Below are 72,089 nucleotides of genomic sequence, written 5' to 3' on the forward strand. Positions count from 1 at the left end.
ATATGCGAACATTGTCAGGTGGTGGTTTAAATTCTGCAGATGCCATTCCGGCGATGCGTGAAATGGAAAAACAACATCATTAATTCCTTTTTCCGCTACGGTTCAGGTTGAAGTTTGCTTCGCCGTAAGATTTAGTCGCAAAATAAGAGCACTTATTTTGACAGTTGCCTCTGAAAAGTGTCTTGACTGCTCTCCTTTCTTGCTTACAAACTGTAGTTCAGACTTTTTTTTCCCTAATCAAGCAGTAAAGGGAAAAAAAAATAAAAATAGGTACATTATCAGAGAGTAATTTTATCATTAACCCCCTCTTGTCCCCTCCTACAGAGGCCTGCTGTGGTGTTGGATGGAAGACAGGGTCCCGGTGGCCTCCACATTATTCCGTGAATCCCTTCCCCCTAAATCGCAGCACACGGGGCCGCAGGGTCCCTCAACCCAGCGACAAGGATGTACCAGGAGGTGGCCTTTCTGGCGGGGAGCACTGAACGCCAGTTCACCACTTTCCACTTCAAACCGGTGGACAACCCGCAGGAGGTCACGTCCAAGAAGGGCGTCTATTATAAGCGGGCCCAGCTCCTGCTGCGCCACCAGCCCCAGCATCAGCGTGAGGGCGACGTGACGGCAGCGTCCGCCATCATCAATGTGGGCGGCATAAAATACCACATCCCCTGGTCTACGCTGGATGAGTTTCCCCTGACGCGGCTGGGCAAGCTGCGCCGCTGCTGCAGTGAGGAGGAGATCATGGGCGTGTGCGACGACTACGACGGCAGCCGCAACGAGTACTTCTTCGACCGCAGCCCGTCGGCCTTCCGCACCATCGTCACCTTCCTGGCAGCGGGGAAGCTGCGGCTGCTGAGGGAAATGTGTGCGCTGTCCTTCCAGGAGGAGCTGCTCTACTGGGGCGTGGAGGAGGCCAGCCTGGACTGGTGCTGCCTCCGGAAGCTGCGTCTCCGCCAAGAGGAGTGCAAGCAGCGGCGTAGGCTGGAGGAGGAAGAGGAAGAGGAGGAGGAGGAGGAGGAGGAGGCCGGGCTCGGTGCACCGCAGCCTTGCGAGGCGTCCCAGCCGGCCCCCAAGATCACGGCCGGGATCCAGGAGGAGGGTAACGGTGGAGGAGAGGGCCATGCGGGGGGCTGCATGCGGCGCTTGAGGGACATGGTGGAGAACCCCCACTCGGGCCTCCCGGGGAAGATCTTCGCCTGCCTGTCGGTGTTGTTCGTGGCCATCACTGCCGTGACGCTGTGCATCAGCACCATGCCGGACCTCCGAGAGGAGGAGGAGCGGGTGGGTCGATTCTGCCTTTTTTTTTTACTTACTTTACTTGACTGTGGTTATAAGACCTTGAAAGTGAGCATTCAGCTCATGAATCACAAAACTCTTGGTAAATATATAAAATGCACAAAATGGGCTATCTTAATTCTCTATGAACTCCCAACATAAGGAGGAGCAAGTCTTTGAATTTCCATCACATTATTTGGCTACACTACTCTTTTACTTCATCCGCTCAGATCAAGTCAGAGCAGCTTCCGGCACAGTGCACACTTCCTGGGACCTTTTTTCATAAATCATGGTGACAGAGACAGAAGACATAGCCCAGGGAAAACTAGGCCTCCATTTTGCTCAAACACCATATTATTTAACATCTCCCCTCACTGCTACTTCAGCATGCAATCTTTTATGGCTTTGTAAGGCCGTTGACAGCGTACATTACCAGAGCATGAGGAAGATAATAGATTCATCTTTTAGTGGGTGTACAGTCTTCAAATTTGCACTTGAGCTCTGAATTTGCAAAACCTCACGGATGGAATTCTCCCAATGCCATTCATTGTACTCGACCTGCTTCCAAAAATGAATACAAAATAAGCTCAGAGTTTTTATATAACAAGGTGATTATACAAACCATGGCCAAGAAAGCTAATCCCTTTCTTTAGCATAGTGATTTTTCCAAACCTTTAAATTGCTGATCTAACCGGCTTGCGACATGGGTGCTAAAAATGTACATTAAAGAGTGCCATTTTTTTTCTTTGATGCTCTGTACAAAATAATTGATTTTGAACATGAGTTAGACTCCAAGAGCCTTTTGAATCACACATTTGATGTACTGGTCTGGCATTTCTATGTATTGAGCTGTGTACATTTTTTTTGGAAATCTTACAGTAAACAGAGCTGTCCTTCATTTGCCAAGAGGTTCACATTGGTCTTGGAAATATTGATCAGACTGCTCTTCAGCCCAGGCCTCATTAAAAATGTTGGTTCCCATCATCAACTGCTCATAGCACCACCTCGCTCAATGCTTTACTGCTGAGACATGTTCCACTCTGCTGCAGCTTGTCACTCTGTTTAAATTCAGTCCAATGGGGAAAATGTTTGAGCCTTAAAAGATGTTAAATCCCCTTTTTGTGACAGGAAACCTGCATTATTGTCATGTGTTTTAGTGTATTTGAAATCTCAGTAGCCACTTTTCAAAATGTGTGCCATTGTATGTATTTAAAACATGCTCACGATGATTTAACTTGTTTTTTTGGGGGCTAAAGCATTTGGCACAATGGACTACATTTAAGCACAGTGACAAGCTGCAGCAAAGCGGTAAATTTCTCAAAATTAATTTGTTCGGTGAGGTTGTGCTATGAACAGTAATAAATTATGGGAACTGATATTATAGATGGATTAGAATAAATTTTTCAGTGCATGTTGTGGTTGCTCTACTCATCATTTGCAGTGTTAGACCCTCTGAGGCTTCTAGGTATTCAGAGAAGGCCCTGAAATTTCATGAAAGAAAGTATTGAAATTATATTTAAAGTAAAGTCTTATATAATATAATGTCCAAACTTTTTTATAGTTGTTATGCTATGTATATGGGAAGTGAATTGAAAAGAGAAAAAAAAACTAACCAAACAAAGATTTTCTTTGGCTGTCTCTGGGCAGAAAACTCTCCTCAGTCTACTGCGGGTGGGCCATCACAATCCAGTTTGAAGGCCCTTGTCATTCTAGGTTGTAATAGACAGAGCTTGGAGTTGCAACTTGATTGACCAATCATATTTTGATGGGACGATTAAAAAACAAGATAGTGTCCCGCCCTTTTGGTAGATAGAAGGCCCTGGGGTACATCATTATTGCTGTGGATAAATCCACCCCCCCCGTAAGAAAAACGTTATTGTTATTTTTAAACAGTACATTTTCTTGTAATTATAATGACAATACTTTAGAATTCTGCATAGAGTGCTGGATTTTGACAGTGGAACTTCACGATGCAAGATTCTCAAATGATTTGTTGGTAGCGGAATTTTTTTTTTTATAATTCATGACTCTGGAGTCACTCTGGCAAAAGAGGGGATGAATTAATCAAACTTTGACTCAAACTGAAAATATTTACTGAGGACTAATGTCAAGATAAAAAAAGTTCAAGATATTTGACATAATTCATATTGAATGTGACTTATTTACACTTTGCATTCCACCAAAGAATTCCTCGGAGAATTCCATTCACATTCACCGAACCGACTCTTCTTACTCTCGGTCATCGTTCAGCGGAATTCCTCCCTCGGTCTACGTGCGTTACACCAAATTAATCAAATGGAACAACTCTTTCAGTGGGTGACTCGTCATGGATCGACTCTCAAAAAACATCACTGTGGTGCCTTAAAATAGCTGAGAAGACCCTGCGTAACATATTTGTCATTTGCAACGCAATGTTGCCAGGTGATACGGAAACTTTGGCCTCCAAATCCGACAAACTATACAGGCTGTCACAGCCGGTGACAAGTAAAGTTAAGAAAAAGGTGCAGTTAAAGGTGTTAGATGTCTCAATCCTGCCTCTGGCACTTCAGAGGTCTCCGAAGAGTGTCTGTGTCGGGGCCCGTTCTCTACTCTGCGTCGATAACAGATAGGAAATGTTCCGACAGCTCTCGCCGTTAACTGGGGAGATGTTGTAGCTACATAAATGGAAGAGTAGGGAGGAATGACGCCTGGGGAACTGCAATAATAGAGAAGTCAGAAAGTGTGTTGGAAGCCAATCGGGCAGCTGCTCATACTGAGTTTCATCTCATTACCAATTAGTAGATAAGACACACTGGGATACAAGTTGGTGTGGAGTGGGTGAGTGGAGTGGTGGCAGAGCGAGATACTGTCCCAGTGGGAGTCCTCGATCCAGAGCAGTGGTGTGCACCGCGGTGTCGGGGAGCAGCAAACCCAGCGTCACCTCTCTCTGTCTGTCTCTGGCTCTCTGTCTTTCTCGTTTTCTCTGTCCGTCTATGGGCTTTTTTCTGTTTCTCTTTTCCTCTCAATGTCTCTCTCTCTCTTTGTCTATCTCTGTGGATCTCACGCTCTGTCTCTGTTGCTGAAGAGGCCTGCCCGTGTCAAAATGGAAAGGGGACGGTTGGGGGGCTCTACCAGTGGTCTTCATTTCCTGTGTTTACTTCATTTGCGCCATTCTCGAGGATAGCAATCATGGAGCCAAACACTCCAAGGAAGCCCAGTTCAACTTGGTGCCAGTGATAATTACCGCAGCTCTTTCAGTTGAGGCCGCCTACTCATCTGCCTCCATTATGTGGAAACCCGATATCCATTAGCAGACGATAAAGCAGATAAATCTTGCCGGCCCTGACAAGATGGATGAAATTAACATCTGTTTGTTTGTTTGCTTTTTATCTCGTGACCATTTCCAGATCTTCATATATTATAAACTTTAGGGGTGTCAAGATTCTCCAAATATACGATTTAATTTTACTTTCGATTTTAGGGTCAGGATTCGATCAATTTTCATTTTCTTTTTCAGCACTGACGGCTATGCCATTGTTAGACTATCGAGTCTTGATTTGTAAAGTAAAACACTTGTTTCTCAATAAGTAATTTTGATTTGAATATTAAAAATTATAAACAATAACAAAAATATGAGAATATTTAAACAACAGACCTAAAACGTTAAGATCTTTAGCAAAACCAGACTTTAGAATAATAAAGAATAACTTATTTATTATTTCACTACTTTTGAGTTACCCACCAAAATAAGCACAGAAAAACGCATGCTATTTTTACCAGAGCGGATCCTTGGTGGTAAAAGGCAAATTACTAGCTGAAGCTCCGATCACAGCCATTTTTTTGTCCAAACAAAGCAAATAAAAACTCATTATGGATTCAATTTACTCAGTTTCCTGCTGCTACTCTGCTGCGGAGCAGATTGCAGATCTCTCCTGAAAAAATCCCGCCCCCGTTATCCGGCCCGGTGGTTGGGAACCTTCCCTTGATGATGGTCGGGTTTATTTTCCACTTTCATCGCCACATCTGTGGAATTACTGGACATTCTGGTCAAAGACGCACTGCACTCTCCCTTGTACACACAGTGAAACGCTGGAGGAGAGGGAAGCGCGTCGGTGCGCTCGTGTGTCTCAGCCGGCGTGGACTTTGCACAGTTACCGAGATTATTTCTCGCTAATGAGCGTTCACCGCGCAACACACTGGATGAACTTATATTGAACTTTATTGTAAATTTTTTGGCAATATTCAAATCCTATTCAAATGTTGTTCCTACAGCCCTAGTGCCAGATGGCGGGTGCAGTGTGTGTTGTGGGATGTTGCGCGACGGACCTCTCCGCAGAGCTGGGCGCAACTCTCCCAACTCTGAACCAAATTTCATAAAACTCGGTTCGGAGCCGGCAAGCCGCAGTCAACACCCCCCAGCGCACGCTGCATTTGGACAACATTACCCACAAAAATACGAGTACAATCGTAAGCCTCTACAAAGTCGAAATCCAATGCTCATTTTGATTGATTTATGATTTTGAATCGTAATCGTGACACCCCTGCTAAACGTACTACATGTACTGTTTTGAAAGCATCAAATTCGCAGCCACAACATGTCGAGTTTCAGCGATGCTGATAGCACAGTCAGAGGACAGCAGCATCCCACATAATTTGCAACTCAAGCGTGAAATTCAGTGTGCAGTTTCATTACCGAGTTTCTGGCATGTTAATCAGAACATAGCTACCTTACACCCACCTTGGGTGAGAATGTGATAGAATTGAACCCTGAGAGCCTTTTAACAAACTTAGCCGAAAGGCATTTAGTCTAGTTTAAAAAAGATGCACAGTCTGGAAGAGTGGTTCTGCCAACATGCAAATTTGCAGTAGCCAACATCTGTGCTTACATGAGAAAATACACGAGATGCAGTAAGCTTAGGCCCATTTCGAACACATTATGAAAACGTGTCACATTATGAAGCTGTCAGGTACAACTCACTAGGATTAGACTTGGAACGTAATGTGCAGTAAGGAAGAAAAGCTGCCTAGTTTAAATAGGGCAAAATCAATTTATTCAAAATCAATACAACCACAAAAATCTATTTATGGTTGTTCATGATCAATTTTAAGCAATATTGTCACTAACACTACAAAAACATGTCAAATCTAAAATCAAAAACAGCAATAGCATAATCGCTGTTTCCATGGTTTCTGTGAATATCACCACTAACTGAAACTGGACTGAGAAGGGAACAACATCAGGTAAAATTCGCGACTGGTTCAATTTCTTAGGTCCCAGCTCCTACAGCTCAGAGTTATGCCCACTCAACTACTTAATGGAAATTTGCGCCGTGACGTTTTTGAGCCGTGTCATAGCGGAGATACAATTTTTTGACTTCTCAAACTCAACACAACCAAACAGCAAGCATTGCTTTTGCCGGAGAGAATGTTCCCCATGGTTGCCTGTAATGAACGTTCTTTTTCTCCACTTTAGGGTGAGTCAAGCTCACATTCACTCCGGTAAGTCATCTGCCGCCTTCTAGTGCAGCCAGCAAGGTGTGCTCCGACCTTTTGACCAACCACCCCTGGCACTCCAGTCCGCTTTCCGCAGATGTTCTACTCCTGTCTTGCTTACCACCGCCACACAAACACCAAGCTGCTTTAAAGAGTTTCTGATGCACTGATTCAAAACCCAATCCTCTAAATCAGTTTAGAGACATAAACGTAGGAGCCGGCTGCAGTGTGCACTTAGCCGGTCTGGCTTCACTAATGAAACTGTCTGGGATTGATTCGGCACCAGAAAGGTCTTTCTATCTCTCCCTCATACGCACACACACACACACACACACACACACATGCAGTTTGTGTGTGTGTGACCTGCAGTCCATATCTTTTCATATAAAAACTGGATTGGACTATCACGACAACTCAGTTTTCACTCATTGTTACTAATTCCCAATTGTTGTTCAATCCATCAGGTCCCGTGATGATTGGTGCTCTCACTCAGGATTTTTTGAGGCTGACTCTGACAGCCTCCGTAACTAAGCTTAGTTTCCCTTTGGTTAGTGTTTCGGAATCGGCTTATTGACAGGTTATTGACATTATTAATGCAGCCTTTTCTTGAACTACTAATCCCTGTGGAGCTCTGAGGACTCCTGACTGAATTGGCTTCCAACATAAATGTGGCGTAGAATGGGTTAATGGAATTGAAGCGCTAAAATGTTATTCTCAGGACCAAGGAGCATTCTATGCAAGATTTGGCCCCCATTTGTAATGTTTTGTGTCAATTGTCGGTACAATTTTGTGCTGTTCTGTTTTTGTCATTGTGGCATTGTGGATCAACCAAAGATAGCATTAACTGCCATCCTTGGTTGAGCATTATTTTTCATCTTTGATTTAAAAAATGAAAAGAACTGTTTTGTAAAATGTGAACCTTAGAACTGCAACTTAGTACATTAAACGGAGAAAAGTGATCACGGTGAGAATCCCTTGCAAATGAATGAGGATTAGCAGGGGCTGAAATCATCAAAGACTTAGCAATGGTGTGCCTCAAACATCCCGAGTTATCTACTGTAGTCAGAAGGGGCTTATAGTAGTGTGTTATAGAGCAGATGTTTTGGGATACAAGCATTATGGGGTCCTCCAACCTATGTAAGTATGTTGTACTAAGAGGAAATGTTTCACTTTTAAGAAAATTCAGAGGACACATTTTGTGACCCAGTTGACCTGCTGTACTGTACACTATCATTGTACAGACACTGGGCCTTGGCCATAAAACTAAACATCAGAAACATATCTGAAGGCTCTCACTTTCTCTGCATTTCACATTTAATGAAGTGCTCCAATAAAAGCCAGTAGACCATTTCTGTTAAATACAGGTTATGTGTCATATAGTGTAAATACAATAAACTGTATAATGTAAGAATAAAAAAGAGATCATAGTTGCTTTGAAGCTACAGAATTCAAAGCAACTGTGATCTCTTTTTTACTTTTATTATGGACACAGTGATGAGACTGGATAAGATGACCATAAAATGCGATTTCCCCAAAAAACTGGAGTATTTCTTTTACATGGCTATAATCAGTTGCTGATGAGGTCTACAAATGTAGCCTACTTTAAAAAAAAGTGTTGCTACTGTCATCAAAAAAGTAGAATCCACGTCCGGGGCCATTCCCAACCCTCACACCAACCTCTTCATTACTGAAGAGGTAATTGCATTAATTCTAGATGTTAATGTTATTACTCAGCTATTTTTCTCAGAAAGGCGAGGCCCACAAACCCGATATGCTCCAAACCTACCAAATGTTACAAACCTACGAGATACTGTTGTTCCACTGTTCCACTCCTCAATACAGTCTGGGCCATCTCTCGGTCCGACACAGTGGGAAATGGTGAAAGAGGGCGTGGGAGTCGAGAGACAGCGACAGACAGAGAAAGAGGAGTAGAGAAACTTCAGTTCATCAGGAGAGTGACCATCAAGGTCTCTGTGGTCAGGGGCTCCTACTGTAGATCAGCACGCCAATGTTGGGTTGACACTATTGAGAAACAAGGAGTAAAACTTTTGCTGCACCTCTTCAAAGAGTGGCTCCAAGCGCTGCGGTGAATAAAAAACAGCTCTGCTTTATAGTCTGCACGGCTTAAAGCTTATTAACTTTTAGGTTATTAAAAAGGAAATTAATTGACCAAACTGACTTCAAAAGTGGATCAGTTTACCCCAGCGGTTATAGATGAGGATCCTATCATTAATTTTGAAAGCACTTCCTGAGACGGGCTTTCACACTCGGTCTTGGGTGGTGAAGGTATATGCTTTCACCATACAAGATGGCATGCCAGGTCTTTTTTGCCGGCGGGCCAGGCCTTGATCTTGGGGTTCCCCGGGCTTTTTTCTTTATGGTGTGCCCTGGGTTGAGAGGTCCGGTGCATAAAAGGCTTGACGTGGTCGCCAATCTGCACCTCAGGTTCTCGGACCCCAGGTCCCCCTCCCTGCTGGGGCTTTTTTTGTTTTGCGCACAGCACTCCTCATCCATCCATCCAAGTTGGTGACATTTTTCTTGCATTAGTAGTATCATGTCTGTGGTTCTGTGGTGTCCTATGTGGTCCCATGCTTGGGGATCAGCCATGGTAGGGGATAGGATGGAGAGTGGTACTGGGATCGACATATGAGGCTAGGTGCCATTGAGGTTTGTTTGTCCCGAACCATCGTGCTGAGATTAAAAAAGGGAGAGTTGATAGATCTATGGCACATTCGGGAGCCCTTTGAATGTTGACTCCCGAGGTAGAAATGTCATAATTACTCAAGGAAAATTGGGAGACATTTTTTTTGGTTTCACAAGCATACTGCTAGCTGCTATTTCTCGGCCCTATTATGTTGGAAAAACCGGCCAGGTGAACAAAATGAGAGCGGTAAATAAATGGGAGTAAATACATAAAAAATATTGAAGACAGCGCTCACTCAGCTAAAGGAGAAGGGACGTTTGTAAATGCAGGCCGTGGAAGGTATGTATGTCAGGGATCGGGAGGGGCATTCACATGCTACACACGTGGGGGAAATGGCGGTTTTGTGAAAGGTAAAGGTAAACACAGTGAGCTGTATATTATGTCTTGATATTAAACAACATGTAAAACCCTATTTCAGATTTGTGAAAACTTTATTTTATTCGTGAAAAGAGAGAAAAGATGGATTTCACCAGGTTATTTTTACACACAGGCCATTTAAGACCAGGTATAGATAAAAGTAAAAATACTGTACTTATAGTAGTCAAACCTTGACTAGATTAGAATAAAAACTTAAAAATGCATTTGAAAGCCTATTGCAGATTTGTGAAACCTTTTGTGAAGACAAGAAAAAGGTGTATTTCACCGTATTTTTTTCATGCAGACCAGTCGCACTCCGTCTAAAATAAAAACACACAGTACAGTAAGCATCATAACTGAGTATATTTAATTGGTAAATGAGGCTTTACAAATATGTCATTATAGGCCAGGTTTAAAATGAAAGACAAAAAGGGGTAAAAAAAAAGATGTAGGGGGTCCGTGCTCAGTTTCTCTATCCACCACCTGGGTCCTTTGGCTGAAAAAGGTTGAAGACCCCTGAATTATAACATAAATTAATTAATTGAAGGTATCCATGTGGTCACCATTTGAGCGCTCTGCAACAAACCTTTTCCATAGGAAAAACAGTGAGCTCGTAGCGATAAACTCAAACAGTTGCGGATGCAAACTTTTCGCTGACAAGCTACTTTCTCTCACCTGAAAATGTCTTTCATCACACCCGTGCCTCGGGTGGCTTGTCCAACGTAATACTGCACACAACAATGTCAAAGTGAGAAATTATTTATTTATTATGTATTATTTATTATTTTTATTATTATTTTTAGCAGCACTCTCTTTCAGTACAGTAAGACTGTAACTGTGACTACAGCTGAAGATTTGCTACGGATAAATCACTCAATGACCTTGGTGTTGGAGGTGCAATGGTCACACGTTTTAACCAGAGATTAGATCAGAGGGAAGCTGTTGGATGGAGGACGCTCAAACGAACAGGTGTTGTTTTTGCTACCTCCTGAGTCATCTCCGGTTGTTCTTCAGCCATGCAGGGTTCTCTTGGGGACAGGATAGAGCGAAACAATAGAGAAGGGGAGAGAGAGAGAGAGAGAGAGAGAGAGAGAGAGAGAGCGAAAGCCCTTGGAGCAACCAAGTTAACCCACCAAACCAAAATCGTGTTTAGTTTAATTTTCCTTTCTCATTCCGGGCTGTGACGTTCACTCAGCAACCGAGAAGGCGCATGTAATTACACTTGAATATTTATGCAATTTTATTTAGGCAATTCAGGAAAAAAAAGGATTATGACTGAACGTGATGCCGCAAAGGGAAATTGAAAGAGCAATAATATATCGGGATTTGTCTCGGGCTACGATGCATCTCAGGCATAGGAAATTAATTTCTTGTAATGAACTCTGGAGTCATTCCACCTCGTGGCCCCATTCTTTTATTAATTTTATGAACGCTCCAGCCTCTAGTATCTGCGGTTTGAATCTGCTAACTCCGCTCTTTTGGTGTCTCTCTGTGACACAACAGAACTTCCTTTTGGTTGTGAGATCAAAGTGAGAAGTGAACATCCTCGTCCCGCGTCGAAGCTCATGATAAAACAGCAGGCTTTGAAATGGATTCTTAATTGCTTGATTCAGCGCTGAGCCTTCATGTTGTCCTTATATCAAACACACCATTACTGGCTCTGCATTACATAAGAAATATGGAAACAGTAATGTATGTTTCTTTGTGTGTTTAATTTAATCCTCAGGGCGAGTGCTCCCAGAGGTGCTATAACATCTTCGTGCTGGAGACAGTGTGCGTGGCCTGGTTCTCCCTGGAGTTCCTGCTGCGCTTCATCCAGACCCAGAGTAAGTGGGCCTACCTGTGCACGCCTCTCAACGTCATCGATGTGATAGCCATCCTGCCGTACTACGTCACCCTCATCGTGGACTTGCTGTCGGTCGGGGGGAAGTCGGCCAGTTCAGGGAACAACTACCTGGAGAAGGTGGGGCTGGTGTTGCGTGTGCTCCGCGCCCTGCGAATCTTCTACGTGATGCGCTTGGCCCGTCACTCCCTGGGCCTGCAGACACTTGGGCTGACGGTGCGGCGCTGCACCCGTGAGTTCGGCCTGCTGCTGCTCTTCCTGTGCGTGGCCATGGCCCTCTTCTCCCCGCTGGTGTTCCTGGCTGAGAGCGAGATGGGTGCCAAGCAGGAGTTCACCAGCATCCCTGGCAGCTACTGGTGGGCTGTCATCTCGATGACCACGGTGGGCTACGGTGACATGGTCCCCAGGAGTATTCCCGGGCAAGTGGTGGCGCTCAGCAGCATACTGAGCGGCATCCTGCTCATGGCCTTTCCCGTCACCTCCATCTTCCACACCTTTTCCCGGTCCTACCTGGAGCTGAAGGAGGAGCAAAGCCTGGCACTGAGGCAGAAGCCCGACTCACAGGACAGCACCAAGTCCCAGAACAGCGAGGACTCACAGGAGACAGACAGCTACCACGACGTGGCGGAGGCCGCCGTTTCCGCCGCACAGCGGAGGAAGTCATTGGCCATGGCACCTCAGAGGGATGCGGAGATAGGAAGGTCCATGCAGACATGAAAGACGCCTTTCTCTCTCTGTTTTTATCAAAGCGGCAAGCCACAGAGGCTGCCATGCACAGCGTGTCAAAGTTGACAAGCTGGAGGATTGTGAACAGAGATTTGCCATTTCTGGGGGTTTTGGGTCTCGGCTTTGATCGTCTATTTGGCGCCTGTGCGCCAGAGTGTGTCTGAGATTTCTAAATCTTACAGGCCGGCTGCTGAGGTTCTGTTAAGCTAATATGACTGTAAAGGATGCTGAGATGATACAGGAGGTCAAACAAGAAGGCAATTGCCATTAAATACTACTAATAAAACCTGGTCATACAACAGACCAGGTCTCTCACTGGCAGCGATTCAGATATGATATCTCTGCAAAATAGTAAGCTAGTAGCAAAACTGCATTTGTTAATGTTCAGATATTAGATTTATTAATGGGCAGGCTATGTTTATTGTGGTATACAGTGTCCAAAAAACATCTACAGTTTACATTCCTTGCTATGCAAAAAGCCACCAACTTTTATGTGTAAGCTGTGAGTGAATTGGCTCAACAAAAATCATTTTTGTTGATTGGTGTCTGCCATCTAAGTGTCCCACAACTGGTTAAGTTAAAACACATTTCTCTATTGAACAAATGTGACAGCACAAGTTCTCAAGATAAACTATCTCAAAAGGACTCAAAGTAAATTAAATGCAGTATATTCACCTTCTGGCAACTACAGTAGAGATGGGGCACTTGAGTCTTACAAAGCACGGAGCCCACAGGCATGGATTAGCTCTTGTAACATTTAAAGGCATTATGAGTTTTCCCTGATTAACCTTCTTGCAACCAGTATAGTAAAATCAGCCCGTTGGCAATTCGAGGACAGGATTTTAACCCAGGCCTTATTAATAATACAAGCTTTCAGACTCCAAAAGGGGAATCGAGACACATTTAAGGGTTTCTTTTTTGTGGTTTGTGGCGGGCCAAAGGGGCGTGGTCAAAATAGTCCATTAGATCTGAACTTCGTGGCGCTCCCGCTGTGACGTGTCCGGTGGCTTGGATAGCCGAATTGTCTTGCCCAGTCGCACCATTTCCCACAAGCACGCCGATCCCCACTGCCGGGACAGCAAACCATATATTACTGGCCTGGTTTTAGGATCGGACGAATCAGCAGAGTCCCTCCGTTGATTCGCCCGATCCGCAGCAGCTGAGCAGCCCCGGGATGGGAGCCTGCACCGCCTGTCTGCAGCGGCGACTTGACCACGCCCCTATGGCCTGCCACATGGATTTTCTTTCAAGCTTAAACGTTTGCCTTATTCGACTGCATTTAAACACGATGAGAAGCTGCAGCAGAGTAAGTTTCTCAATAGCGTAAAGCGTTCAGCAAGGTAAGGTAATTATGCAGCTGTAAATGATGAGAACCAACATTTTGATATGGCCTGGGTTGAAAAATAGTGAGCCTAGCAATGTCTATATCACTGATTTCAAAGGTTGCAATCGCCCGTCACTGGGTCGGATTCCAGGCAAAGTCTGGCACTATAAATTGTGCAGGGTAAATGGTATTAGCTCATTACTACACACATGCAAAAATCAAAAAACGACTTTAAGGACTAAGTCCCATTCCTTTGCTTTCTTTAGGTAATGGAAAATACAGCTAGATACATTTTACAGAAGAGCAATCTTCTTTTGTTCTCTTGCATGCTAAGAAAATGTGCATTTCTAAACCGTGTTCCTCAAAAAAATGTTGAAGTTGAACTTTATAAGCGGCGGGATCACAGAAGTGGAAAGAAGTGCGACCTTCTCAAGTGCTGTGAATCGAAGGGTTTCAATATTCTTTTTCCTGTAAATGTTGTCCATCTTGTCTCATGTGAATGATTGTGTTGTGCGTGTGCACAAACACACACACACACACACACACACACACACACACACACACACACACACAAATTAGCCAACTTTGAATCACTGCCATTGGCTAAATGAACCCTTTAAAAGGCATGGGAATATAAGGGAACAAGCTTTTAGTTAACATGATATAGTATTTTCTTTTATAAGATGTTATTTCAATATATTAAAAAAGCACACTCAGATTTCTGTATTCTTTGCTCAATGATTCCACATGCTCAGAATGAGCTCCTCTGCTAGAATATAGAAAGTTCCTAGTGTGACATATGACTTATAGGATGATTACACACCATGATGCCTTAGTCCATGTCAATTTTGCGTCTGCATTTAGCCAAATTAATTTAGATCCCTGGCTTCCTTCGCCCACCACATCCGTCATGAATAATAAATAGATTCTGTTTCCAGGAATGAACTGGGCTCAAGACACTGTGAGTCTATGAAGAACACTGTACCTAATAGGTTAGCTCCAACCAGAAAAAGCTCATTTTATGAAAAGTATCCTTGGAAATTTTGTGTGATTGGGAGTAACGGGCTGCCAGATCTGAACCACAGCAGCTCTTTGTTATCTGACTCCTGTGCTAGTCATGCACTGTCCATAACAAACACCATGTTCAAACACAAGGCTGCTCATAAGTATACTTGGTATCAGAGCACATTGGGCCGAAGGTCGATGAACGACTCTTAGTCGTTTTATTGGGCTGAGGCCATATGTTCTGGACACTCATGTGAAGAGAGCAGCAGAGCTGCCTATTGTCCTGGTGGTGAGCTTGATCAGATGCTGGAGAAGACCTGGGATGCTGGACCCTGCCAGTGTGGGAGGCGGTCAAGCTAAAAAAGGAATCCTATGCAAGGGGGACACGGGTTTGGCAGACAGCTACTTGCAGGCCAGAAGGACTGCAGCTGCAGTGGTTGCGGAAGCAAAGCTCTGGTTTTAGGAGGAGTTCGTAGAGACCATGGAGATGGTCCAAGCTGTCATCAGCAAGGGTGGTGTACTGGGCCATGTGTTAAAGGGATAATTCTTGTTTTGGGGCACATACAATAATAAATAATAATAATAATAATAATAATAATTTTAAATGCAGCTACATTGTTAGTGCATAAAATAACTTTTAACAATCCATCCAGTGATCACAAATTATCAGCTTGGTGCTGCCTGTCAAACTGACAAACATTTTGAGCTGTTGGGTTGCCAGTTCAGTCAGCTGTGCTTTGTTGACAGTAACGTGATGAGTGGCATCGCAGTTGGTAACTGGCAAGCCCCACTCACTTGAAGCAGGATGGATAGTAAATAGTTAAGAATGCAGCAGCATTTACAACAACTAATATTTTGTTTTACTTTTACTTGTGATAAAACACAAGATGTATATACTCCTTCAATCAGACATAAATGTCTTGATATAGACAGCATATCGCCGTACAAAACAAATGGTGCCTCAAAAAAACTAGAAAAGGCTTATTCAAGCTCTGAATTGCACAAAGATTGCATTTTGTATAGTATGCAAGTATCTGGCTGCTACATCTGTCATCTGATTAATGTTCTCTCAGCAGTAGCAGTCCAGTGCTTGACATTAAAAAGCGCTGAAATGTATGCTTCTCTTATCGCTTTTGGATAGCACGTGCACCCAAAGCTCAAAGGAGGAGTGTGGCTCGTGAACTCCAGGCTACGCTCTTGACAGGTGAAATCAGCCAGACATCCGTGCTGAGGGGATGCAAAGGCCGCGGGCATGTAATACAACAGACATGCAGCATCGCCAACAAAACAAACAAAACTGTGACCTCCAGTTTCTCCCCGAACCATCATTTATTGGTTTAACAGCTTCGCACTAGAGCTTTTCCCATACTAACATACAAAAAACTAACAAAAAAAACAACAACTAAGCAGAGTTGTTGATGGATAACTGGCAGTTTCATGAAAATAAAAGGAAAACATAAAAAAAATAAAATAAAAAAAAAAAGGAACATCAACAATGGCAGTATTACAATTGGTGACATTTTTGGTACGTAACACAAAAATTCTCTAAAGTGAAAGAAGGAATACACAAATTTTCACATGAAAATATCACTAGCGATTTCAAACTTGACAGAACCAAAAAAAAAAAAAAAAAAAAAACACATTAAGAATAACCTGAATAAAAATCCTGGTGAGTAAAATATGAGTGCCAGGTCATCTCATTTGGTCTTCTCCATCACTTTATAATGACATTGTCATTGTTTTGGGGAAAAATGGCACAGACGACAACTTTGCAATGACTTGTTGAGATCTGTCTTTGTCATGTTTGTCATCGGAGGGGACATATTAAAAGGGAAAATGGGTTTTCCCCTCTTTCCTTTTTCCCTGCATCTTGTTCTTCTTCCAACCGGTACAAGGGTAAATCTGAAACATTTAACAGTACAGAAAGAAATATGCATAGAAAAAATTCATCTCTTGCCCGGTTTCCTATTTTTAAGGCTGGGGGGAGGTGGGGGGTAAAAAAGAGGGAGGGAGGTTTCTATTGTGAGAGGCTTTACAGGAAGATGGCTGACTCACGGGCTGAGTCAGGGCTAGTTGGTCTTTTGTCAAACTGTTTTACAAAATGTACCTTGTTGGCATATCACCATCCCAAACAAATATCTCTTAACTGCAGATAGGTGAAGGACATGTGCTGTTGGGTCTCACTTAACATAACTCACGCACCTTCGGGTTTGAGATTTTTTTGCAATCAATTATCTTTCTCTTATCGGAATTTGCCGTTGGTCCGATCCAAGCGTGGGCATGTTTGGAAACTGAAGAAGTTTGCACCGCTTGGTTTTTACTTAGAATGTCTTATTCTTTAGGAAAATTAAATAGTGCCAAACTTCATGTTAAGAAAAGATGTACAGTAGGGAACGTTTGTAGACCTATAGGCCATTCATTAAAGATGTACAAAGCTTGTTCAAAGTGATTAATAACATATGACATATGAAGGACGAAGAGCATTTGCCTTTATTGAAGCACTTGGCTGAACGTCCGCAGTCGTGTTCGCTCAAAGAGTTTCTCTTCTCGGATGCTTTTGACAAAACCCTAAAGTCTGTGTGCCCTTTAGAGTTTTGACAGTGTGTCTATGCAAGTCAACTATTTGGCTTCCATCACGTGGCACACCTGAAGCAGGCACAAACCAGGTGACCGTCAATAATGGATGTTGGGGATCCCGTTGTTTTTAGTAGTTTCTTTACTTGAGAGCAAAAAATTTAAGAACGAGGACAGCTGGTCCTCATTCTGTCAATGTCGTGCCATCATAATTGGGTCCAAGAGGAGGATTCCATGTCTCCTCCGTGAGTTCCCTCTGGCTGGGGGCCAACATGGATTCTGTAACTGTGGTCAGAGTTCTGTAGCAGTCAACACGCTTATACTGGCAAAATTACGAGGATTGTTTGTTTTGGTAAAACTGGGTTTCTGGTGCACAACATTTGAGAATGCCAGTAACCCAGGGGGAGACTGCTCCATTACAGCACCCCTGTGAGCCCCGCCAAAATATGACTTTGATTCTCTTTATATTCAGCGGAGAAAAAAAAGGTTGTATTAATCAATCTGATTGGTTTAAAAAAAAATTTTAGTTGGCAGCCCCCTGACCTGGACAAAAAACATCATTTTAAGGCAGAGGTTTTTTTTTTCATGCGACAATCACGAAAACTCCACGCAATATTAGAGCGCCAGCACAGATTTTCAGCCGCAGTACGCATTCAAATATTCATTTTTTTCTCCCCATGTGCATAATCCTCCGCGTGCATGCGCAGGTAGTCAGCAGCAAATTTATTCCACAGTCTGGACAAGTGTTCTGTGGCGTGCAGAACACAATGACAAAAATATGACAAAAAATTATAAAAATGAAATGTTTTGCTGCAAAGTGAGCGTCCTTTAGCGGAATCCGTCTGGTTGAGTTGGGGATGCAGGCACACACGCAAGTGTGTATGTGTTTGTTCATGCTTTATGTATTAGTGCGTGCAGATCCATGTGTGTACATGGAGGTAAAGGATGGTGTGTGTGTAGCGCGCATGCACGCCACACACACACACACACACACACACACACACACACACACACACACACACACACACACACACACACACACACACACACACACACACACACACACACACACACACACACAAAGTGGCTGTACTGGATGTGAGTAAAACTGTGCGACAGTTTATTTTCTGTGTGTGTGTGTATATATATATATATATATATATATATATATATATATATAAAAATGTTTAGAGGGCCTTGGCGCTGGTGGTGTGTGAGACTGTGTGGGACACAGGCTTCTGGGGGTAGCGGCTGTAGTAGTAGACCTGAAACAGAATGGCAAAGTCCACTGCGACCTGCAGCAGGCCGCATGTCCAGAACTGCACGGGGGCCTGTGTGAGCAGGAAGTAGCCTGTCTTGAAGGTGTCCCCGCTCGCCCACATCAACACCATCTTAATACTGGAGAAAAGAGTGGGGCGGGGGGCAAAGATAGATGAAAGGAGTCACAATTGGGCACAACTTCCTGGCAAACTTAAGTCATGCAGAGGGGAAAAAAATGCAATATCAGCTGTGGCAAAGACCCTAGAGGGAACAGGAACTGACTAACAAATGTGGAAGACACACAAAAGGACAGAAAAAACAACAAACAAAAAAAGATGAAACAAATTATGAAAGTTCCTCAGAGTGCCATACTGTACTTCTACTCTAAGGTGAGAAAAACAAAAACAAACTCACAAGGCTTCTTATGCGCTGCCAGTGTTCATTGGGCACTGAAATTGAGAACAATGATCCCATGGTGTGTGTGTGTGTGTGTGTGTGTGTGTGTGTGTGTGTGTGTGTGTGTGTGTGTGTGTGTGTGTGTGTGTGTGTGTGTGTGTGTGTGTGTGTGTGTGTGTGTGTGTGTGTGTGTAGGGCGCACATTAGGTTTATTTGAGGAGAAGCGTCTGTCCATGACTGTGGGAAAAACCCTGAACAACACTAATGAACAAGAGACAGCAGAGGACAACACACAGGAGCCCCACTCCAAAAACACACACATCTTCATCTACTTTTCATTTGTTGTGTTTATTGTTTTCACAGCGGTGAAAAACAAAAAACAAAAACGATTCCAGTGCATCTGCCCAGCAGCATTTCATCTAATACCCTCTCTCAGGTTTACATTAAAGCACCGCTGTACCATGGGCGTTTGCTGGGCTGTTTTTTTGTTTTTGTTTTTTTTAAGCGCCCACGATAAGACAGCTTCCAGAAACACACACACACACACACACACACACACACACACACACACACACACACACACACACACACACACACACACACACACACACACACACACACACACACACACACACACACACACACACACACACACACACACGCACGCGCGCGCGCATACGCACGCCTAACTGAATGGGCACGAGACCCCCTCCACCCTGAACGACAAAAACACATGGACCAGCACTATCCACAGAGCTGGGATTCCTACATGCACCTGTGTGCTGCAGAGATCGGTAGTAGGTAAGTAAGTTACGTGAACTCATTAAAGGGTAGGTTTGTGATTTTTCAATGCAGGCCTTATTAAAATGTTGGTTCTCATCGTTTATAATTGTTCACAGCAACATAACAACCTTGTTGAACGCATTGCTATCGATAAACTTACCACTCTGCTACAGATTCTCAGTGTGCTTAAATACAGTCCCAAAGGGAAGACATTATAGCCTGCTTACACAATAGGGGTGAGCCCCTTGTTTTACACACTGAATGGCTTTCAAAGCACTTTCCTTGAGTTTTTAACTCAAAATCACCCTAACTGTGCAGTTCTCGTTAAATTGTTGAGTTAATAAAACAGGTATTACTCAAAAGGAACTACTACTTGAGCACCTGACTAAACAATTGGTCCAGTATCTTTTTTTACAGTAACACTGCTTTCACTAGAGTAACATTTTTCTAGTGCCCATCAGTAGTGTGCAGCCACTGCAGCCAGCCAATACAACACAGTTTTCACGCTGACAATGCAGCTTGCTGGAACCGTGCATTGCTGGGCTAAAGAGCCCAAACTTAATTTGACCTTAAACAAACTGATTTGCAGGTCAAATGGTAAAGGGGAAAGCGTGAGGCTGAGGCCCATCAAATTTCTGTAAACCGAGAGCTTTACAAAAGTTTTGTGTTCAAAATAACCAATAAATGATTCAGAGTTGACATTTTCAACCTGACAATTCTGAGGATGGGATTGCATGTTCAAGCCTTGCCACAACATTCGATTTCACATTTCTGCATTGGCCAATATGTTTCCCAGCCACATAGGGGCGGAGAAAGGCCACGGCTGCTGCAGCGATCCTATTACCGTGTTTTTACGCCGTTACACAACTGCTGGGTTGTCCCTAAAAGTGGAGCTGTGATTTGATTCCACCTCCATCCTCCCTTTCCACTTGATCCTTGCGTCTTTGTTAAGAAATGGCTTGTTAAGAACCGAAACAGCATGGAAAAGAAAAAGAAAAAGCTGACAGAGCTGTAGGGTTCAAAAGAAGGTGAAATACAGCCAACTAGAAGACGGAGAGTAACAGAACCAAGGGAAAAGTAAAAAAAAAAATGGTAATTTAATGTTCCTCCTCTTTTCTAGTTCAGCTGAATGCGCGGAAGGCCACTCTTAAAAATAACCCCGTCGCCTCTACACACTCACCTGAACAGACACACACCTCAAATCTCCCACAATGCATTATTCATGACCATGGCGTCACCTCAGCTCCTTCTCATTTGTAAGGCCAGCTCGTAGGAGAACCCTTACGTGACCAACTCTTCCCACTGCACTTTTACAGCAACCCTCCCTCCATCTCTCCTCCACATCCGCCTACCGACTGACAGACCGACCGACCGACAATTCTTTTCCATCTACCTCCATCACCACCACCCACCTCCCCTCGTCTCAGCGCGGACTCAGTTCGTCTTTGCCTCTACTTCACTGTACCCTGCCAACCCAACACACCATCTATAAGCTTTCGCTCACGGTAAGGAGCTTGTTAGCTCTGCAGAAAGAGAAACATCATCTCCTGCACCGGGGCCGATGCTGTCTGGAGTTATGGCAGTGTGCACCAATGGGTAATGACAAGAGACAGAGGGAGAGAGGGAGGGATCGAGTTTGATAAATCGATGTCTCTCTCCCTCTCTATCCTAATAAAAAGCGTTGCTCAGTGGGGCTGGAAACGCCCGGATACTACTCCATCACATTCTTGGGACAAATAGAGGAGATAAAATGTATGTGTGTGTTTGTGTGTGTGTCTTTGGGGAGAGGGGGGTTGGAAATCCTCTCAACAATGAACAGCACAACTATATTTGTATTTATTTATTTTTTACTAGCACAGCAACATTCTTAAAATGTATTTTTTTAAAGATAGTATTTTAAAGGCCAGTTTTTTTGGATTGAGGAATGATTGATTAGGTTGTGATAATGCTTTGGCTTATGTGGTCATGGTTAAAATGGAACGTAGCCATAATGCCACAGAGTTGGCAAACTTGGACATTTTTTTGGTGATTTCATGAGTCATAACAAGAGTTGGGAGAAGTAAACGGCAATTTGAGGACTGAAATGACAGTAGTTACGTGAAGGGATACTCACTTTTGGTCTATCTTACCCATTTTCAGATGAGAAGATCAGTACCAATTTTATCACTGTGTCCAGTACCAAGGGTAGAAGGGACGTGGTACATTCTAACTGTGTTAGCTCACGAAGGAAACAAATAGCCTAGCTCCTGTGAAATTAGCAAAATACACTGTCCAGTATCAAAAAGCCAAGTTATACTTAAACGTTATAGCAATACTTCTTGTGTCGCTATGACACGTAAAAATATTTAGAAAAAAAACCTAGATCCTAGCTATTTAAATGCAGCTACACTAAAATGTAAAAGGTTGACTAGTCTACATCTTTGATTCAAAATAACCTGCATACATGCAGTGGTCCAAACCTTAACTCTTTAAATATGTATTGGCACATATAACACAAAATGATGAAAGACTGAATGAAGTTGTATAAAAACCAACCAAAACTATGTGGGTCTTCCATATATTTTCATTACACTCTAAGATCTACTCAAGCAAAAGGGTCATAATCCAAAAGGTGGCTCATTCTGTAAAGAACGCCTCTGAGCCTGGTCTCTAATGCTACCAGTGTAGCCACTTAAAGCGGTTGCTGAATTATGCATCATCACTTCATTTTGTGACCAGAAGAATAACAAATATAAAGACACATTGTTAGAGGCTGTCGCCACGCCAGACAGACTGTAGGCTGTGCAGAATCCTTTGAAATGGCCCCACTTAAGCTGGGTGGATGAAATGGGTCGAAAAGAGGACGGCAAAAAAATATCATCCCTCTGAGATCCATCTGTCTTTTATACCGCGAGACAAACCCCTCTAACTAAACACCAACCCATCCCCTGCAGTGAGCTATGTGAGCAGGTAGGATGGAGGAGGGAGAGGTTCATTGTGCGAGATGGTGGCGCCGCCAGCCATAGGGGTGATGGCCCACAGGCTGCTCTAGATGCTGGCACAGCCTCCCAGAACCTGGCTGCCTGTGTGTGTGGGTGTGTGTGCTCACATGCGAGGTGCAGCATGAAGACTAAGTCTCTGCCATTGTTACCTCGCCTGCTGGGATGCAGCCCATGGCCAGAGGCCTTATAAGGGCACAGTCGGCAAACTACATCCCTTCACACACACACTGTATTAATGTGTGTGCTGGGGCGGGGTGTATATGTGCTTATTCATTTACTTTGCTTATACGCAGGTCTGGTTGGGTGATGTTAGCATGCGCCCCTGGCTCTGGAATAGCTGATAGTTGTGGAGGACTGGAGATTAAGGGCAGTCCAAAAAACCCTGTTTCTGGAACAACCGCCACAGCAATCCTGTGGCTTCTCCACTTAATGACCCCTGCCCCCATGTAAACAAGGCCAGCTGTCAACCATATAGCTATAGCTGGCTGGGCAAAATGCCAAAACCTTGATCATACTAAAATTAACGTTTGGCACTTGCAAAATGAAACAGGCAGCCCCCTGGCCACCCACCACCCAATTATGTCATTATGTTTTCAATCTTGAGCAAATCCAACAGCATAATTTCACTCAATTGGCATTCTCAGTTTCATCATGTGCCTTCAATCGCCGCAAACTCTCTTAAGTTTCTAAGGATGCCTCCCGCAGGCTTAGAAACTTAAAGAATACGTAAAGTCCAGCAACTTGGAGAGCAGTTGAGCTTTTAAAAAAACACCGTTGCTGCTCCACGCTAAAGCAGATGTGGCACATCGGGGCAGGTGTGATTTAGGGAAGGTGGTCCACTCGCCATTTTTGTTCCCAGCGACGAGTTCTATGTGGGGTCCAATGTTCTGTGCTCCAGGTGGTAAACAGGGAAAGCTTGAGCTCCACTGTCCTGTTTGTTTTCATCTCTACCCCGTCGCAAACACTGTCACATTAATGTGCCCGCAGACAGACAAGCAGAGAGAGCGAGAGAGAGACACACACACACACACACACACACACACACACACACACACACACACACACACACACACACACACACACACACACACACACACACACACACACACACACACACACACACACACACACACACACACAACTGAGGTGAAGTAACCTAGCAACAACGTACAGGTTCAACAGGTTGCGCTCAGATGGAAGAACAGGGATACACAGTTACAGAACAAACAGAGGGAGAGTAGAATAACAATGTCCGCCCTACTTTGTATGGCAGCCTCATCTGGACGGAGCCACCAAAATGGCCAATGGACAACGAATCCCGCGTTCAATAAAACAGCTAATCCAGAGGCAGGGGCGGCAGTACGTGTGTTATAAATTTGTGTATGTAGGGGGTGAGGGTCACTTACAATGCCTTATAAGCAAAAGGGGTGAAGGATGCTAAAAAAAAGAAAAACACACACACACACAGGTTTGGGCTGTAAAGAAGGGAGTGTGTGAATGTGTGGAGGGGACCAGACCCCACAGAGAGTGCCACACACTGCTGGTGGAATCACGCTGGAGAGCATCCTATATAGCGTGTTTCTCATACACACACACACACACACACACACACACACACACACACACACACACACACACACACACACACACACACACACACACACACACACACACACACACACACACACACACACACACACACACACACACACACTCTCTCTCTCTCTATTGAATGATGGACAAATTTCTGCAATGCTACACCAGCCCAGGTCAACCGTAAGTTCTGTAATTGTGAAGTGGAAACGCCTAGGAGCAACAACAGCTCACCCATAAATCAGTACGCCACATAAGTTCACAGAACGGGACCATCGAGTGCTGACGGGTGTTGCGTGTTATAATTGTCTGTCCTCAGTTGCAACACCCACTACCGAGTTCCAAACTGTCTCCGAAAGCAACAACTGTTTGTTCGTTTGTGAGCTTCATGGACTGGGTTCATATGCCAAGCAGCTGCACGTAATATTACCATATGCAATGCCAAGCGTCTGCTGGAGTGGTGTAAAGCATGCCACTATTGGACTGGAGCAGTGGCAACTCGCTCTCTGGAGTGATGAACCATGGTTCACCATCTGGTCTGATGGATGAATCTGGGTTTGGCGGATGCCAGGAGAACGTTACCTGCCTGAACGCATAGAGGCATCTGTAAAGTTTGGTGCTGCAGGAATAATGGTCTGGGGCTGTTTTTCATGGTTTGGGCTAGGTCCCTTAATTCCTGTGAAAGGAAATCTTAATGCCACAGCATACAATGAACAACATTCTAAAGAACAGTGTGTTCCAAACTTTGTGGCAAAATTTTGGGGAGGGCCCTTTTCTGTTTCAGTATGACAATGCCCCTGTGTACAAGCCAAGGTCCGTAAAGTAATGGTTTACTGACTCTGATATGGAAGAACTTGACTGGTCTGCAGAGCCCAGACCTGAACCCCATTGAAAACCTTTTGGATGAATTGGTGCCTGACTGAATGGAATCAAATCCCTGCAGCCATGTTTCAAAATCTGGTGGAAAGCCTTCCCGGAAGGTTAAAGGCTCTTACAGCAGCAATGGGAGGACCAACTCCAAATTAATATTAATCGATGTTTTTAAAATTAAATGTTAAACAAGCACATAAAGTTGTGGTTATTTTGATTTCATATAAACATTGGCCCCGCTCCTTCTCAGGCACAACATGTGTGATAGGGCACTGTTGAGACTTACCTGCAAACACAATATATTTCTTATCAGCAACCATCTCTCTGTGATCATATTTGGGTAGGCCAGATGCAGATTTAATAGAAATAGGCTCGGGCTGTCGCGGAGCATTTTGGTTACATGGGCACAACCTTGTGTCAATGTGTCAGTCCTGTCTTACAGCTTTAATGTTCTGCTCGCACAACTGGCTATACTTCTTTTTTTCTGGGCTGCCTTTTAATTAGGGTGCACTCCAGCTTAACATGAATCAATATTAATTACTTCATTAATTAGTTAATTAATTCATTTATATTTGGAGCTGTAAAAAGTGAAAAGATGGCACACCTCATTACCATATTCATTTTTCGGAAGACAAACTTGAGAGGCCGTCTCAAGTATTCCTGGCAGCTGGCTGGCAGGCAACTTGTCTGGATTGCAGGAATACTTCATTTGCACGTGTCAGAATTAATGGTGTGGGGAGCTGCTGGTTTTATCCACTTCAATGGCCTGGCAGACGCGACCCTTTAACCCCCGCAAGCTTCTGTGTTCCATCGTGGGAGGACCCTCGTCTCGACAGCAAAATATACATATTTTTGTTATCAATGGACTCCAGTTAGGTGAGAGGTGGCTGGCTTCTGTAAAACTTTTTTTTTTTTTTTTTTTTACATTTGTGACTACCAGTATGCTACTGTAGTTTGTTTGTACTGAAATCCAAAGGGGGGACAGGGGAGGAAATATAATGCGTGGGAGGAAAAACAATAAAAGGAAATCATTTTGTGTTCTTCCAAGAGATATTTACTGTGGTGAAGCCAGTCCTGGTTTGAAGGACGGTAAAAGTGTTTTATTAAATAAGCTTTACCCCCCCTCCATGTCCCTACCCCTGTGTTTGTGTTCAACTATATAAGGGCCATTGCTTCTGTCTAATTACTCAGGAGGATTGCTAACGTTCCAACATGCATACTAGTGTGTGTGTGTGTGTGTCTTTGCATGTTTAAGGTGTGTATGGCACACTATGTATCACTATGACACGGTTCAGTCCGCACCTCATGCCCTCAGTGGACTTGTTCTGGTAGTTGCAGTAGAGCTGCGGTGTGCCTAGCATGGCTTCTGTGAAGACAGCCAAGAAGCCCAGGGTCTCCACGAACAAGGCCGAGTCCAGCAGGAGGTAGGTGACATAGGCCGCCAGCAGTGTGAAGGCCAGCACACACTGCACATAGTCGGTGAAGCGACTCCACGACCAGAAGTAGCTCCAGTCGAAGTCTGAAGGAGACATGGACAGCAGGGAGGGTGAGATTGCTTTAGGGAAGAGCATGATGGTTCACATTTGTTTTTAATAACATGACTCATATCTGCATTGTATCTACAGTATATTACATCTAGATTACATTTTCACCTGCCAACAAAAATCTGGTTTTGGGGGTAAGGCGAAAAATGTCTCTTTCCACAGACAAAAAATGGCAACAGATGGCTGGGTCTCTCCTTTACTTCTCTTAATATCTCTCTTCTCTTCAAATTTGGCAGGGCCTGTATTTATTTATTTTTCCAATCCACGACTGTCTCAACAATCCAATCTTTGGACGTCATTATGATACAGGCTGCCTGCCACCTGTTTTGTTTTACGTGTGCATCCAAATTGGATTATAGTGAAGTGTTTTTCTCTTAAGCCAAGTCTTCAGGACTACAGTTTCTGGACTCGAGTTTTGACCAGGATAATGGCTGTTCCAAGGTGAACAGGGTGTGGGAGGAAATTGTAATTGAACAGGCCTGTAGCAGGATGACAGTCACCCTGACCTGTGACAGTTAACGGTACTCTTCCACACAGTACAATAGTAATGAGGTGGGAAGCATTCTGTGAAAAAATGTGAAGACTTCTAAAAGGTAAATTGATTAGATAAGAGTTTTAGAGAAAGCGGAACCTTGGGTTTATTCAAACAAGATGCAAAGCCAAAACACGCTCAAAACCTAGGGCTGTAGAGAACAGAGGCCCACAACGGATTGAGCCACTCACTGCATCAAGTCCTTAAATTATAATTTCACGATTTTTCAACTTAGGAGAAACTCACCACTCAGCCACAGCTTCTCACTCTGCTTAAATGCAGTCCAATGGGGCAAACGTTTAAGCTTTTGAAAAACATTGAATCTGCTTTTCGTAAAAAGGAAACTTAGTCTTATAGTCACCTGTCTGTATGTATGTTTTAGTGTTTATTAAGATTTATTTAAAATACCAATAAAATCACATTTTATTCAAAAAATACTTTTTGCAATTGTCGCAGTATATCCAAAGTGTAACATTGGCTACAGTAGGTTGCAAGTACTGTAGGAAGCGGCGATCTTCCTGTTTCTAGTCTGTTACGTTAGCATATGCAGCAAAAAAGTGCTGAGCTGCAGAACTGCAAAATAAAACCTGATAAAAAGCATTGCTTGCCAATAATTTTTTGAAATTTTTTATAACAATATTGTGAGCTTCCCTTTCTTGAACAGGAAATAAACATGTTTATACGGCTTTAACGTTTGCCCCATTGGACTACATATAAGCACACAGTGAACATAAAGAATAACAGTATAAAAATACAAAAACAGTGATTTCTCTTTTTCCTCCTCAATAAAATGCAAAATTGACTAAACCATGCCGTTATGGTTTTTGTTACAGTTGAAACATTTAATCTATCTCGAGGGTGTATGGGTAACGATAACAATGTGCATATTGCTGCGGCCACATTGCCAGATTAAGAGGGGATAGAAAGGAATAAATCTCAAAAATCGAATCACGGCGGATAGGAAAAGATGTCGCCACGGCACTGTTTTTGAAATGGGATTTCTGCAGGCGTCCCAGGCGATACCGCCCACTTTGTTTAATCATGTTTAAATGAGCGTCTCGTTATCGGGCGGATACATCTCAACGCGTCTCCCCGCGAGACAAGGGGTTTTCTGAAGAGCCTACAAAAAGAGGGAAAAAGCAAGCAAGCCCGCACGCACGCACGCACGCACGCACTTTTTTGAAAATTATTAAATAAAAGATATTGGACATCAGACTTCAGAAAATGACAAAGGTTTACCATGTTGAACTTAAAGCTCCATTGAAATACCATTTTATTACCGAACGAGTCTGACATTTAGCTGGCATTTCTAGCTGAACATGCTTGGCAGGTATCTGTGCATTCCTTTAAAGACAAACAGGCCCTTGCTCCGTTCATAATATACAATATACTTGTTCCCTTAAATTATGGTCATGCAATTTCTTTATGAGGCTTGTCGTAACCGTGGTACAGCCTTTTCAGCTCAGGAGAGAGCTGGCTAAGGTTGAGCAGCTGATGAGAGACCCCCTCTCCACTCCTTTGGCAGTGGAATGAGTACTGTGGAACTAGGCCCACCGGAGGGTGGCTGGAACTCACTGATAACAACCAAACTCAGAAAGAGCAAAAAGGATCGGGGGCAGTGGCACAGTATTTGGCAAGCCAAGATCACTGATACGATGTGTTTGGGCCTCAGCTCAGGCATGATATTGTTGAAATAATTTCATTAAAAGAAGGGTAAGACCGAGGGCAATATCAAGGGCAACGTTGTCTTGCCAAATGTTTTTGTAACCTTTTTGTATTTGTAACATATTAAATTTGCTCAGCCAATAGGCAGAGGGAATATAGATCATGAGATGACTGCACACAGCTGCTTATCAAGATGCCCGATGCACCTGTCCTTTAAATCAAAATGTTATAATAGTCTACAGTGCTGCTTGGTTATTGGATATTTTTCCCACCCTGATGAAATGTGCACACCAATCTTCAGCTACAGATGAAGAAATGTACAGAAAATACATTTTGATACTACCACTCTACGCTGTGCGACACCGTTGACTTCCTCCTTTTACATTTGTACTACACGGGCTCCCTGCTGTACTTCCATACTTGCCACACACAGCTCTCATCTTGGTTGTTTTAGCTTGTGTATCGTTCTCCACCAGTTTGAGAGTTAAAAAGTCTGCAAGGAGTCATGGAAATTACTGCTCAGTGCCGCTCAGCCCTGGAGGGAGACACTCACTGAGGCATTATTTGGAACCAACCCAACGGAATGCCCATGCTTTAAAGTAGCTATCCATAACACCCAGACACCACCAAGCACCAGAAAACCCTCTGGGCCATTTTCTTTTCTGAAAAATCAAGCCTTCTTCTGACTGAGGTCACATTGGATAACTTGAGGATGCTGTTCTTTGTTGTGAATGTTCACCCATATTGACAGTTTACTGACCACAACTAGCTGACTTATGTTGATTTATCAAATTCACCACAGCTGCCTTTCACTTCTTGCATGTGCCAGATCGGAGCCTTCTTGCTGGAAAAGGTGGACCCTGCCACCAACAATGGAAACATAATTTAGATATAAAGTGTCAGATGGAGGAAACAATTTTATTTAATTTTTCTAACCATCCCATGACTATGTAAGGTACATAGTCATGGGATGGTTCCCCATCATTAATGCTTGCTTGCTCTGTGCATAGGTACCTCTGGGGGAAGAAACAGCATCTACAGAAAAGGATGCTGATTAATAGTGAGTTGTCAACAAAACGCTTGGGTACAGCAACAGGTGCACGTCCCCAATTGGATCAGGATGAGAAATGGGTTTGAGTTCAACAATGGAAAAGAAGAGGGGCAAGCTGTAATGCAGCTTTGTAAGATGACTAAGTAGGGACTTTTGGGATAAGGTGGCGCTAGATCATGTCCTGTATAAAAATAACACACACTTGTCTCATGTGAATGATTTTGTTGTGCGCGCACACACACACACACACACACACACACTTGTGTGTGTGGAAGAGCACAAGAGTCAGTAAAACCATGAAAACCTGATAAAAAATTTTGTCAGTCTAACACATAACGACTGACGATATTGTGAGCTTCCAATTTTCGAAAAGGAAATGTAACATGTCTTATGTTCTATAATTTAAAGGTTTGCTCCATTGAACTGCATTTATGAACATTTGGCCGCAGCAGAGTTGTACATTTCTCGACAAAGCATTCAGCGAGGTTGTGGTAAGAACGGTTAAAAATGATGGGAACCAATATTTTGAGAAGCTCTGGGTTAAAAAATCACCATCCTTTAATTCTTCAGTGACCCTGAGGCTTTTTTTTTAGCCTATGTTTTTTAATCTTTGACAGCAACAACCTATGGTGGTATTCAGACACTGTAGGGAGTTCATTTAATGGCAAGTTATGATTATTCTATCCCTGTGCAAAACATCAACCTGTAATTAACTTGGACCTGAGCGCCCATGGCGGTAATGACATGTGACAGGGGCTGAATGTGCAACCCGGGGGAGAACGAAAAAAATTAACGCTTGTGTAGGGAGCACAAAATGAACTAGCCTGACAACAATATACAGGTTTGCTTTTGAGAAACTCTGACAGAAAAGAAAGCCTGCGGCAATTCATTGTATAAAGTGCACATGTGGCGTCTGGCTAACGTACCTGACAGTTACACAGTCACAGTATTGTCTACCTAACCGGCTTTTCAAACTGATACTCAATTCTGTGCGATGGGTTGCAAACTGGTGCCATTGCCGAAGGCATAATTTAAATACAGATTTGTGCACTACAAAGCCACAGCCAGTTACATATGTATTACATACTACATGTAATGATTATTCTGTGCCTTTCTTTGCCCATATCACCACCCATCACCAAGCAAAGACTGCAGCAAAGACGCAAAGGACAGGTGGGCATTGCTAGAATGGAGCAAAAAACACAAAAACAATTCTACACTGCTTTTCTGTCACATGTGCAATTCAATGAGAAAATCCCAAATGAACCCTGGACGCTGGGCCCTTGATGATTTTCTTTATTCTTTTCTACAAGTTCAAAGGATAAAGCCTGAGCTCAGGCAATTAGGTTTTAATCACCAAACCGTGAGGCAACGGTGCACCTTTAGGTCAACTAGTCCAACAAAAACAGTGTTCTACCGCCATCTAGTGGTAGTAGAATGAACAATAAACGTTCTTTAGTTTAAATGAACAAGGTGAGACTGTGCCTAATAAGTGCTTCAGACTAGCTTAAATGTTAGACCTCTTCCCATAAGGATACATTTATTTATCATGTTTTATAGATGGGTACTACGGAAATAATTGGTACTCACTTTCGGGTGAACACGCATACAGATAAAGATACTTTATTAATCCACCAAAAGGGAAATTCCAGTGTTGCAGCAGTAATGACATAAATGACAAAACACACATAATTTACAAAAACACACGTTGTGTTGAATCAATACGTACATACATACATACATACGTATGCATCATTATAATATAAATAAATAGAATAAAATAGAATTTAACTAAGTGAAAGGTAAAGCTTAAAAGTGGAAGTTAAATGTAAAGTAAAAATGTGCCTTGTGCATTGCCATCAGAGGAGGAGATTCCTCTGCCGGCACAGAGGTAGGTGGCATGCAGTGGGTAGGAATGACCTCCTGTAAGGGTCCTGATTGCAGCGGAGCTGAAGTAGACACTGACCAGTAGGTTGTGTAGGGGATGTGTAGTGGTGTCCATTATGCTGAGCAGCTTATGCAACATCCTTCTCTCCACAACCAGCTCTAGGGGCTCCAGAGCCGTCCTCAGCACAGAGTCAGCCTTCTTTATCAGTTTGTTCGGTTTCTTGGAGTCTCTGGATCTAATGCTGCTGCCCCAACAGATAACTGCAAAGAAAACCGCACTAGCCACAACAGACTGGTAGAAGATATGCAACATCTTGCTGCACACATTGGAGGACCTGAGCTTCCTCAAGAAGAAGAGTCTGCTCTGTCCCTTCCTTGTAGACAGCCTCAGTGTTGCATTTCCAGTCCAGTCTGTTGTCCAGGTACCTGTAACCCTCCACTACCTCCACCTCTTCTCCCAGGATGGAAATAGTGTTCGGCTTCGTCCTGGTCCTCCTGAAATCCGCAACCATCTCCTTCGTCTTGTTCGCATTTAAGAGGAGGTGGTTGTTTCCACACCATGCCACAAAGCGGTCCACCAGTCTCCTGTCCATTAAGTCTCCTGTCCACCAGTGATACACCCCACAACTGCAGTCATCCGAAAATTTCTGCAGATGACAGGACTCCGAGTTGTATTGGAATTCTGAGGTATACAGGGTGAAGAGAAAAGGTGAGAGTACAGTCCCCTGTGGTGCTCCTGTGTTGCTAACCACCTGCTCAGACACGGATTCCCTCAGCCGCACAAACTGTGGTCTGTCTGTCAGGTAGTCAATAATCCAGGAGGTTGTGGAGGCGTCCACCCTCATCTCTTGGAGCTTCTCTCGCAGCAGCGCAGGCTGGATGTTATTGAAAGCACTGGAGAAATCAAAAAACATGATCCTCACAGTGCTGCCTGCTTTGTTCAGGTGAGAGTGGGCTCGCTGAAGCAGGCTGATGATGGCGTCTTCAACTCCAACCTTGGGCGGTAGGTAAACTGCAGTGGGTCCAGAGAGGTGCTCACCTGAGGTGTGAGATGGGCAATATCAGTCTCTCCAGGACTTTCATGATGTGTGATGTTAAAGCAACCAGTCTGTACATTTACATTTAGTCATTTAGCAGACGCTTTTATCCAAAGCGACTTACAATTGTTCAAACACCGATGGACGCAGCCATCAGGAGCAATTAGGGGCTAAGTGTCTTGCTCAAGGACACTACAGCATGCTAGCAGGAGGAGCCTGGGATTGAACCAGCAACCTTTAGATTACTAGACCACCAGCTCTACCGCCGTATGGTAGCTCTGTAGTTCTGTAGTTATTGAGGGCAGATGAAGAGGATGTCTTGGGCTTCTTAGGTACCGGATCAAGGCAGGATGTCTTCAACAGCACTGGAAACTTCCCCTAGCTCAGGCTCAGGTTAAAGAGGTGCTGTAGAATCCCACATAGCTGGTCCGTGCAGACCTTCAGGACCCTGGGGCTGATACCTTCCGGACCCGCAGCCTTGTTCTGGTGCAGTCTCTCCAGCTGCCTCTTCACCTGACTACAGGAAACAGACATGTGGGTGGTAGAGGGGGGGCTATTTGTTTCTTGGCGCGGGGGGTGGTGCTGATGGGGCTGTATTGAAGTCCACGGTGAGGGTTGGGGGTGAGGGGAGGCACAGCTTGAGTCCATGGTCTTGATCACTGGGGAGGTGTGAAAGGGAAACAGCTGTGGGGGCAGGGAGGGTGTGAGGGTCTGTGCTGAACCTGTTGAAGAACAAGTTCAACTCATTTGCTCTGTCCAGGCTTCCCTCAGCTTGATCCCCCTTCACCTTGAAGCCTGTGATCTTTCTCATTCCTGACCACACATCCCACACGTTGTTTTGCTGGAGCTTGCCCTCCAGCTTTTGCCTGTATGCCTCCCTGCTCTCCCTCAGTCTCACTTTCAGCTCCTTCTGCACACTCCTCAGTAATTCCCTGTCCCTGAAGGCTCTCTTCTTCTTATTCAGCAGCTCCTTCAGGTCGCTAGTGATCCAGGGCTTGTTATTGTGGAAACATCACACTGTCCTGGTGGGGATGGTGTTATTCACACAGAAGTCGATGTACTCTGTTATACAGAGTCATGGAGTTGATGTCATCACTATGGGACTCAAAGTACATCCCAGTCCTCAAAACACCCCTGAAGAGTCTCATTTGCTTCCTGTGACCACCTCCTCACAATCCTTGTGGTGACAGGTTGCTGTGAACAATGGGTGTGTAGGTTGGGCTGAGAAACGCCAGAGTGTGATCTCATCTGCCTGAAGGGGGGGGGGGGGGGGGGGTGTTCAGCGTTTTATTTTCTCTGGTGGGGCAGTTGACAAATTGTTTAAAAGTGGGAAGTGTAGCAGAGAGAGAAGTGTGGTTAAAGTCTCCAGAAATTGCTATGAATGCATTTGGGTGTTTTGTTTGTAGTCTGGCAGTGACTGAGTTGATGATGTCACATGCGGCGTCGGCAATAGTTGATGGTGGGATGAAAACAGCAATAATGATGACGCGTGTGAACTTCCCTGGCAGATAATATGGACGAAAATCATGGCCAACAGTTTGATGTCCAGGCTACAGAAACGCTCCTTCACAGTAACATGTCTGGGATTGTTCATCCGTTGTTCATAAACACAGCGATCCTCTCTCCTTTCTTCTTACCGCTCAGTCGGCAATCTCTGTCAGCCTGTACCGGCTGAAAGCCGGGTACGGTAGTGTTAGCGTCCAGAATAAGTAGCTGCAGCCACGTCTCGGCGAAACACATAATACTGCATTCCCGATTTTCCCGCTGTGTCCTCGTCAGCGCTCTGAGCTCGTCCATCTTATTCGCCAGGGACTTCAGATTCCCCTTGACAATCGAGGGAAGAAATTGTTTGTATCTCCACCTCCTTGCTCTCCGTTTGAGATTGGCCCTGCATCCCAGACGTCTTCTCTTCAACTCGGGCAGCAGTGTAGGCTTGGAGAGCACAATCAGCTTGTCCCTGAGGTAAACAATACCCCCACACCCGTTGGCATAGCACCCCGGCACAACAAAAATGAAAAGCGCCAGGAGTATCAAGAGAAATCCTACCATATGCAGTGTTTTGCCAGAAAAGAAAGCGCAATATAAAAAAATGTTGACCGGAGATACTGCAAGAGGCTGCTACTAGCGCAGTGCCGTCCACGTTACAATCAGTGATAGCATGAACATGATAGTGATAACAGCGATATCTTTTGATAATCAGGAACAAAAATTGAGACATCACTGATTTCGCTGATACAGTGTCATTATTTTCTATCGATACATTCAGTACTCCCTTTGGAAAAGAAAAAATTAAATGAATAGTCAAAGAGTTCTCATGATTTCTGTGAGCAGAAACTACACCATTACAACTTGTTGCCATCAGGTTTGCATTTAAGAACATATTCATGAATGTCTAAGCACACTGTATCGGCCTTATACACACACACACACACAGGTGTTTCATTTACATCAAAATTCATACTCAACACACTTTAATAGCTTACAAATTAATGTATAATTATTATCATAATTTTAAATAACTGTGGTATTCAATTATGACGGCTACAAACTACTAACTGTTGTTTTTGTTGGCATATTCAAAGTATTTAAAACTCAGAGCTTGTGGGTGGGTCTGAATGCCCATGACTGATGGAAAATGGGTGATCGGTGACAATGAAAGGCCTTTTTCGGGTTCGGCCTCTCTATTAAACTACCGTAAATTATCATCTGAGGTGGCTTGGGTTACTGCATAATAAAACACTGTACAGAGAGATAACACAACAGCTATGGTGGAAAATTAAATGGATTTTTTATTCTGACGGGCAGGAGTTTATGCCAATTCTGAACCAGGGGTCCGATTTTAATGAAGACGAAAGTGTTGGATCGAGAAAGCACGTAAGCTATAAGATGGATGCAAAGCTTTAAGCCTCTATGTCGACATTCATATCAGCAACATTACGTCAGGGTTGCTTCAATTTTTGCAGGGCTGTAGAATTCAGGGTAAAAAGGCAAGTTAAGACATTAACATGCACCATTTAAAGGTTCACATAACACATACACACACACCCACACACATACATTAATCATCATGCAAGAGTTAAAAGTACATTTTAAACACTGCATTTTCTATTCAATTCATCATGAAGCACAAGCTTGTGAAATCAGTCTTACAGCCTGTTAAGTATAAGAGTTGAGAGTAGCCTAAAGCGGACTGATAAGGTGTGGTGTTAACATCCACAACAGAAAACAGCAGGTTAGTTCACCGTAACGTGTTTTTCCATAAGAAAGGCAGACATGACAGAATTCTGATGAGGAAATAAGAGATGCAAAGCTACCTACCTTATTACACTCACACATGCGCAGATTTTGCGATTCATTTGTATGTTGGGGGGTGGGGGTGGGTGGCTGGGGTGGCTTACAACACATTTTGGCACATCAGGAGTTGACTGGAGTGAGTGAATAAGCAAGGGGCTCAACATGGAGAGGGCATGCAAACAGGAACGGAGCCATGCTTTGGCAAAAGCATGACGCTCCCGTTAGTTATTATAGCACGTGCTGGATCATGCATGATCACACAACACAAGAGTTTTAACTATGGGATGGGGGGGGGGGGGGGGGGGGGTGGAATGGGGGTGAACTACAGTCGATGGTTTTTTTTTTTTTTTTTTTTTTTTTTTTGTTTTTTTTTTTAATGGCAGACAGAGCGAGGTTCTGTACATACCCAGAAAGAGCCTCTTAGCGATTTTGATCTCCTCGTCCTTACTATCTGTTGCTACAGACACACACACAGAAAAATACATAGAAATAATAAGAATAGAAGCAAAGAAAAAAAAAATAATAATAAAAAATTCCACTTATGGAAAACGTTAGAACACCGAGCCAAGTCCTGTGTTCCCCCCCAAAACTACCTTCACACCGACCGCACCTACTCCGTGAAAGGTGTCGGCGTACTTGACAGGTCAGCCCACCTTAGCAAATTTCTCAGAGTGACGCAAATTTGGTCCTACTTTTTAACATGGGCGTAAAAGCATTATACCAGCTTTCTTATCCTTAAAAACAAATTATTTAGGTCAATCACAGGCACCAATGCATCATCAGTCATGTAAGTGTATCAATCAAATTTAATTGCCCTTAATACAAAAATTAATTAATTGCCCTGATACAACGCGCATTTATTAATTTCCCCACCACTTAATGTGAAGAACCACAATAAAAAAAAAATTAAAGAACGCATTCATGCAAATCTCTGGTTTCACTGAAGTTGTGTCAGAGGTGGCAACCGTATAAAGATCATTGCCCACAAAAAGACTGCAATATGGGATCATCATTTCCATTTTGCAGCTCAGGGAACTCCTACTCCTAAAAACCTTAAGGAAGCTTCGTAACACCGAAAACGCTTTTCCTTTTCGGAAAACGTTCAATAAATAACACCCACGACAGGCCAGCACAGTTGTGGTTGATATAATAATGCTTCGGAGTTGCTGTTAAAGCATTATGTTTTCAGCATTACATATAGAAAAAATGTAACTACTTTTCAACCCTAGATCACATTCGAAAAGAAAAAAGAAATCAGCTGACATGGAACCTTGGCCTCCAGGCTAACAACGTGCACACTGGATACAGTGTGTTTCAACATCTGACCCACAAGCCCGTGGACACCGGTGCCCATTGTTTAGGGCGTCTCTAGGCCACACAAAGGAGCTGGCTCAAGAAATTATGATTCTTTTTTTAAGTCAGGACCTCAGGTTATTTGCCCGAACAGAAAACGACGTATAAAAGCATGGCGGCTGGTGAAAATGCGTGTGCAGCACATGATAATGAACACTTAAGTATTTAAAATTTTTTATTTTTTGCCTAACACTAACACTAGCAGAGACCTGTTTCCCCAAATCGTAATATATACAGAGTAAATTCCCAACAGGTGCTCTAGCCATAGATCAGCTCTTTTTTCTAACCTGTAGGAAGCATGACAATCCTAACAGGATGTTATGCCGCAGTGTAGTTTAGTTCCTGGTCAGGTGACGTAATATGGTGGTGTTGAGCAGCCACTCAACAGGTCAATATTTAAGTGCGGATTGCAAAACAAATATGTCCCTCGCGCCAACTCAAAGGTATAACATTAGTGACTGTTGATCAGTCTGCTACCTTTCTCACATATCCAAACGGGCTTAGCTGCGAAAGGAGAAGCTTCTGACCTATGAAGGACCGTCGCTTGGTGTTGAGCTCGGCAGCTGTGCGGACGTCGGTGCAGAGGTTGAGCATGGTCAGCATGGTCGCGATCATGATGATGCTTTGCCACAGCAGAGGGGTCTCGAAGTAGCGGCCAAATCTGACAAAGCGGAGGTGCAAGGAGCGAAGGACAAGAAGCAAGAATGTAAAAAAGTTAAAAACAACAAAATTGGGTTCATATTCAACACGGTGGCACGGTGGCAAAATGTGGCCCATGCTTTAACATAGACTGGCCTTTTAATACATTTGAAGGTGAGCCATGAATTGTAGTTATAATAATAATAATAATAATAATAATAATAAAATGCAGGAAGATTAATTTTACAAATACCTACAGTGATTCACATACCAACAATAAACAGCCATCCACGGAGGCAGTGTGTATTTAATAATATAAAACCTGAGATAATATGCCTTAGAAATCAATTCATTTTAAGCTTTTTTGTAAATTGATGCAGATAAATTGAAGACTATAAAGGTGGTTTTACAAATGACAAGAAAATACACTCTCAACAATGCAGGTGATTAACCTTGCTCTAATGTATGGTTGGCATAAGGTTTTCATGCACGCACGCACATGCACACACACTTTTTATTACATTTGTTGGGTCTTCACTGTTCAGTAAAGTCCCAGATTCTATAAAACTTCAATTTCTAAACACAAATCTAATGGAAGACTAGAAAATTTGACCAGATGTCTATCTCAGATAAATTCTTTGTTTCCACTGCATCTTTTCTCCTGCCTTCCCAAACTGTTCCAGTTCACTTTATTTTATATCTATCGTGCTCTTTCAAAGCAGAAAGCCTGAGTATCAATGGCCTGCAACTACTTTCTGGGTTGGGTCTTGGAAGTAGTTCACTGGACTTACGAAAAGGCACTTTTCTGATAATGGGAAGGCCCCCATGATGTCCATATACGCAGTTAAATAACTTTCATTTAGGACTTCATTCCGTGCATTCGTGACCAAAAAGTAGGCACCGAGGAAAGTGACATATCAAAAGTGGTCCCTACGGATCATTTTCCTCTCTACCATGATAACACTAATGACCCACTCCCTTGCCAACCTGAGAGATGTGGGGGGAGGAAAGAGGCAAAGTGGTGAAATTAGACGTTAACGCACAAGAATACATTGACAATAGAAGTTATTTTGTTACTTTGGATTTTACAACAAATCTTTACAATATTGTTTTGAGCAGACACAATCTTAGTTGTATAGGTTTTACACTGTGTCCAACCGTTCAAAAGTTTTCAGGGAAAAATAAAAAACTGCAGTTTTTTCCTAGTGTACAGGCAAGTGAGTCTGTTGCCTTGCCATGTTAATATTTTGCTGGAGGATTAATAAAGTTGGAAGAAAAACTTATCTTAACAGTTTATTGAACCATTGACAACAGGACTATTCAACTGGCAGCCTGCAGCACCTACCAACAACAAACACAACCATATGACCATGCAGAAGCAGCTTGCATTTAAGAATATAAATCCTGCGAGAATACGTTCCAGACATGTATCAGTTCATTTTAAGCTTTTGTTTTTGTAGATTGATGAAGATCATTTGAAGAATAGATGAAGAGAGTTTTGACTTTTCCTTTTCTTCTTTTCCAAGTGTAGCTGCACTCTCAACAAAATTGAAAATCGCTTGTTGAATTTGCCGGGCCCCTAAGTGGGCAGCAGGTTAGAAATGTGGCCCCCGGTCCCCAACAGAATGCAGATGGTACTGAGCACTGATCTACAGTGCGTCTGCTGTAGTGTCTTGGGTAAAGGAGCCACTGGGTCTCACCTGAAGAGAATGCGCAAGATGTTGGCCACCAGGAGGACCAGACAGACATAGGTGGAGAAGCCCTCTGCGTTCTGGGTCCGGCGGATGTCCCTGTACTGCGGGACGTATGGCACCACCCCGCCGAAGACCATGGCGCCAGCCGCGACCCAGGCCACCAGTTGGTTAAATATGTACACGATCTGGTCGAACGCCTCATCTTCCATGTTTAGCTGTCCACCCACAACACGAGGGAGGCGGAACGAGAAGAGTGCGGGGGCCGGTCTCCTCTGCGCAGTAGTGGGACTCCCCTCGGTTGCTTCGCGGACTATCTACACCTACCGAGCATCCCGCAGCCTCGGATCACCGAATTCCACGCAAAGTTACAGATTTCACAGGTTGCCCTCTGCGCATATCCATACGGCCACAGCTCGAAACTGCAACGCGGAAGGGGACTTGGCTCGGAACACCGGGGTCCCGTTCCGTATCCTGAAAGGCGCCCGCTCTTATGGCCGAAGTGCCATATGGTTTTGTGCGGTTTCAAATTGAGAAAAACGAAACTCCCTTTCACACAACTTTTTACCCGGAACAGTGAAAGAGGCGACCCCGAAACGCCCACGGGGCGGGGGCGGGGGGGGCGTTCAAAGTGTGCGGGCTTAATCCGCACTTCGGAGCCTCCGTGGCGGGCAGCCCAGTCAGAGCGCGACCCAAACAACACGCACCACAAAGCCGTCTGCCGCCACTTCCGTATACGTCAGCGGAGTAGTACACGTGACCTGCCCTGTTTCCCTTTATCTTGAAGTGTGTGCGCTGTACGGTTAGTGTTTTATTTGTTGACATTTCTATATCTTTCTACACATCCATTATCTTTTCTCTCAATACAAACATAAATTAAACGATTTGACACGATTATGTTTTGACAGATTATTATTATTTTTTATTTTTTTTACTTGACAAAATACGCTGATTGTCTTTCTTATCCGGTCTAACGTTTAAACGATTTGGCTCGAAATCTTTTTTTTGTTTATTTTTTTATTTTATAAATACAGATATTCCAGATATGCCTATTTATTTTCCATTTTTGGTATGATCAATTGTATGTTATAGATATATGCTGCAAAATTCAAGTTGCTTGTATTCTTATCCCTGCACTCAAAAGTATAATAAATGTATCACGTATAATCAAAAAAAAGAATGATGGGACAATTATGTTAACGTTTCATTGAATTGATAAATAAATAAATAAACTGGGAGAGGATCGGACACATCCCCGGATTTAATAACGGTTATATAAACGCCATCTGGCACGACTGCCTCGCACGTTCCAATGATGTCGACCCAAATTGTCCATTATCTGAAAATCCCAGCACCCATTCCAGGCCAACACAATGCCGCCCATCTTCTCCGACTACAGCACAAGCGCTCAACGGGTTAGCGAGAGGTGGGCGGGGCTGACAGGAAAGTTATCCGGGGTGGTGACGCCCTCGTCAGGAAGGGAAAACTATTTTCTGTACCGAGCCCTGTCTTACAACGTGACCGTCAAAGTGTGTGTATCATGGAGTCCAAAAACAATCCGCCCAAAAACTAGCGAAAACCCTTCCCGAAAGGACACTCCGCCCGTCGGATTGTGGACGATGTCTGAGAAACGCGCAAAGACGCCGAAAGATATGACGGAAGCAGTACGTTTATTGAACCACACCATCTAAGAGGAAACTAGCGAACGACGTGACGTATTGCGTCACTGCTTATTTCATCTTTTCTTTTCGTTTCGTTTCCTCCCAGATGGAAGACACGCTGCAGCGTCTCCAGGGAAGGTTTCAAGCGCTCTCCGAACAGCTGGAGTCGAACAATATCCTTAGAAAGTAAAGTGGAATCTCACAAGGTTGGCTGAATGCCACTCCAGCTCCGCGAACTCAATTAAAAACGGCAGTTTTTCCTCTTCAACGTCCGGGTTTACCCCCGAAGTCGAAGTCCACCGGACGCGTTGGGGCAGCGTCCGGGCGCGGCGCAGCATGGCTTTCCACCGGCTCCGCTGGCCGCGTGGTGAAGCGTCCCAGACGCGTCGATGTTTGCGTAGAGAGAAGAGTATTGGAAACAACGGCGACTTAAATATTTTTTTAACAAACAGTTTGACCACCGATGCGTTTGACGAGTTATTGTCTGATGTTATTGTTGATGAGCGATTTCTGCCCACTGTTTAAAAATTACATTCCAACATGTTGATCTTGTTTAGACTGTCTCACAAAATGTCCTTCAATAGCTGCGTGTAATTCAAGAAAAAAAAAATCCTTATCTAGTTAAAATGTATAAGAAAATGTTTTTATAGTAGTCTTCCATAAATAACTTTGGTAGTGTAACGCTGTGTGTATGACTATGGAGAGAGAGGGGTGGGGGGGTGGGAGGTGTTCAGGATAGTGGGTTGTGTGTGTGTGTGTGTGTGTGTGTGTGTGTGTGTGTGTGTGTGTGTGTGTGTGTGTGTGTGTGTGTGTGTGTGTGTGGAGAAATTAGTAATAAAATAGGGTTACAGCCATCCCAGGGGGTTATTTTTCGACTGGACACCTCAACCGCGGGTTAGTTGTAAGCCTCACGGCAGGAAATAAGGCCGGCTTCGGCTTTACTCCGAGGTTCGGTCTGGGTCTCCTTGGCGTCACAAGATTGTTGAAACATGAGCTATTGTGTGTGTGTATATATACTGTATATATATTAATTAGGAAGCGTGCATTTACGGCACGCCACACTACGCTGCGTGGATTTCTGCCATAAGTGCACGCTTCCGATTAAATCCATGTTAATCCACTGTTGGAGCACCACTGGCCACGTCAGCATTTCTCTATTTTTGCGAGAGAGATCTGTTGTTTTTTCTTCAACTGCGTGCGGCTACGCAAGCATTTTCCATAGAAACACGAGACAAAACTACAAAGAAATGTTTATTGTACAGAGTGAAATCAATTAAAATGTGCTTTATGTGAGTCTACGTTGTACCAGAGACCTAGAGCTGCTGTCAGATTTGCTCATTGATCAAGACCAGTTTTAAATACAAAGAACAAACATACATGTCATATGTAGAAGTAATGCAATACACTATAAACCCACTGACCAATTTCAACAATTACAGTTGTAGCTCACATTTCAATTATACTGTGACGCTTGTCCGGGTAGACCAGACAGACACAAGGAGACAGATGGAAAATAGCCAAAGTCGGTTTTATCGCTTGCTGCGAGGCTTGCAGCTACCCTGCGGTTTAGTTGTCGTGTTGGAAAATAACACCCTGGGATGGCTGTGTCCCTTTTTCATTATGACCTTTTCTTCAGACGCACTTTCTTTCGCTTCCACTTGCACCAGGCGCTCGCCTCACTTCTCTCTCTCGTCTCTTTCCACACTCCCCCGGGAACTCGCCCCCTAGACACCTGGGCCATTTACCAGCTATTGTGGACACCTCCCCTCCAATCAGAAGAACTTATGCAAATTATAACTCTTCCCCCTCCCACCACAGTCATACACATTCAGTGCTTCACTATTAAATGTTATTTATGCCGCATGACCATAACATTTGTTTTTATACCTTTTTAACTGGATAACTGCAATACCTTGTTCAAACACAAGTAATAAACAGAAATTGCAAAGATGTATATATATTTTTTTCACACAACTGATAAAAGCATTGGTGGTCAAACTAAATACTAAAATAAACTAAAAAATATTTAAATTACTTTTGTTTCCAATATTCTTCTCTACGACAACATTGACGCGTCTGGGACGCTTCACCACGCAGTCAGTGGAGCTGGTGAAAACAACACCAGGCGGCTCCAATACACTGCACTGCACCAACGCGTCCAGTGGACTTCTACGATTAAGAATTGCCTTCTTCGTATACATTTTTCAATAGTTTTGTGAATGTTCATCCATATCAAGAGTTTACTGACGATAGCTATACAAGGGTTTCTAAAAGTGGACCCCATCACCTACAAATCGCGTGTAGAGGAGCACATGTACAGTTGTACATGTGCTCATGTACACAATCTAATTGCTGCTTCTTATAAAGTGCCAGCAAAATTACCATGGGAAACATATCAAATATGTATAAACATACAGGTGACCATTTTAGGAAGTCAAGGCATTTTCAGGATTGTGTGTATGTCATTAATTCATATGTTGTCTACATTCTAAAAACAGTGTGCCAAAATCTCAAACCGGTGACTCATCTGTATGGGGCATGATTTGATTTTTTTTTTTCACACTTTCACACAATGTTTATTACAACCTGTTGAACATTGTGGCTAATATGAGTTGAATTTGATCACTCACATGCAGTCAATACATGGACACCTATGTGAGATTACAGATGAGATCCAATTAGTTGATTTTCTCATAGTTTAAATATGGCAACCTGGCCTCGCAGTTGCAATCAAAATCTAAAATAAAAGTAAAAAAATATGAAATAGTGAAATGTATATTTTTCTTGATTATGGTCTTACCAGTCTGGTATATAGGGTAAAAGAAGAACATGATACTGGACATATTGCTGGCTGGCTTCATGGCATGACATTGGCCTTATTCATGCAATGATAAAGATATGCTGTATTCCCATCGTGACACCGGTGTCACAATGGGACACCATTGGTGTACAGGTTGACAAATCAAATTCAATTCCCTCAACGTTGTCACTAGATGAGATGGGCGTGCGCATTGATGGCCTTGAGAAGAACGTGGCTGATCTGATGACGCAAGCCGGGACAGATGGGAAACAGATTTCCAAATGACTGGCCACTTCATGTTCAATGGTGGCTGTGAAAAACATTTTACTATGCAACAAAATGGTTCATTGAGTTTCTGAGACTTTGCCAACGCTTAACAGGAGAATATGCATTGAATTTTCTTAAGGAGTTCTAACCTGAAACCACTGCAGGTATAGGGACTGGAATTTGTTTGTTTATATGATTGCTATTGATCCCAGCGCAGTATTAATCACTGAATGTTTTAAAAATATAATACAAATGCTTCACTCTTTTTTGTCCAAACATGCCTTCTTTGTTTGTGGCCAAAAAGTTAATTTTGGTCTTCTGATTATGTGTCTGACAGTGGAAAAAGGTACTTTCAATCATTGAGAGGTTGTTTTTTTTTTGCAGTCTTCTCTTTCTCTTTCCTCTTGTTGGTGGAAATTAACTGTCTTGATTCTGATGTCCATGGACAAGTCTTTGGTGGAGCCCATGGTTTTTTCACTCAAGACAGAGCAGTCTTACAGTTTAGAAGGCATAGAGTGACCCCAGGATAAATACTTAAACCCTGGATTTACATTCAAGGCAAGGCAAGACTTTATTTATATAGCACATTTCATACACAAGGCAGACGCAATGTGCTTCACATAAAAAATATATCATAAAATGAAATAAAACAGGACTTAAAAAATGCACAAAAAGACGTCATACAAAAATAAAACAGGATTTAAAAGAATGGATAAAAAGACATTTGAATAAAGAATAAAGATAGAAGTGCAATGTAATCCGCGTTTTAGCAGAAAGCAAAGTTGAACATAAACATTTTTAATCTTGTTTAAAAGTAGTCAGGGTTTGAACAAGTCTCAAATCTTCAGGAAGTTTATTCCAGCTATTTGTCGCATAGTAGCTAAATCCTGCTTTTCCATGTTTAGTTTTGACTCTGGGAACAATTAACAGGCTGGTCCCAGATGATCCTAGCAGTGTAGAAGGTTCATATAGCGAAAGCATTTCAGTGATATAGCTTGGCCCTAAACCGTTTAGTGATTTATAGGTGAGCAACAGTATTTTGAAATCAATTTTTCTGACATACTGGGAGCCAATGTAGGGATTTAAGAATTGGTGTAACATGTTAAAAATGTTTGGTCTTAGAACTCTAGCAGCAGCATTTTGCACAAGCTGTAGCTGCCTAAGAGCTTTTTTATGAAGACCTGCAAAGCTACCATTACAATAATCTAACCTACTGGTAATAAAGGCACAAACATGTTTTTTCCAAGACTTGTTTGGACATGAGTCCTCTTAGTCTTGCTATATTCATAAGGTGACAGGCTGATTTTGTTACTGACTTGATGTGTCTGTTGAAATTCAGACCTGAATCCATAATAACACTAAGATTTCTTGCTTGGTTATTGGTTTTCAAGGATAGGGACTTAAGGTGTAAGCTAACTTCCAGCCTTTCTTTTTTGGCACCAAAAACAATTATCTTGGTTTTATCCTTATTTTGTTGAAGGAAATTCTGGCACATCCTGTCCTTGACTTGCTCAATGCACTGGCACAGCAGATCAGTAGGATGATAGTCATTTGGTGATATAGGTTTATCTATTTAGATAGATTAGATTTAGATATAGATAGATTTGTGTGTCATCTGCATAACAATGGTAATCAATGTTATTATTTTGGATAATTAGGTCTAGTGGGAGCATGAAGAGGTTGAATAAAGACGGTCCAAGGATTGAACCATGGGGGACTCCACAAGTCAGGTTAGTTAGTTCAGAGTTCCTGTCGCTATCCCTATCTGTAAGCATGGCTCCCTATCTTCCTATGCTACCCTCTAACTAATCCCATGTGTGGGCTCCTCTGCCGGCAGCAGCCGCTACTTCCCTTCTCAAATTGTTCAGTTTATTCATGGCGAGAGTAAAACTCCCTTCAAGTGAAGTGTTATTGGGAATAAATGTACAGCATTGCTCACCGAACATATGTGACCCACCGCGTACTTTAGGGTCATTTGGTGGCTTTCAAGTTTGTTTTTTGTTTTTTTGCATCATTTGAAAGTGGAGAATCAGAGCTTCCAAACAAGGTGTCAGTTGTGCAAATCAAGCAAATATTATTTTTTTTCTTTTAACAGTTTTTATTGATTTTTCATTAAACATCATACGTTATACATTTGCAGCTGAGTTGAAATTCAAATGTACACAAGCATGGATCTGCTGCATTATCAAAATACTTACAGTTATACAAACCCCCCGGTTCCCTCCCACTCCACCCACTCATCCACCCAACCATGCCCACTCGTCCCCTCAAGTCTTGATTACTACAGGGATAATTGTCCCATGAAGAGTTTTCCCAAGCAAGGGATGCAGAAAAAGTATAAAAGTGTACAATGAGTTACTGCGCAAGGAAAAAAAGGGGAGAAGAAAATAGGAACAAAGAAAGCAATAAAAAAAATATATATATAATAATAAATAGCTAAAAAAACAATTATAATAATAATAGCAAATATTTTTAAAGCTATGACGTGATAATGACAAGGGTGTGGTAAACCGTGTTTCTGAGATAATCACCTCCAAAGTTTCCCCCACACCAGGTTCATTCAGCCAGCTCCCAGAATGCAAATGGTGTTGGCGGACAAACAAAGCCTCATGGCTAATTAACATACTGCTAAATGGGCCAATCACGAACAGCTCAACTACACAACTCATTTTGCTTTTTAAAAAAAAGCTTTTATTTAACAGTAAGAATATACATGTTTTATAAAAGTGGAATTATTCTGGAGTTTAAAGTACGGACAACACGACAAAATGTAGAGTATCAATATTATGAGTCAGAAAATCTGAAATCTGAAAATCTGTCACCAACCTTAAAAGCCTTCATCATGTCATCGACTTCTTCTGTTGTAACAACAACGGACGTCGAAATCTGATTCAGAGCTTCCGCCACCCGCTTCACGTAATCCATAACAAAGAAAGTTTTTACAGACAAGTGAGACCGAAACACCCCTGTGCTGCGCTTTAACCGTCTGTTTATGTAAGTGACGTAGTTGCGTGACGCAAAGGGTTCTCCAAGTTTGTCTCTTGAGCCAGCAGGATTCACCATGGTTCACAGCTGATCAACAGCAACCTGAGTAAAAAGAGTCAGGAAACAGAGTTTATACCCCTGAGGGGGGAATAAAGAGCCTCCTCTGTGTCTCTCCATCCGCAGTTTCCCCGGGATCCGCATGGGGCTCCCTTTCCGCAGGCGTCCCAGGATCCGGGTCTGGTCTGGTCTAATGTCCCTTTGCGGTACTTTAGGATAGTGGTTAAGATGATACCATGTGGTGCTTCCCTCTACCTGAATCGCAGTTGGCGTTGCTCTAACCACTGTATGGGGTCCCTCCCTCCTTGAATCGTTCCACCGTCTCTGGAAGACGCTCAGGTAGACACTGTCTCCAGGTTCTACCCCCTTTGTGGCTCCTGTTCTGGCTCCTGTTCTGCCCCAGGCATGGCAGTGCTTCATACCCTGTTTCTCAACCCTGCTCGCAGTGCCGAAAATGTCATGGAGAAAACCCCCACTCGGAGGTTCTTTAACAAATATCCAGCACTTGAGGAAAGTTGAATACACAGATAAGACTTCTTAAAAAATAACCAGTCTAAGTGAGGTCTGCAGAGTACACTGAAAACTCGTGGCTAGCAAAGAAATATATTCTTTTCAAAGCATTTACTCCTGCATGTCTTCCTAATGTTTTTCACTCCTATTTTCCTCCTATCTTCTGAGCTTACCATCATATGAAGATCATTACTTAGAAGCCTAATCTACCTCAGAGAGAGGCCACAAGTCACTCAAAGTGACCCCCACACCCCTTTTGGAAAGTTGCCTGATTGGAGAGAGCTGTTGAGTATTTGTCTATTTGTCAGTATGTCTATTGCCAGGCAGTCAAAAATGTTCTTAAAGAAACTGGTAAGGTAAAGCATTGAGGCAGCAGCTGGATGGCTTACCTTGTGCATCGTTTCCTTAAGGGTTTTGAAGTCTATGACATTAAATTGTGTCATCGTTGCCACATTACTTTTATATAAACATGGTGGTGATCCAACATTTTTGTTTGAAGTGGTAATATTGATGGCTTGTCTAATGCCTTCAATTTTATCAGTAAAAAAAGGACACAAACTCATTGCATTTATGGGTGGAAAGGGGCCTATCAGCCTATAAACGGTTGCGAATAAGGTTTGCGCATTATTAGTGTTACTGTTAATGATATTGGAGAAAAAAGTTTCTCTAGCACACAAGTCTAAATTGTAAGCACGGAGGCTCTCTTTATAGATGTCATGGTGAACTTGAAGTTTTGTTTTCGGCCAGTTGCATTCAACCTTCCAGCATTCTCTTTTGTGGGCTGTTACAGAGGCAACATTTACTCAAGGTGCTTTTGGCTTACCAGAAAATGTTTTAACCTTAGCAGGTGCAATGCCGTCTATAACATTCACAATTTTGGAATTAAAATGATTTACAAGATTATCAGCAGAACTTGAGGTGAGAGGCGGTAACATGGAGATGGCATTTTTAAAGAGTGCACTAGAATTCTCATTGATATACCGTTTTTTTAACAGTATTTGATTTGATCTGTATGTCAGGAATATAGCATATATCAAAGGAAACACAGAAATGGTCAAATAGGGAAGGATCAATCACAGAAACATTTGAAATATTGAGACCCTTTGTGATCATCAAGTCCAAGGTATTCCCCTGGCTATGAGTAGGCCCTTTTACATGTTGAGACAGTTCACATGTGTCCAGATTTACAAAGAGTTCTTTCACAGCCTTGTCATTAAAATCATCAATATGAACATTTAAGTCACCAGTTATAACTAGACAGTCAAAGTGAGTGGAAATGCTAGACAATAGTTCTGTAAAGTAATCAAAAAAGTTTGCTGAGTATTTAGTTAGCCTGTAAATGATTGATAGTAGAACTCTGGGGGAACATTTCAATCAAACACAAAGGATGGGAAATCACCGTCCGTCCATTGCCCTGAAATTCATTTTTAAATAAAACAGTGGCCCCTCTACCTCTTTTCCAGATCTACAAACATCCATAATGTTAAAATTAGGAGGAGTTGCCTCAATCAGAATGGTTGCACTGTTACTTTGTTCTCACCATGTTTCAGTTAAAAACATAAAAACAAGTTTAGATGTAGTAACAAGATCGTTAACTAAAAATGATTTGTTAGCCAGAGATCCAGCCAGAGAGAACATTAAGAAGACCCATCTTGTTGGTGTTATTGACAAGTTATTGATAGGCTCCAAGGCTGATTTTGGTTGACAGGGGTAGTTATTAAATTTGACAGGTTAGCAGTGTGATAAGATTTCAGTTTGTTGACTCTATTACAAGTCAGAACAGGAATGGAGAAGGGGGGGGGGGGCTCAGTGTTGCTGAGTTTTGTGGGGGGGCTGTCTGCTTGCACTTGTGTCATGGCGGAGGCACAGATTTTTGGGGTGATGAAGGTTGTGGGCTGGGTTTCATAGACACGAATGCGAGTCTGGTGCCAACAATTTCCTGTTCCCACATTTCGCAGGTTAGATTAGAGGGATAGATTTGGAGAAGACCTTGATCTGGGGAAGGGTGGAGGGGGGTGTTGTTTTGGCTGTTGTGGAGGTCTTGGAGGTGGTGAAGGTTGGGATCGATGGAGGAGGGTGAAAGGGGGGTGTTGTTGTCTCCCTCCAAGGGCTGTGGTCTGTCCGGTGAGGATGAGAAGCCTGCTGTTTGTTAGAATGGCGTGGGAGGAATGGGTGGTGAAGTGCAGAAAATAGAAAGTTGTCCCTTAACAGTTCCATGCTGCACCTGTTTGGGTGTAGGCCATCTGCTTTGAAAAGATATACGGCCCCCAGAACAAATTTAAAATGATCTATAAAGTTCCTTCCTCTTTGACTGCAGGTTCTAGAAAGCCATGTGTTCAGTCCAAGTAGACAACTGAACTTATAAGTTCCCCTATCAACTGCTGGAATTGGACCACTGATGAATGCAATTGGCCATCGATTTTAACAACCCCCTGAAAGGCCCCACACAGGGTATCGTCCTGCAACTGCTCCAGCGAAAAATAGTCCATAGGGATGGTCAAGGAGAGAGTAGGTAAGATCCTACTTGGGATTCCGCCGACCCCAGACCCATCTTGCCCGCCGACGACCCCTCTGCGTTGAACCAGGCGTTGCTGGATCATCGTTTATGAACAGCCTAAGTCCAGGCAAGCTTCATGATTTCCTGTGGCGGCACCACCCAGGGAGCTGACGGGTGACAGAGAGGAAAACAGTGTCCCACGGCACCACAGGACCGGCTGGTAGAAATCAACCCTCCCCCTGGGCTGTCCTGCGACCGGGCCGTTCCCCTCCAGGGCCCCCGGGATGGGCTGGGGACCCAGCGAATCCCGCGTGTGTCCTGGGGTCGGACGCAGTGGTCCCCCGAATATTCTCCTCTGGGACATCAGGATGGGCGGTGCACCCGGCCAAACCCCGCTGTGGTACTTGGGTCGGACGCAGGTCTGGTCCTCTGGCTGGCTACTGGTTGGCGGTGGCGGGCCAGCGGTTGGTTGCAGCGTGCTCCTGGGAGCTCACGCTGGAGAGGACATGCTCCAACTGGCAGCAAATAAAGTCCCGCTCCTCCTCCAGGTCCGCGAGGCGCTTACACAGCCACTCACTCAGCGCCCTGCCCCTCCAATGTCCCTGTTCAAGCGCCAATTGTGGGAGTCTCTGCCCACTGGTAGTGGTTTAGGGAGGGCGAAGGAATCTTTCTGGCTGTGGGTCACCGACATGGTGAGAGTTTTTATTATAATAATGAACAGAAACGCTCACTGGCCAAATATATAAATAATAAATATAATGCGTTCGGGCGAAGGAGGAATAACGTTCCATTCTGGCTTCTTATCGCCTGACGAGCCCAAGGGCTGATCCCCCTCTTCAAGACAGACAACCATTAAGAAAGCTCCTTGCCCCGGATCAGACCAATCAGCGTGGTGCTGATTTTGGCTGAAACGGGGCAGCTGGGCGGACGCGGGAAGGAAGCCATCTGCCGTCTACAGCTGCGGTTTAACCACGGCCCTTGTTCCGCCCCAATGACCATTAGTGGAAATGGAGGACGGTGAAGTAATCTACTCCAGGTAGATCATAAACCCTTGAATATAAAAACGACTCATTGAAATCGGTAGAGAAATGTAAACGTTATCGTGCTTTTTATCCAGAAAAACCTCAGCTCCCACGTTTACTTGTATTTGTTTACAGGCCAGTCTTGCTTGTTCCAATATGGCAGCAATTTCCCTCCTCAGTGAACATGCTTCTTTCTTCTCTCTTATTTCTAGGGGTGCTGATCATTTATACGGAGCGCTCTGAGCGATCATAAAGCAATCCGGTTGTCTTTGTGACTGCGCAGAAGTTGTCTATTGCCCTTTTAAATTTTTAACACAGGTATCATGTTTAGCTTGAAACTGTTTAAAGGTCAGACCGGCTTCCGTTCACCCAGATATTTATTGTAACTTTTAATTCATCTCTGTATTTTTGTGATCGACAGTAATGAAGACTCACAAGTAGCTGATGTGTGTGAGCCAGACAACATGCTATGCGGAGCTTCAACAATACAGCCATCGAAAATCGGGATATACAGCCAGCAATCTCATAACCCATGCATCACCAGTGAGCTGGAGACCAGTGTGTCTCCAGAGACATGAGCCCATAACACAGAGCAGAGACAACTAGAGGTGCTAGCGAAGGACTCGCGAGTCCTGCAAACACAAACAGCCATTAGACCCTAATCTCTGCTCAGCTGGTATCCCCAGTCATACCAAACACTGACCCACACAATCAATAGAGGTCACCAGATGGAAGGAGACAAGCCCAGGATGCGTAGAATGACCAGGCCATGTCCACGTTTGACGAACTGGGGCCAACAACACCAGCGGGTTGGCAACAACAACAACGGGTCCAGTGGCATAGTGGAAACCATGGCAAGTGTGACTGCGTTGTGTATTCTTTTTCTTTAATGATGTTGAAGGAAAGACATGACCGGATCTTGGATCTTGATCTTAGTCTGGACTCAGGACATCCGACATCCATTTATTGTTTTCACTAAAGATAAATGAAAAAAGAAACTGCTTCCTTGCCCATGAAATAATTCTCCAACTTCTCTTCCCGAGAGAGCCTGTGCAAAAGGGAAGAGGACAGGGGGGAACCGGAAGCTTATGGGAGGGAGTACAGTAGGAGGTGGAGCTAAATCACATAATAAAATCAAATAGAAAAGGCACATAAGGCAGCTGTAAAGCTAAACCTCGGGTAATACAACTACAATAAAAAGACATTTTGTGTAATTATAATTAAAGTGATATTACACCCTGTTACACAAGCATGGTCTTAGCCTCAGGCTTGATGACAGAAGTACTTGACATCACTTTTACCAGCGGATACAGATTACCAAAAGGTGTTCTAAAACAGAGCAATGGCAACAGATTCAACCTTTATTTTAGTTTGTTCTGCAAATCACATAGTATAGAAATATTTTCAACAACTGGCCAGCTTGACACACATCTATTAGGGAAAGACACCTGTATTTTTTTTACATGTTCAATATGTAATGGTTTTTTTTATGTATATGTTTATGTATACTTCATTGTGGGTTGAGTGATCTGGCAAAAAAGTGATATCACAATTTTTAGATTAAATTGTGATATTTAATGTGTTGCGATTTTTTCAAGATGTTTGAAACCATCTGTGGTAATGGGGAGTGGTTTTGGCACCATCTGTAGCTGGGGGGAGCCAGTACTGGCAACAGGCAGGGGGCGCAGCTTTAGGATTGAGGCAATAAGCAGTCTTGAAAAGCGACACCCCTTTCTCTCGGGAGAGCAAGGCCGGTTCCATTCCAAAACTGGGTGATGATTGTCAATGTGAAGAACTTTACGTTTGTCTGAAAAGACAAGTTTTATCTATTTTTCAATAAACGCCCAGCAAAGTCTGGTTTTTGTTCAACCGGCCTCCTTGTCCATCTCTCTACCCTGCAATGAAAGTCACAGTGGTAAACCACTCCCCACTATCACACCATCTTTCTCCTTAAAAATAGCTAGATAAGATATTGATCAAGAAAAATATTTTCAGGTCACCCGGCTCCATGTATGCTTCAACATCGCACACTTAACTGTTAGCACACACAACATACATGTGTGCATAGTGGGAAAACAATGGAAAAAAGATCAGCGGTCCACAAAATAAATTGAATCAGACATCAGGACCTACAGCGTAAATGCTTTTTTCTTCCAGTTCTCGATGAAATGTGCGTGAGGCTGACCTATGTCTGCCTTGTTTGGCCATGGATCATTTGCGGTCAGAGTCAACAGCGATCAGAACAGATTAGAGTTGGTCTTTATGCGGACTATTGTTACCTTTCTCTCGTTTGTTGTACTGTCACTGTGATTTTTCTAATATTATACATATGTCCATAGTTTTTTAACCCTATAAATTATATAATTTAAACTAAATTATAAAGTCAAAAGAATTTGGCATGATCAATTATGAAGATACATGTATTTAAAATAAATAGTTGGGTAAAATGTATCGTATCAATGTCAATTTCTTCTTGTTGTTCTTCTTGGTGGTCGGTACACGACTAACTCAATAACTAAACAAAATGACTGACCTAAATTTGATTCTGTTTAAATTATATTCCCTTATAACAGCATTTCTTTGGAAAATATAGGTGAGGTCTGACCTAGTGCTGTTTTCAGTTGGCTCAGGTTTCAGTGGTTGTCTCTCTTTGGTCACACTTGAAAAACAACGGACAAACAGTGAAAACATGTCATGGCGTTTCTCATTGGTTGCAATGGCCTCAGTTTCTCCATTAAAAACCACATGACCAAATCTTAATCTTCCAAATCACAACTTCACTTATCCTTCTTATTCTTCTCAGCACTCTACAGTCCACTTCTCTTTTGAATTTTGCATATGCAAGGCCCGTTTTCTAGTTATACATTTGATCATACTTTGCTTCACTGTATTTAGATCGATGTCAACATCGGTAGCTCATTTTCACCTAGCAAGAATATATTTTGCATTTAACATTTAACTAAGTGAAAAAAATGAAAAGATTGCATTTTTTTTTATTTGAAAGAAAAAAAAGTGCCATCTGTCTCCTATCCATGATAACGGTTACCTTATGTCACATCCAGTTACATTATGATAAACTAATAAGCATTGATATTAATTAGAACTGTGCTAGTAAAAACAACTTCTCATTGTAGCTAAAACCTTATGGAGGTCATCCAGGACTGCCTCAGGCTCAGTAGAATGTAGGACAGCTTTGTTGAGGGAACTCACCACCACAGAGAGGAAGTAATGTGGAAAGCTGAAGCCCCCAACCGTAGTAGTAGTACCGGGGATGATACCCTAAAGGAATGTGTCAGGACAGACTCCCCCGATGATGATACTCTCCTCCATCTATCTCTAGACAGGAGGCTGTCACAATCTTGATTTGATCATGTTTCATCAAGAGGGATTCATATTTTAACTAACTCTGCTTTCTACCAGTCCTTGATTGCAATACACACAATGTTCTGTTCTAGGTTATTGTAATTCCTTTAACTGCTTCTGTGCACCCTGGGTTTGATAGATTGTCACCTCTAACAGAAGACATGTGACCATGTCCGAGACCAAGTTGATAAGACGTGCAGGCGTCAGCCAATGAAATCCACCATGTCTCCAGAATTACTATAGCTGGCCTGGTGCATGTTGGGAAAACAGCTAAGTAAGTTGTTCTGTTCTCTTCTCCATGTCATATGATTACGAATGACCGACGCCCGCAATTCTAACGTAATGCTGTGTCACCCTCTTGAGGCTCCCTGTACACACTACAGCTGCACTGAAAGTCACTGACCGTGGTACTGAATCCAGCTCTGTACTGATGACCGCAAACAGTGTCTGTGTTTGCACACACATCTGTTGTTTAGCTTATTTGTGTGTCTGTGAAATAAAACCAGCCTAGATTTATTATATCTGTGTATAGCAACCATTGGAGGCAAGACTTGGTTAATGGTTTTGATGTCAGTGTACAACCTATAGATGGCAGTAGTTATTATCAGACTGCATCAACTTCCAGTCATAACTGGCATCTACCAACTTATAGTAAACAGATCATTGCATTGTATGGCAGTACTGTGAATAAAAGTCATATAGCCACACCCGTTGCATGTGAGGGCCTGCAGCCCTCACGCAGTGTGTGTGTGTGTGTGTATCATGGATGTGTGTGTCGTGGTATTTGTGCTGTCAGATTCAGTGAAGCCACAGAGTAAAAAAAAAAAGGTTGACCACGTTGCTATGAAAACCTACCTCGTTGCTGACACTTGTCAGCTTATGCTTGCAGAGGAGTTGTTTTTGGCCATTTCTTTGTGCATGTGTATATTTCTGTGTGCAGGCAAACACAGCTAATAACAAAATATTACACGCATAAATATAATATATGCGTGTAATGCTTGATCGATGCAATGCTTGAGCAAAGACATTTTTCAGCATTGCACGATAGAGCTACTTGAATAGCTGCATGGATAATAGAGTTCATGGAGTTCTTTCAGCAGCAGTAAGTGGTGAGTGGGCACTGGAGAGCTGTGGTCAGGGGCACAAGGTCGAGAGCTTGGGCCGTGCCACCCACGCTGGGTGCTCTTCACATGGAAGGAGCGGGCGGATGACCCTGCTTTGTTACAGCTGCAGATTGTTTTTCCGGATGAGTGAAGAGCTACTTACCACTTTTTAAGCAGCCCTAGGGGAAGCACTTAGAGAGATAGAGAAACAGGAGGCTGGCGCTAAAGGGAGCATGGGCTTGCTTGTGGTCTTGTGCACATTAGTTCACCCTGGTTCCCCACCAATTGCCCATCGCCACCTTGTACACTCCACTTCCCAGGTGAAACGCGATGTAGATGTCAATAGTTAAAAGTGTGCTTCTGTCTCTCTTGCCCTAACCTGTCATTATCGACAGGGAGAGAGACATATTTTATGTTTGCATTCAAAAAGGAGGAAATTGATTGATTTGATCCCACTGACATTCTGTTCATAGAGATAAAAAGGGAGACAGATCCTGTTCAAGTGGCTGTCAGAGAATTTCTCCCTCACCTTGACTGGTATAAAAATCAGCGTTAGAAATTGGCAATATAAATGTGTTCCTTATAAAAACATAGGCCTCCAGAACAAAACCTTTCTCAACTTCTTATTTTGTTCTTGAGAAAATAACCTACAAGAAAAATGACACTGTGATTCCTATGCCCCATGGCATGATTAGCAAAATGCTCAAACAAAGCAGCTACACTGTGGCTCCCTACTTTAACATCACCCTTGGGTCCTTTAAAAGGCCTATCGCTGTAAACAAGCTTTCTTGATATGGATTCTCATCAGCAGCTTGGGGCTACAAGTGTATCCTACTGAAAAAGTCTGTCGTAAACGTGAGGTTTGGCACCACTGTCATTGATTTTTTTTTTTTACATTCTAAGGAGAAGCCATGTCAATGTTATGTAATGTTCTTGCATGTCTCCAAGCATTTGCATTTTGATCGTACTAAAGAACACATTTGGGTGTCAGTTTGCTTCACATCATTTGAAGCATTTTGAAGGGTTCACGCTCGTTGCCGTAATAGCGGTATGGAGCATCCTTACCTCTCGCTTAACCTTAATATCTTCTTAATGGGACAATACTTTTCAAAATCACAAGTCCATAAACTGAGATGGAAAGGAATATGTCTTCACACCAAAATGTGAAATCAAGGTGTTGGAAACTTGGAGCAAAGTTAATTTTAAGTCAAAAAAAATACTTTTACTTGAGTAGAATGTGGAGTGAAGGGATTCTAATTTCAGTGCAATTATGTCAGGGTAGTACTACTTCTCTTATAATAGTATATTAGCACCTCCAAAGCTGGTTGCCTGTAACTGGCTAAAGCAGGCTGAAAGAAAAACTAACCACCCAGTGCCACAATAAATGTCCGGCCAACCAGAGTAGCCACACTCCAATACTGAACAAGAAGCACCTTGTAAGACTATATAACTAGAGCAGTGCTTCTCAAACTTTTTTTAGTAGTGTACCCCCTCTAATTTATTTTTTTCAGCTGAGTACCCCCTTCACTGGCGCTGGGAGAAGATAATTTAACATTTTACAATTATGTACTATATGTGCGTTGTATGGGTTTATTTAAACATTATATATAACCACATTTTTAAACACATTTATATTTTTATTTTCGGAGTACCCCCTGCAGGACCGGTATGAGTACCCCCATTTGAGAAACACTGATTGAGAGTATGTGAGTGAGTATGCATGTAAAAAAAATCTGTGAATAGGTCAAAGTGGATGGCTTGGTATTATAATGTGGAAGATGGCTAGATAGGAGTTCAGCCACAGGAGGAAACATAAAGTAGTGCAACATACTGCAAATGGAGAAAATTTGAAAAATGAATAATAACAAGGGAACCTTAACCCTAACCCTAACAAAATACCCAAATTTGCCCTTGGCCAACCTGTTAGCCTAAAGTCTGAAAATCTGTTAAAACGCAGTTGATCCTTGATGGACCCCTTGATAACAGAAGTAGTGGAAGCCTGCTGGACCGGGCCTCTACGACCGACCAAAGAGGGGGACAGAGGGAGAGCTAGAGAGATGGAAAGGCAAAGAGAGGTAGGAGGGAGATAAGAGAGACAGAAATAGACAACCCCCCACTGCCACGCAATCTGCTAGCTAATGTACACACACACACACACACACACCCACACACACACACACACAAACGTATGTAACACACTAATGCAGGCCCTAATACACTGAAACACGGTGACGCTTATATGTTCTTACACACACACACACACACACACACACACACACACACACACACACACACACACACACACACACACACACACACACACTCACACTCACACACACAACCGTATATAACACACTAATGGAGGCCCTAATACACTGAAACACCATGATGCTTATATGTTCTTACACACACACACACATGCACACACACGCACGCACGCACACACACACACACACACACACACACACACACACACACACACACACACACACACTTATATGGGAGACACCTGTGTGTTGCCTCCCACCTGAGGCTCTTTGATTCCTGGAGTGCTTTAATCTGGGCTGTGCTCCTGCTCACCTTTGAAGTGAAAATCCAAATTCATCCACATCCACATTCTCGTTCCCTCTCCCTCTCTCTGGTCTCGGTTACACTTGTCGTTTCAATGCGACTTTTGTGATGCGATCACACCGGGACGCATTAACTGTCTTCGCCTTCTCTTTTCACACATACACACACAAACAGACACAGACAAGAAGCACACAAATGGGAAACAGGTTGCCACCTGGGTATCTCAGTCATGGAAAACAGAGAACACGGGACCTGGATCCACTGACAAAAACCCCTCCTCCCTTCCACATCCAACTCCCCACCCTCCTCTCCCATTGCGCCGCCAGCGAAGAAGGGGCCTAAATTTACCCCCTACGTTATTTTGGGCAACTCTACCTCGTACATCAATGTCTGCCCCCTCTCCGGCTGAAAATACAATTAAGTCTGCAGGAATAGAAGCAGGAATTAGAATTTTTCTTTTGTTCACCCATACGGTCTCATTTAGGAGCATGGTGTTGGTTGAAAGGGGCAGGGGAGAGCGGATATCAGAGTGGTGGTGTGTGGTCCGACCAGTGTCACATCCTGTCATACTATATAGTACGAGGTGTATTAAATAGTTAGCAATGAGTAAAATAACTATGCAATCTCAGCTTGAATCTTTGGGTTGTTTTTTTTTATTTACCTAGAACTAACAAGTGACCAACTTACGTTTTTGAGTTTGTGAATTTTTAAATAAATTTATTATCTCAACATATTGTGACCAATCAGACAGACCAACAAGACTGTGACTATTTTTTATAACGTTCTGTTGCCTTTTCAATGTTGTTGCCTTTGCCTTTGTTGCCTGTCGCCTTTCCAATTTCAAGTCATATAAAAATATATAGGTTATAATTTATTGCTGCTTAACAAACATTTGACATCAGAGGTGACATACTGTCAATCACGGGATAAAGTTGTATTAAGAACTGTGGAAGTCAACGGTAAACACACTGCCATTAGCCAAGCACAGATACAGTACTAAGAACTTACAATAGTCATTTAAATGTTTCTTTCTAGTTGTTTTTTCATGAAAATATATTAAGGTATGCATACCAACCAACTTTTATTCCATGTAATGTAATGTCATGTATATGTAAACACTGAGTGGCGGATTCACAGGGGGATTGAACGACTTTTGCGGGGCTAAACCGGCGCAAATAACAGAAAAAGAAAGCGTCTAATTCACAAAGCACCCATAAACTGCAAAAAGCATCTCGGTGCGCCGGTGATATTTGTGCGTATTTCAATTGGGTATTATGAAAACAAACACTTTGCCACGTGGATATTTGCGATAAGATGCTGCAAAACAAGGGCAAATTGCACTCAGCAAAACAAGGGCATATCATTAGTGCAATATATTTTGTGAACTGGACGCTAAGAGGGTGCAGATAGTGGCTGCAAATTGATGCGCATGGTGCTATTAGAAGAATTAGCAGAATAATCTTTACTGATCACATGACACGCCACACTACAACACATGCATACACACACACACATATGCTTTGGATGGTGGAAGGTGAAATGTGGCCTCTGCATTTGACCCATCCTGGCTTGTCCTTCCTCCGGGGGGGCAGCCAGCAGCAGTGGGCAGCATTCGTTGACGCGACCGGGGACCTGGTAACGACTGTCCATCGCTGGTCAGACGATGATGTTGTGCATGTTTTTTGGGGGGGGGGGTCCTTACTGATGTTAGATGGAGGAAACCCCATGTGAGCACAGGGAGAACATGCAAACTCCACACAGAAAGGCCCCTAATTTGGAGATAACCCGCCAGAGCACAGTGCCAACAGCGCCCCATGCGGGAATCGAACCCAGGATCTTCTTGCTGCAATGCACTGTGCCACCGTGCCACCGAGCCATTAGTGGCTGCAATCCATTCCTCGCCCCTGACGACGACCTTCTCATGCTAATAAATCATATCACTGTTTATCATCATCAAATCATATCACTGTGTCTGTTTGTCGGCCTGTCTACTTGTTTGGTCTGTTGGTCTAGCTACTGAATGCCCTCCTCCCTGTCAAACCTACCACTTATTGGGAATAACAGTCAAACTTAAAGGGCACTATCTACAGTACCTATTGTAAACAGTGATGTCTTAAACTTTCCTGTTGGACAAAGACGAGCGAAGTGTTGAAGATCATCATGTGCAAAATATTTGTAGCCATTTGTTCTTTTGTTTTATTTACGTTTTTAACTTAATCACTAACAAATAGAAAATAGTGTACAATACTTGCCCAAAGGTGCTTTCTATTATACAGAATCCTTGTGAATTTAGTTCAGCGATTAATCCAATTTTTTTTATGCTACAGGAAAAAATACTGTTGAATACTGTTATTGATGGAAGTAATTGTTTCTAATAAAAACTTTGATATTTGCATTGAACTTAATTTCTTAATTTCAAAGGTTTATTGTTTATTATAATTATCAAAATATTGAGGCGACCATGTGATTTTCCTTAATCCTAAAAGACAAAATTTGAGTTGATCCAACTTAATGATAATGATTTGCAAACCAAATCTCTCCTTGAATATGAACATAAACATTTAAGTGGGCCATGTTAGTTTTATTTAATTCAGTTGTGCTATTTTAACAGTTTTACCATGATAGTGTTGACTTAAAAAAGTTGTAAGTAGGGAAAACTCCAAAAAGATCCATGCAAATACTTGAGACAGGGCATTCTTTTTTTGAGTGCTCTGTCATAATATAATTGTGTAATAACACACATCCATCAAGCTGACCGTTATTTCCTCAACACAGTGGATGATGGAGAGGCACCTAATACAAATATTCGTTGGAACCTTTCCTTTCTAACCTTGGTTTAAAATTCCCCTGACATTTGGATCGAAGCGTCAAATTATGGAATCGAATGATTATGTAATAAGTGTGAAAGTTCTGCTTTCCAGCGTAGTATCAAGTGTTTGTATAGTAGGATATTTCACAGGCTGTGGGTTGTCTGGTTTCTTCTTCCCCTCCTTCGCTCTTACTTTCTTGCCCCCCCCACCTATCACTTCTCACCCCTTACCTTGAAGTGCTCTTTTGTGGCGCTCTTGTCTTTTGCCCTCCCTCCATCCTTGTGTCCTTGTTTCCATCCCTCCGCCCTTCTATTATTTCTCCCATCCCTCTTTCAATCCCTCCGCAGTTCCATCACTCTCATCATCCCATCTCTCTTTCCAGGAGAGATAGAGTGAGAAAAGAACAATGGTGTTTTCATTGGCATGGCAGCCAATCCCAGCCGACCCCCTTCTCGGTCACCATGGAAACTGGGTCAGCTTCACAATAGTGTATGTGTGTGTATGTTTGCATGTGCATGTCTGTGTTTGTGTGTGTGTGTGTGTGTGTGTGTGTGTGTGTGTGTGTGTGTGTGTGTGTGTGTGTGTGTGTGTGTGTGTGTGTGTGTGTGTGTGTGTGTGTGTGTATGTGTGTGTGTGTGTGTGTGTGTGTGTGTGTGCTTGCGAGTCGATGACAGGTATGTGCAGGTTGGGGGGGCACAGCGGAAGGAGACGAGACGGGAGATGAAAAGAATTTGTGTGCCCATGTTAGTGTGTGTGTGTGTGTGTGTGTGTGTGTGTGTGTGTGTGTGTGTGTGTGTGTGTGTGTGTGTGTGTGTGTGTGTGTGTGTGTGTGTGTCAACGTTTTTCCCGGATGCGTTCATGCATGTTAGAATTCTCTCTGATACTCTATTAAACTGTATTATAACCACCTGGATTAAACCTCAGTTCTTTCACCCCTTTTTTGTCCATTATCTGTGCTCTCTCTTCCTCTCTCTCCCTTTTTACATATCTTCATACCTCCTTACCACAACGAATTACGGATCTGTCAGACTAAGTCCGTCTTTTTTTCCACCCCCCCCCCCATCCTGCCCTTCCTCCCATCTTCTAGTGCCCTTTACTGCATTTGCACCCAATTTTGTCATTATCTGTCTGCCCTCCCCACCCGCAGCACCTTTTGTCTCCCTGACGAACCATTGTCTGATTTCTGTGTGATCACCACCGTCACCCCCTCACCCACAACTTTCCTTTTTGTCCACTCCCCTCAATTCCTCTTTCTCATCTTTCACCTCATATCTCTCTCTCTCTCTCTCTTTACGAGAGAGAGAGAGAGAGAGAGAGAGAGAATGGATGGAAGACGGTCAGTCTTCCAAGGATTACATTTCTGTCAGTTTTTGAGCTTTTTAAAAGCTTCAGTCGCAAAGACTCCACAGCAGTTTTTCCAGCTAAAAAGAAGAAGAAGCAGTTTTACTGCCGCCACAGTGATGGTAGTTTATGGTGGCTCGGTGCACGGAGCTCAGTACATCTCTGCTCGTTTTATTGCTCGCCAAAGATAAAAGTGGCCCTGCATTCTATGCTCGCCGACCATCGCCGCAACAGCGCCGTTTAACGTTTTGCTGTTAATCATCACTGCACCCATTAGCCGCTAGGATGCATTCCTGCTCCTCCATTACACACTCTCATCACTCTCTCTCCGTCTCCCTCACTTTGTGAGCCGACACAGGTTACATTGGAAGGGGAGCTGAGGAGAAGAATGAAGAGAAGAGAGACGGAAGAAAACAGAGGAGAAGGAAGGACTGAAATAGGGAAAAGAAGGGAGGAAGGAAGGGGAGCAAAGAGGTATGCAAGGAAGAAGGAAGGACGCTGACTAACAAGGAGGAGGCGAGGAAGACAGTTAGGGAGGAAGGCAGATTGGTAAAAAACACAATGACAGGGAGAGCAGGAGAGCAAAGGGGGGAGGAAAAGAGGAGAGTGAGGAAGGGAAGAGCAGGGGAGGGCTGTCCTTTGCGGTTGGTGGAAAGGTCAATTAGGCCCACTTTTATACTTCACAGTTACTCAACACACACACACACACGCACGCACGCACGCACGCACGCACGCCCACACACACACACACACACACACACACACACACACACACACACACACACACACACACACACACACACACACAAATGCACAGCAGAGTATGTTCAAACCCAGAGTTAGATTAGTGGTTTGAATTTCCCAAACAGGCCTCCAATGCCGCCAATAGTGCGTGAGTGAATATGCTTTTGAATGGGAAAATCCTTTACAGTTCAAAATAAATTAATTTTGTTACATTTTACAGTGTCTGGCATCTTGATCTCCAACCCACCATTACCGTCTTGATCTCCAACCCACCATTACCTCACCCGGCTAGAGAGTCCACAACCTTCCTTCAATTCTGTCTTAACCTGATCATCGCCCATATGATATATGGATGGAACATTACGAATGCATAACACAAGTGAACTGCAGCTATGTGCTGGCGCTGGAAACAGTAGGGTCTTTTTTGGTAGAAATTAGATTTGATTAATTAGTAATTAATTAATACGATTATTAATGGATGAACGGTGGATGTGGAGGGTGATATCAGACTCTGTGTGTGTGTGTGTGTGGGGGGGGGGGGGGGGGTCGTGCTCTTAAGATGCAGTTGTCTCCCGTGGCAACCCCTCTGTTACCCATGGACACATCGATGAATATGCATGAAGGTGAAACCAGAGGGAAAAGAAGGTGTGCGTGCATGTGTGTGTGTGTGTGTGTTGAGGCAGACAGTAAGGGATAAAGATTGAGTGAAATAAAATTTGTACTCTATCAATGTCGTTTTAATAAAGCATGTTTCAATTACAGAGGCAGAAAGAAGGAGATTCATAGTCTGTTGATTAATGTCATTTAAATTATACATATTTAAATTAGGGACAGAGTGCAAGAGAGAGAGAAAGAGGGACTAACTTCTTTTTTAAACTTTATTAGCTGTTCGTCTTGACCATTTTTCACAGGCAAAATCATGAAAATTGCTGCATACAGAGTAACTGGTGTGTTGTGACATTGTTGAAATGGTTTGATTGCCTTTGGTCAGAGTTTGTGACGCTAACTTGGACAGAAGGACACACACGCAAACCTGCACACACACACACACACACACACACACACACACACACACACACACACACACACACACACATACTGACCTAAATACCAAATTGGGGACACCACACTGACTGAGATCCAATAGCTATACTCCCTCATCCAAACTGTATCACTTTGTCAATATGGTGCAAAATAGTACAGTGACATGAGCTAACTCATGTTGAATCTCATACCAAACTTTCAAGCGGAACAAGATAAGTTGGCACGACGAAGGTCTCTCGCGCTATGAGACTGTGGTGTGGGGATAGCCTGGTTGAGCAGCCACACCTGATCTGGATCTAGGTGACTGGGGTCAGTGTGGCTGCATATCTGTTGCTCGTTGGTCGGAGCGGCAGGTAAAACCCCCATCCTCACACACACTCAGGAGGGAGCTCTGTCATGGCACATGTCCATCTGCTCCTGGGTTATTCCACTTAGCCCACTCCCTACATTAAACTGGTGTATCTTCAACATTGTCTCCTGTGTCTTTGTGCCGCAGGGCCCTGATAACGTCACTTGGGTGGTGGCTGGTAGGCGTCACTGCCACCAAGACATAACGCTTAAATCCTGTTGTGTGTAGCACTGGTATTTAAAATGTGTGTTTATAAAAAGCTGCTTGTCGTGTTGCATTTCGACATTCAGAGCACCTTTTTTATTGTAATTAGTTTCACAGCAACAGCAGAACTCACACAGTGTGACCGAAATGGCATATTATCTACTACTTACTCCATGTTCATATCAGCATTTGCATCAGTGTATTAGCGCATTTGATTCTCTGACATATTACATTTTCATATCTCTGCACAACTTCAGAAAATTGCCTTAGTGGATCGATTTTATAGATTTGATTAGATCATTTATATTGATAAGTTATTATTCCCTGAAGGGAAATTGCAGCATTGCAGCAGCATATATCAAACAATATGGAATACAGTACTAATAAAATAAAAAAAGTAATAAAATATAGTAATTACCGTTGTTGGGTTATGGTTTTGTACATACTAAATGCATTTATATACTAATTTGTCATTTCAGATGCAGGGACAATGTCAACTACCTTAATAACCCTCTTATTAAATACTATAGGTAAAAATAGGTAAATAAAATAAGAGTCACTACTTGCATGGCAGCATTATATTTCCTGTACAGTGATTCACAAAGTTTTTCATATCAAGGACCCTCAATTTGTTATGCATTAGTTGACAGACCCCCCAATATAGGAAGATTTTGCATTGTTAGATATGATTTTACAATGATGATACAACAACAATCGTAAACCTTTCTACACTATATTTAGGCTGTTATTGTACATTGTCTATCGGTGCTAACGCCTTATAAATGAAATAACTCGTGAAATGTAACTATTCATTGTTTTGCTGGGGACACCCTGAAAACGCTTGTGGGACCCCTGGTAATCCCCGGACACCATGATGAGAACCATTGATGTAGCACAGGACACAGTAAGAAGATCCAAAGTGTCTCACTGATTGCGGCTATGTTAATGGTTTAATCAGGGCTTGCGGCTCTACGGATAACTATAAAAAAAAGTGAATATTTAAAACTCAGGTAAGCTTTCATCAGAGACATGCATTTTTCTTCCCTTCGGTTCCCAACTGTTACGATGACTGAGATTTTCACCATAGAGTCAGACAAGCACACACACACACACACACACACACATACACACACACGAACACACACACACACCTTGTTATGCGGTTCCTAGAGGGAGGCCTGGGTTGACCTTGGCATAGCAGACCGAACGGTGTCGTCACACGTTCACCTCTTCCATTGCTCTTCCATGTTATTTCTCTATTTCTTCCCGCTTTTTCTTCATATCGAGCCCTAAAATGTAAAATAAAACGTCTGCGCAGTGCACACACACGGCGGCGCACACACACACACACACACACACACACACACACACACACACACACACACACACGCATTCACACGCGCGCGCGCACACACACACACACACACACACACACACACACGCACCCACGCACGGCACAAGACGCGCTGAATGTGTTTTGATGGACAAGCGCACCCATCCAATGAGACGAAAGAAAACCACAGAAGACCCGCCTCTTCGCATCGACCTGTCCAATGAGCTTGCGCCTCCGGCGGCCTTTAAGCACACGCGGTTGGCAGGGGAAACACAGCGGTTCATTCGTTCTCAGCAGAGCCAGCGAGGTGGAACAACTCGGAAGGTTATTAAGTGACTGACCGTTTTGGACCAAAGTTTGTCTCGAGAATATTTGCGGGAATTTTATTTTTAAATTAATTTTGCAGCAACAAAAAGGGATTTAGTCCTTTCCCCCAGACGTTTCCAGGGTGAGTGTCAGATCATCGCAATATGGTGTTAATGTTACCTGTCCGACCATTCGTTTTTCGGCGGTTAAAAGAGAAATCTATAGCCCTGATAATAAGCTATTGATCATGTTTCTGTCAGCTTTGAAAGGCGCAGGTGTGTTTGGGAAACAGTTTGTGCGTGCTGTGCGCTCTGCTGTAGTTCGGGGTGATGAGTGAGTCATGTTTTACATCACATCAGCAGATGTAACAATGCTGTATTATCATTATTATAATTTTTTTGTAAATGTTCGAGGTGCACCCTCATGCTCCGTGGGATCAATTAATGTTTGCTTTTTTTTTTTTTTTTTACAAAAGAAGCACATGCACTCTCATGTGGGACGTCGCGCTCGAACCCAGTTGGGACTGTGCGAGTAAATACACGCACCGAGTGGAGAGAGGACGCTCTTTTCTCAGTGCGTGTGAGCTGCGGTGCGTTATTATTACGCCTCTTTTTGGCTGCTTTCGCGTTGTACGAGGTTCATGATGTTCGAACTGAACACACACACACACACACACACGCGCGATACAACAAACAAATATTGAATTTGGAGTCAATGGATCAACTTTAAAAAAAGCGCTTTTTCAGGTTTTGTCAACTTTAAACGTGCATCTCAATTGATCGCAAGTTGAGAACACATTAAGGAATACCGATTTCTTTTTTCTTCGCTGATTTAATCTTTTTTCAGTTGATCCAACGATTAATGAAATCCAGTGAATGTCTTTGCTGTGAATCACGTTATTTCAGCGTATGAGGCAATTCAAAGTAAGACTAAACTGCACATGCGGCATCTATGTTGGAGTAGTTGCTCGATCAGAGAACGTAGTTGTTGTTTTTTCAGACATTAACGCGGGTCTCATTTTTGCCTCATTACAAGTCAAAAAAGAAAAAACACTTTCGCAACTCGACATAAATAAATAAATAACCAAACAAATAAATAAATAAACAAAATCACAACTGTAGGGTAGACACGTGCCACGCTGCCATGTGTTTTACACCAGAGTTCTATCATATAGATATGTCAATATATCATTCTACACATACAATATTATAAATATGCGGAAACATTATGGTTCTCATGTGACTCAGTGACCTGCATCAGTGGATCCCGCTTGTGTGACTTTCTGGATAGTGCGTGTGTTTGGGGGAGGGGGGGGGGGGTGTCTGCACATGTGTTCCACAGTTTAGTTGAGTCTCTATAATTGAAAAAATTAAAATCTAATCAAGAGATGGCAGATCCATGGCATGGGTGCCTTGGTGGAGGGGATTTCTCCGGTTGGACCTGTGTCTTTTTGGCTGCTGGCCACTGACCAGACCAGCAGTAAGTCAGTAACCTCCAATTGCTCTTCTGAGCTGATCTGCACTGGGTAAATATTAAACTCAAAATTTGTATTCTATGCTAGAAAAGCTGAAATCTTTCAGACGCAGCATGTGCCACACATCTGAAATGAACATTTAACAAGGAATTCAATTGCCAAAGCTTAGCCATCCTTGGCCTTCTTCTTGTGTAGCTGCGAGCTGTCCCATCAGGTCCATCAAGAATGTGTGCAGGTCTTGAGAGTGCGTTGAATGCAATTTCAAGAGAAGCCACCCCCCTGTATTTGCCACAAAGAAAGCATTATTTAGCAACCCTTCATCTCTTCAGAAGGTTTAGCAACACCTCACCTCTCAGGATGTGTCAGCTAAATATCCTCCTTTCGTTGCGAAGTCTCCCTTTCATCAAAGCTGTCAGGCTGTCCTTCTCATCTGCATTTGCAGTCACAAACTGTTGCTGGCGCTGGAAATACACGTCGCTACAACTAATTGACGGGAGTCGCACTGAACTCTTGGTGGAGGAAAAACAAAGCACATCGTTTCTGAACCCCCACATCGGAGGACATATTGATTTATATGTATTCTGTTGGAAGTGATGCATGGTGATGCATATTTTTTTCATCAGTTTCTCTATTTACTATTAATTCCACATTATAAATGCCCTCGCTCCCACCCACACACTAGTCTATCTGCCTCTTTTCCCTCCTCTCTTCCTCTTTGATATACTTGCACTCACCTCCATTTTGTTCTCTAATATTACCCTGTATCCAGGTGTTTTGTGTCAGTTTCTTGCCTCACTGGCTCCAGTATATGGTTGTATGTGTGGTAATGTGTCAGTGTGTGTGCACTTGCGTTTGTGTGCCCTGCATAAGCGAGTGTGTGACGGTGTGTTTTGTGTGTTGCCAAACTCATGGATGGGATGCCAGTGGTTCTACAATAGGACCTTGAGTGAAGGACTGCATCCTCAAAAACACTGTTGATAGTTCAATATGTTCTTCAAGCTCAAGTTCAAGTTCAAGTTTAAGAGATTATTTGTCACATACATATACATACGGTCATACATATATGCAGTGAAATGTCATGACACTTGATGATTACGCACAATAAACTCCATAAGTTCTAAAAATACAAAAATGTGCATAATTCAGCACGAGGCGCTCGCGCAGGCGGCCGACCCACAATCACAATTCTGGGTTCTATATTGCATTTTACAAATTGGACATATATATATATATATATATATATATATATATATATATATATAGTGTATGATACACAGTATAATTGAAAACAGTATTTAAGTGATCTTTGTGTGTAAAAAGTGACAATGACCTAAAATGTCTCAGAGGGACAGAGTTTTATTTGAAAGCTATGTTTGGGTATTATGTACTTTACAGTAAGTTAGTTCATTAGTGCTGTTTGTTTCTGAAAATGATTATCATTATACATGTTTATGTCATGTGAAATCCCCTTTGATTGCAGATAATAGTCATTTGCAATTGTAAACAACTGTTAACAAACGTTATCACTTCTTCCAAATGTAAGGATAGGTAACTATTTATATCTATACACAAAGACAGACATCTGATAGATGCAGGATCATTTATATATATATATTCTGTATATATGTATGTATGTATATATTTTCTAAATTATAATTCTTCTTTAAATTACATTATGTTTTTCTATTGTTTTATTCTAAAGAATTTTGAAGGAGCGGCCTATTTCTGATTTTCCTTATTTATTTATTTCTATTTATTCATGAGCTGACCTCTGAGTGAGAAGTACGAGGCGCAACTTCAGAAGGCGCAGTAAAGCAAGGTAATCTCAGTGGGTAGGTGTGGCTTCCTGAATTGACGATTTCATCTGATTGGCTGTATGTGAATGAGTTAATCCCATGATATTGTGAGTAACTAATTGAAGTGATCCTTGAATGCCTCTCATGCCTGGCTAGTTTGAGCTCACTTTAAAAGCTCAAACCAAACGCTTCGGAACAAACAGTTTTGGCTTCAATGCCAGAGATGTAAGTGTTTTGGACGTTCTTAGCGGCTTTTCCAACTTTCCTCATTTGAAAAACGTCCACATTGCAGTTGATTACGAGTTGACGACGTTCCAGTCTGCGAATAAAAGATGTGAAGCCGCAGGTGTGTATGTGAAGGAGAAAGAAAAGAAGAGGGCAGAGGTTGAGCAGAGAGGTGCATAAAACAGGGCAAAGCTGTACTGCACATGAGGACTGTTTTCATCGGGTGCCGAAGCACCTGTGCCTCTGAGCCACACAACCCTATGTGCTTTAAGCAACACAACAAAGTGTGTGTGTGTGTGTGTGTGTGTGTGTGTGTGTGTGTGTGTGTGTGTGTGGGGCTGGGCGATATGGGCAAAATCTTCTATCCCGATACAGGTCATTTCATATCTCTTTAACACTATATATAATGGTATAGCATGTTTCCTGTATATTCAATAAGTTAATAGTTTATATTTAAAAATGTAATAATATAATTCAGTGAAACCTTGAAATGAAACATGAAACAAAAACGCTTCTAAAAAAGGTACGGTTCAAAGTACGGTTTTCTGGTCCATGTCAGATTTTTCTTACCCAAACCACGTCCAAACAACAGAAGTTGCCCCGCCCCTTGTTGCAAACAAGCTCCGCCTCATCTTGTGGTGGTTGGGCTGAGTAATTTCCCTAAGCATTTGTTTGCATTTGCTCCCATGTGCAGATAACGAAAAGAAAAATATATACGATAGTAATTTTTCTATCATCCTAAGAAATACAGTATATCGTCATATCGCACAGGCCTAATATACACACAAAGCAAGTGCGCGCTTGTACAAGCTCACATGCACCTACTCAACGGTATGTTGATTGCGTCACCCGGTACATCATCAGCCTTGTATCAAGGCCGCAGTGATAGTTTCCAATAGTCCACGGGCAAAAACAACTACGTGGGCGACTGGCACAGTCATGGACGGATGTCACGGCGACAAATAAACAAACAGACATTCAAATGAATAAATAATGTTTTAGGAGATACCAGAGTTAAAGGTTAGTGGTGTTCATCCACAGTGCACGAGGCTGACTCATAGGGAGGCTCCGTGCACACACACACACCTAAACATATGCACACACGCGCACACACACACACACACACACACACACACACACGCACACGTACACATAGACACAGACAGGCATGCATGCATACTGCTCTGCCCCCTGTGCTTCTCCCAAGGCTTGACATGCCGTGCAGTCTTAATTTAGAGTCCTGTGGTCCATGCCTTGCGCCCGTGACCCGGGTTCTGTGCCGGCGGCTGTGTGTTGTTCCTGCACCTGGGGGTTGGTCGTATGTGTGCGCCCCTGGGGTGCGGGGTCTCCTCATCCTCCCTGGGACTGGGTAATGCTCCTCGGGGCTGGGCGTGGGGGTTGCTCCGTGGCCCTCTGGCTTCTCTGGGGGCACGGGGGTCTTCTGTGGCCGCAGAGAAAAAACAGGAAGGACGAAAGAGAGAGATCGGACAGCACGTCCTTTGACAACACAGTAAATGTGTATTGTACATCCGCTCCTCCCTCCGCCAGCGCTCTTGCTCCGCCGCTGGTGTTGTACAGTTCACATTGTTTTTCAGGACAGAAGCCATGTTTGCTTGCGCTGATACCCCACAGGGCTGCTGTGATTGGCCCGAGAGCAATGACGACCCCCCCAACCCCCAAGATGACTCATTATTTGATGTTGCTATTGACATGGGGGGTGGCTGGCCATGAAGATCTCTTAGAATGCAGCCTGGTGGTTTTATCACCCCAAAAC

The 72,089-nt window shown here is 43.1% G+C and overlaps 2 protein-coding genes across 3 annotated transcripts; one reads left to right on the top strand and one right to left on the bottom strand.

Moving 5' to 3' along the window:
- Positions 1 to 444: 444 nt before the first annotated feature.
- On the top strand, positions 445 to 12,365 carry kcng2 (potassium voltage-gated channel, subfamily G, member 2; the record flags this gene model as incomplete). The annotated part of the gene is made up of 2 exons (XM_080002678.1): positions 445 to 1,278; positions 11,532 to 12,365. The coding sequence occupies 2 exons, from the start codon at positions 445 to 447 to the stop codon at positions 12,363 to 12,365; spliced, it is 1,668 nt and encodes a 555-aa protein (XP_079858804.1).
- A 5,015-nt stretch (positions 12,366 to 17,380) lies between these two features.
- On the bottom strand, positions 17,381 to 40,318 carry slc66a2 (solute carrier family 66 member 2). 2 transcript variants are annotated; one of them, XM_080014480.1, is made up of 5 exons: positions 39,863 to 40,318; positions 38,051 to 38,184; positions 36,577 to 36,627; positions 26,463 to 26,679; positions 17,381 to 18,675 (listed from the first exon to the last, which is right to left on the bottom strand). In XM_080014480.1, exons 1-5 carry the CDS (start codon positions 40,063 to 40,065, stop codon positions 18,465 to 18,467), a joined length of 816 nt encoding a protein of 271 aa, XP_079870606.1. In that variant the 5' UTR covers positions 40,066 to 40,318; the 3' UTR covers positions 17,381 to 18,464. The 2 variants fall into 2 exon arrangements, with proteins under 2 accessions (XP_079870606.1, XP_079870607.1); XM_080014481.1 differs by lacking the exon at positions 36,577 to 36,627.
- Between the last annotated feature and the right edge of the window lie 31,771 nt (positions 40,319 to 72,089).

This window comes from Zeus faber (assembly GCF_960531495.2).
Source record: "Zeus faber genome assembly, chromosome: 1".
In the NCBI taxonomy this organism is placed as follows: Eukaryota; Metazoa; Chordata; class Actinopteri; order Zeiformes; family Zeidae; genus Zeus; species Zeus faber.

Bases quoted from the DNA above. Each gene is read 5' to 3' on its own strand.
- slc66a2 (XM_080014480.1), bottom strand. From the start codon at position 40,065: ATGGAAGATGAGGCGTTCGACCAGATCGTGTACATATTTAACCAACTG. The intron at 38,185-39,862 runs GTGAGACCCAGT...CCGCTTTGTCAG, and splicing joins ATCTTGCGCATTCTCTTCAG to ATTTGGCCGCTACTTCGAGA. The intron at 18,676-26,462 runs GTGCGGACTGAA...TCTTTTCTCCAG, and splicing joins AAGTCCACTGAGGGCATGAG to TATTAAGATGGTGTTGATGT.